Here is a 51132-nt window from a genome sequence, read left to right as displayed (position 1 = left end):
TTACAATATGGGCTCTAATTATATCCGTTATCGCTAACCTCGAAGATCGCCATGTGGAAGAAACGACGCACTGCCAAGACCACACAGACAAACTATACACTCTGCTTGAGGAGAAGGAGATGGTCACAGATAATGTGATGGACGCTTTCGTATGCATGCATTCTTGGTGTATCATATGAGAATTTTTATAAACTAATTGCAACAATCTTTTGCTCTTGATGTCAACCTTTCCCACTTGATGTTTGTTCTTCACTTTATATAAATTTCTTATTACTTTTCTTTCCTCTCAATTTCCATGGCTCCCATCGATCGCCTCACCTTCCCCCGCTTCCTCACCACACTTTGTATCTAAAGCAGCTACCTCATCTCCACTAACACTCTCTATTATTATTATTATTTTTTTAATACTCCATTGAAACCCTCACCCTTATGAGTTTGTGGAATGATTGTCTAGATGCCCGAAAAAAAGGTAAAATAAAATTCGCAATCCATAATTAAGGTTAATGGATAAATATTACACAAACTATCAATCATGAACTTCAACTTACTACTAACATATATATATATGTGTGTGTGTGTTCGATATTCCTCCTTTCTTATAATTAGTTTCTTTTCTATGTCATACCATTAGAATCAATTAAGCTCTTGATTTTATTGATTATTATCCATATTTATCTTACATGTCAAAAATAATTGTTAACATGTGTGTCACGAGAGGCCAAGTTACGTTTTACACTAGTAGCTTTAGCAACAGCAGTGCTAGCACCACTCATAAATCCTTTATCAAATTTAAATCTAAGATTTACTTGCTCAATGTAAGCTATCAACATGAACAATTTCATAATAAAGTTGCCTACCTAAAAGTAGGTGATGTCCTCCTTCAAACAAAGTTATGGTTTTCTTATCTATTCAGACCCCGTTTGTTATATTATGTGCTAGCATTAAAGTAATTATTTCACATTTTTGAAAAATTCAATAAATTGTAAAAGATATCAAACCCATCTTCAAATGCAAGCCAAAGTTAATTTTTGTGCAAATATATTGTGAAATTTGTTCTCTATGATCAACAACTAAATTTAGAAACATATCAAAATACTAACTCAAGTCATACAAAATAAAATTGAGAAGATGGAGGAAATTTGGAAAACAATTCACCACCGCCTTTCTCATTCTCCCTATATAGCATGTTCATAACAACCTAGACACGTCCATAACAAGCCTCGCTAATCTCTCATCAATCATGTGAAACCACATCATAACAACCCATCCTTATTAGATTTATAAATAATTCTGCTAATTGCAAATTAACCCAATAAAATAATTAAATACTACATCCGTTTGGTTTTATGCATCACATGCAAAGCTAGTTTTATGTATTACTCCATATGCCATTCATAGTTGCCTCTCATATTACTAATGATTCCATAGTTTCTTCAATAATTAGGATTGCATTCTCACCTCGCACACATTTGGTTAGCATTATTCAAGATTTACATTTTTCAAAAATCTGAATTGCATTCTCACCTCACACACATTTAGTTCACACTATTCAAGATTTGCTATGTATATGTTATTATTTTTTTTATAAAATATAATTATGTATAATATATGTGATGATAACATATACGTTCCATGCAAAAAGGAAATGGTTTGTAAGTTAGAATTTTAAAATGATTTTCAAAGCTCCAATAGCTTGTTCTACAGAAATACGCTAAGAAGAAAATTTATAATTGAAAAAAAAATTCTTTGCTAGATGGTGTACCGTACGTGTATGTACATGTACTAAACCCCTTGAAATGATATTGAACACCACAATGATAAAATATTATAATTTTCATTGAATAACATGGATACCTTTGGGCATTACAAAGTCATCTTTTTTTTTAAAAAAACATTCCAAAGAACATGTTCATCATATGTTGAACCCTCCCATTCAGCTAATATATACATAAATCTTAATTTAAAATCAACCACGACTAAAATAAGGCTTTCTTCCACGGAAATGTATTACAATATATGTGGATAATGTACCATCAAGTGCTCCAATGAAAAATTATATAATTATTTAAATAATTGTCAATATCATTTATGTTTTAATTAAAAGTTTAATTATAATTAATCCACGATCACTTATATTAAAATATGATATAATTCTTGAATCTTGTGTAATGATTGGACTAATAGTCATGTATAAGTGGTTAAATTAATTAACGCCCAAATTAAAGTTCTGATAACATATAAGACATGATTGAAATATAGTAACAATTGTTTTAGATCGTAAAAAACTAACTCCATTAACCTTATTTCCTATATAATGGCTAAGAATGTGTAAAAATATAGCCACTTGCTCTTCAACACTTATATGTAAAGTGTTGCATTAAAATCATTTTTATTTTTGTAGATCACATAATTCAAAAATGATACTTTTCATTCTCAATATCAATATACTAGCCTCATCAGAGCCATATATTATTCTTAAAATATAGCGTGTGCTTTGTTAATCTCTATTGAAATAAGGCTTCAATGGCATAAATTAAATCATCTTTTTTCTTTTACACCATGTTAAATAAAAATAGTGACAGTGAAAGCTAGGCAACTATAGCATATTTATTCTTAAATTTTGATTCTATTTATAAATTATGTACAATAATGCACAAATAATAAAGCAAACGTAAATATCATCATAACCAGAGATTTTAAACAAGAAAAGCTTTTAACAAATATGTTATTTATACAATAATGCACTTATAATAATGACCAAATAAATTACTTATGGAATATAAAATAAAGGAAGGTATTGACATATTACATCTTCCATTTCTAGGATTGAAGTGAAAGTGCACAATAAAATATACACATCTTGCAATAACTAGTTTTTCTTTATATTTATTATTTTATTTTTACTTTCATTATTCATACTAAATTGTATGCCCTATAGATTTAACTGACCCAATATTATAGCAACCAAGCAAACCTTTAGTTGATTAGAGAGAGACATTTATCAATTTGGATTAAAAAATTTTCAAAGTAGGGATCATTAGTTAATTTTTCATGTTTTGAAAAGATTATTTTTATTATGGACCATAAGGTGATTTTTATTTTTTAAAAAAGTCATGAGATTTGTTTCTCACTCAATAATTGAGCTTTGAAATTAGTGAAAGCTAAAGTTTTGAAGAGAGAAAAAAATATATAAGGAAGGAACAGGAAGAAGAAGAGTGCTATTAAGGAGTTAAAGGCAAAAACTTGCATGATAAATGTTAATCCAATGAAAAAGTTTAGTATCAGTAGAGTTGGATCAATTTGTTTTCTTTGTGATTCATGTTTAAATTGTTTTAAAAAGAATTTCTAGTATTATGTTGCATTTTTCCTAGCTTTTTGATTGAATCTTCTTGAATGGAAAATTATTGTATGGAAATACTAATATGGCGGCTTCTATAATTTGGTAAATTGTATGAGATGGTAATGATTGATATGTGATTACTTAGCATTTGTGAAGTGGTGTGAAATAATAGATTGATAAGAGGGAGTTTGGAATTTATTCATAAGATTATTAATGTTCACCTTGTAAAGTGGATGAACTATCATTAGATGACATATTAAAAACAAATACATAGAATTTGATGCTCTAGCTATTGAATTAAATATTGGTGAATTTAATATCTTGAAAGGAACACCAATTTAATAATTTGAGCTTACATGCAATATTGATGATGGATTTACTTGGTTATGCAAGTGTGTAATCAAGATAGCATGCTTCTTCACTTTGGGCAAATGAGAATATTGTTGCATTACTTAAAGCAGGAATCAATTGAGAATTGTTGACACTCAAGTGTGGTAATAGTGTTTTACTGCAATCTCGTAGGGAGTTGCGTGTTAGCAAATTTATAGTAAGAGAATGAGAGAATTGGCAAATTAGGATTAGTTTTGGCTTGACTTGACTTTATCAATTAATTCGGGCTAATTTTGATAGATCCAATATGATTCCAATTGTTTGAAGTTAGGTTAAGCTCAATTAGATAATTCTAGTGGATTTAGCACCAGTTGAGGCTAATGGATTGGTTCCGAGTTAACTCTAACCCAACCCTTTTTTTTTAATGCATTGCATGTAGATAGGGATTATCATTTCACGCATGTATTCATGCTTCTCTATTTAAATTCATATTGAGTTAAATTTTATAGGTGGTGAGCCCCTCAGCAAAGGTAAGGCACCAATGGTGGAATAGAAGATTTTTTCTATTTTTCTGACCAAAAAGCTTGTGAATGAATTGTGCTTTATGTTATCATACTTTCAAATCAGGGTTTTGTTACGGATTTGTTATATATATATATATATATATATATATATATATATATATGTGAATTCTTTTGCCGAGTTTGCTTAAAATGCTATTTTGGTTCAAGTGGGTGCTTTTTTGCAATTTGAATCTACCTTGTTGATCATTATCAATCCTAACAAATGCTTGCTAATTACGATCTTGCTTCGGATTTTATACGAAATTCTTATAATTATTGGATGGTATGTTTTCAATATGAAAATGGGAATGTGTATGGGTGTGTGTGGCACCAACATCATGTTTAAAATTATTATTATTATATATATACAATTTGTGATGGCATGATGATTTCATTAGTGAGGGGGAGCCTAGATCTCTTCCTGCGGCAATAGGTATCCTCATTATCCTACTTATGGAGAGCCAGTGTGGGTGATCGGTATATTTAAACCCATTTAGGAGGCATGGAGAAAACCTAATGGGGAATACTAGTTGATACCTCCAGTAAAACTAAGATGTCATGATTCACCACATGTGTGGTCTCAATGGGTAGCACCAAGGATAGCAACCCTGGTAACCCGGATTTAGAAGCTGCCATGGCTAGGTTTAGGCTAAAGTTTTGGCAAACCCTCAGAATTGATTTATGATTTTTTTCTATCTCTTTTCAGTATTTGGAATTTTAAAATATGCTTTCTAGATTCTTTGTTATCTGTAATTATTTATTTTTCTACTTACATATCCATTCATTGGGTAAGTTTATTACTTATAAATTAGGAGTAGCCATGTTCTGAGTGACCCATGGGCTAGACTGACCCCATGAGTCATTATATCTCCTTATATTTTTTTTTCAAGCTTGCCCTCTTAGCCTTAAATGTAATTGTGCTAAGTTTTTTAACATCTTAGTTCGCCTGCATTGTAGGTTGACTTTTGTTTGGTATTGTACTGAGGGACCTACAAGGGTGATTTTGAAATTTGTATTACCTTTGTCATGTGAAATTTATGTATTCTATGAACTTGAATTTATTTTATATAAACCTTTGTCATCTTGATGGTTGAAAAAATCTCTATATTTTGTAATTCCTATTGTTTTACCAAAAAACTATTCACAGGATATCAATAAATACAAAAGCCCTACAATTCCTTGCTGAACTTGGCGAACAACTCAAGAAGGGATGGTGTTGATGTTGTAGTGATCCAAGCAAATAGCACCCTTCAGAGGTCTTTTCAAGGGTTACGGTTACGAACACTTCTTCAGTGATGGCTCTTAATGAAGAGGATGAGATAGCCTCAAGGTTTGCTTACACCCTTTTGGTGGTGAGTTTCATGTATATTTTTAAGTTTTTCAACTTGCAATCAATTTGATTGTAAGTTTAAACACTGCAAAAGTAGGATAGATGTAATTTGTTTTACAAATACTGTCACACCCACCCCTTCTACTGAGGTAAATGTGGCACCCATTAGTTAAAAATTCATTTTAACTGGAAACTGACATCCCTGTCAAAGAACAAAATCAGACTTACAGATTTTAATTTACAACTTTACACCAACTACAAGTTCAAGTACATAAATACAACAAATATAATAACTCAAATTTGCGGGTACAACCGCTACAAGATCACGACACCAACAAAAAAAAAAGAAAGGGGGCCCACTGCAATCTTGGTCCCAACCCTGACTAGCTCTATACTCGAGCATGCAATTGAAAAAATTGGGGCTTGTATTAGTAGTGATTCGATTTCATAGCAATGGATATGGCAATGGAGTTTGAAAAGCTCAAGGGGGACAATTGACCAATATGGAAGATTATGATGGAGGATCACCTTGTCTATAAGGAGTTGGATCTACCACTATTAAAAAATGATGTTAAACCCTCATCTATGAGTGATGAATAATGAAAGGTTTTTGGTCAGAAATGCTTATCGGTGATAACACTATGTATTTCACCATCTATTTTGTTTGATGTTTATCAATGTAAGACCGCTCATGAACTTTGGAGCACTTTGGAGCAATCTTCTGAGCAACCATCGGGTATCAACAAACTTCATGCCATGAAGAGGTTATTTAATTTTGAAAATGAAGGATGGTGTTATGGTGTGAAAGAATGTGAATGAGTTTAACTCTATTGTGGCACAATTAAAAGCTCTAAAGGTAAATCTTGATGAATAGGTCTTATGCTTGCTACTTTTAAGCTCTTTGCCTTTAAGTTGTGATACTCTTGTTACTACCATGGCAAATACAATGGGGAACGAGTTCAAATTGAATGATGTTATTTCTTCATTGAGTAGTGAGGAGAGTAGAATGGCTTCTTCGCAAATGTCTAATGACTCAAGTTAAACACTAGCGGCAGTGAAAAAGGAAGGTCTCAACAAAGGGATGATGTTTCGTCTAGTAAGTGCAAATCACAAGGAAAGGGAAGATCAAAGTCACGGGACCGGGTTATTACTTGTTGGTATTGCAAGAAACAAGGTTATGTGAGGAATGATTGTAATCTCTTTAAGAGCAAGAGAAAAGGGAAGCAAGTTGATGGTGAAGCAAGCATAGAAACTCAAAGTGATGATGGATCACATTAAGCATTGCTTGTATGGTATCTTCTTCTATAGATACTTGGGTGTTGGACTCTGGTGCTTCATTTCACATATGTCCAAATCAATCATTTTTCTCCACTTATAAAGAAGGTGATTGTGGTAATATCTACCTCGGAAATGATCGTGCTTGTAAAATTCTAGATATTGGTGATGTGCTTATTAAGCAAGCAAATGGGAAGAAGCATATATTAACTAATGTGAGACATATTCCCGAGATAACAAAAACCCTTATTTCGGCGGGTCATCTTGATGAGGCCAGTTGTGTGGTCATTTTTGGCAATGGATCGTGGAAAATCTCCAAGGTTTGTATAACGATGTTGAAGAGCCAAAAGGATGGAAGCTTGTATACTTTCTTTGGTTCACTTCAAAGATGTATGTCGGCAATTAGACATGATGATGTGCATGTTTAGCATAGTCAACTTGGTTATCTTAGTGAACATGGAATGAAGGTATTGCAAGATAAAAAGTTTATTCTTTTATTTGAGAATTCATCTCTTGAATTTTGTGTTCATTGCATCATGGGCAAGCAACATAGAGTAAATTTTAAGAGGCATGAATCTCGTGGAAAGTTGAAGGCATTGGAGTTGGTTTATTCTGATGTTTGTGTCCCTATAAATGTCAAGTCTCTTAGTGATGCTTCTTACTTTGTTACTTTCATGGACGATTATTCTAGAACGTATTGGCTTTATCCATTAGCATCTAACGATCAAGTTTTTAAAACTTTCAAGAAGTTCAAAGCCCATGTTGAAAAGAAAGTGAAAGGTTTATAAAATGCTTGCAAATCAACAATGATGGAGAATTTTGTTCTAGTGTTTTTGATGGATTTTGTGGCAAGAATGGCATCAAGAGAGTGAAGACGATCTCATATAGTTCACAACAAAATGGTTTTATTGAAAGAATGAATAGAACCATTGTGGAAAGGATAAGAAGCATGTTGTCTCACTCCGATTTTATTAAGTTCTTTTGGGTGTAAAAGGCAAATACGGTTGTGTACCTCATCAATAGATCACCAAGTGCTCCATTGGATGGTGATGTTCCAGACATGCTATGGAGTGGTAAGAAAATCTTTTATAATCATTTAATAGTTTTTGGCTGTGAAGCTTATGTGCATGTGCCTTCCGAAAAGAGAAGTAAACTTGATTTGAAATCAAGGAGATGTACTTTCCTTGGTTATGGTGGTGATGATAGAAGCTATAGTTTGTGGGATCTAATTGATAGGAAGGCAGTTAGAAGTCATGATGTCATATTTCATGAGAATGTGATGTTTAAAGAAAGCAATCAAGAAGAGCAAGAGGATGGGAAACTTGTTCCTATGCAAGTTGACTCATGTGTTGCTCCTTGGCAAGTGCAAGAAATTCATTCTCAAGATCATGATGATAGAAATGGCCATGGAGATGTTGATGGCCATGATGATAACATGGAGGCGATTGAGCAAGAGGATGCTCATGTTGATGAGGAAGAACAAGAATTTCAGTCTCTACAAATTTTAAAGAGATCTACAAGGACTCCTACACCCATCCAAAGATGTTCTCCATACTTGTATTATGCTTTATTTACTGATGTGGGTGAGCCCAAGTCTTTTTAGGGTGCACAAAATTGTCTTGAGAAAGCTAGGTGGCAAAAGGCCATAGATGAAGAGATAGACTCTTTGCATCAGAACCAAACTTGGGACTTGGTGAAGCATCCAAGTGGAAAGAAATAATTAAGGAATAGATGGGTATATGTGATAAAGCATGAAGCCGATGGATCAAGAAGGTACAAGGCAAGACTAGTGGTGAAGGGCTATGGTTAATAGCATGGTATTGATTTCAATGAAATATTTGCTCCGGTGGTGAAGCATAGCTCCATAAGCGTTATTCTATTTTTGGTGGCTAATCTTGATTTGGAGCTTGAACAACTTGACATCAAGACAACTTTCTTGCATGGTGACCTTGAACAAGAAATTTATGTCTCCACCAGAAGGTTTTGCTATAACTCAAATCCTAACTTGGTGTGCAAGTTGAAGAAGAGGTTGTATGGTTTGAAACAAGCTTCTCGACAATAATACAAGAAGTTTGACACTTTATGCAAGATGAAGGTTATTCTATATGTGATTTTGATTATTGTGTTTACTTTAAAGGTTCTACATGTGGCATGCTTAATTGCTTTTTTCTTTATATAGATAATATGTTGATAGCTAGCAATGATTGGAAGGAGATTAAGTTGTTGAAGCTCCATATGTCAAGGAAGTTTGCTACTAAGATCTTGGTGTCACAAAGAAGATTTTAGGCATACGTATTCACCGAGGTAAAAAGCATGGGAAGTTTTGGTTGACTCAATCCGAATACATTGGCAAAGTTTTTGAAGGTTTGGAATGGTTGATTGTAAATCAATTTCTACACCTCCAGCTATACATTTTAATCTATCTAAGAAGGGTTCTTTTAAGGATGATAAATTTGAAAATGTTCCTTATACCTCTGCGATTGGTAGCTTGATATATGCTATGATATGCACAAGACTTGATATTGCTTATGTAGTGGAGGTTGTTTCAAAGTATATGTCTTGGGCCCGTAGTCATCAAATGGATTCTTCATTACTTGAAGGGTACACAAAATTTATGCTTGTGCTTTTGAGGTTCTTTATTGGTGGTTAATGGTTATGTTGATTCCGATTATGTTGGTTATAGAGAGGCAAGGAAGTCCACTGCAGGGTTATGTTTTCACATTTGGTGGTGGTGCTGTGAGTTGGATGTCTAAACTTCAAGACATTGTTGCCTTGTCTACTACGGAAGCTAAATATATTGCCTTGACCTTAGGAGGAAAAAAATGATTTAGTTAAAGCATGTGCTTAATCAATTTGAAGTGGTACAAGAAAAAATATATGTTGCATTGGGATAGTCAAAGTGCGATACATCTTGTCAAGAATGATTTTTTCATTCTAGAACAAAGCACATTGATGTGCAGTACTATTTTATTTGGCTTGCTCTGTGAGCGTGGATATTTACATGTTGATAAGATCTACACAAATGTCAATCTTGCGGATTTGTTGACAAAGGTTGTGGCTACAGAGAAGACCTCTCATTGTAGGAGGCTTTCCGAGTTAGTGGAGACGCAACCCGGATGTTTGAAGGACAATGCTTAATGCTTCATTGATGCTTGATTGAAGATTTGTCTTCAAGTGGGGGATTATTAAATATTGGCTTGATATCCTTGGGATGAAGACAAATCTTGATCTCTTTTAATCCAACGGTCTAGATTACTCTATTGTTTATATAGGGTTATGTTTGTTGGGTGTTGTGTAATGAGAGATAGAAGAGGAAGATTGGTAGGGTGAGTTCTCTTGTATTTGGAGAGTGGAAATAGTGAAAAAGGTATAGAGGAGAGCTCATGTTCTTGCTTGATCTCATTAAAGCAAAATAAGATTCTTGTGTGTCGGAAGCTTACTAAAATAAGAGAGCAATTGAGAGAGAAGGATGCATAGAACAAGGGATAAGAGAAGACAATAGAGTTTAGTAATCCTCTTATAGCTTTATGCTTATTTCTTGTACTATTGTACACTTGTTATTCTCAATGATATAGTGAAGCATTGTTCTCCCATGAATGTAGATTTTTTCTTAGCTGAACCACATTAAATTGGTGTCTTTTATTTTATTCTTGTGAGATTGGTTGCATGTTATCTTTGTATTTTTATTCATTGTGTCATTGCTATGCATTATAATATTGTACATCAAGTGTTCGACGAATTGCCGAACTAGTTCCGCGCTTCCTCACATGCAACAAATGGAACTTTCACATCAAATCAAATAACCATTTTCATTATAAACAATTACATTATAGCTACTTCTCTTACGTGTTGCAAACCAAAGAGAATGGAAATGTTTATAAGCTACTTAAGTTTTTGAATGCATTATGATTCAAATTGATAACTAGGCAATGACGAAGCAAAATTTGGAATGCGACTTTTTTAAAAGCATTTTCATTTTCATCGTTGGTAGAGCAAGTTTTCTTTGTTGGAAAATTATGAAATCTTGATAAGGGAAAAGAAAGACAGCATGCACAATGCCAATTAATATGTGCCTATATGTATAGAAAAAGAAGAAAAGAAGTGTGTAACGGTGAAGATAGCCCAAGAAACACAGCAGTTTGATGAAAAGGTTTTAAAAAATTGACGAAATTGAAGTTAGAGGGCACCTTTAAAAAATTTAAGAAATCACAAAAGTTAAATACTAGACGCAGAAACCACCAATTTTTATTATTTTCAAAACTAATAAATAACTATATTATTGTACCTTTACTATTTTTGTTATCATTTTCTCAATAACCTCAACAAAAAAATACCCATTTTGCTCAACCTCTTACTCCAAATAAATTAAGCACTCAGCAGGTCAGTATCATTGTCAAACAGAAATAAGCATGGTTGACAGAGGTCATGAGTTGCAAATCCTAAACAGAACAACAAGTATCACCACCACAAGGAAGTTCACACATAACTCAGAAATAAAGCCAACAATACTAAACTAAAGAAAACCAATACAAATTCAACCAGAAAGCGTATTCAATCAGAGAACCAATCTTCAAAACATCGAACGTGTGACAAGCTTTAGGAAACAATGCCATCATTCAAAGAAAGCCCGGCCAATGCATCGGTAGGTGAATTAGGCTGCTGCTGAACAACGGTTCTCAGAACTTCCATCGCTTCCGCAACCTTGGCTTTCAACGCCTCCGGTGACTCCAACAAGTGCAACACTTCCGTCTGGTCCATCTCTAGGAGCATTCCCGTTACTTTCGCAGCATGTTCATGCTCTAGCTGTTCAACAAGTGGGTACAGATTTTCTCCAAGCATCTAAAACAGATAAAAGAGACAAATAAGCTTCTGTGTTGGTGTATCACGTGTACGATGACGGTCACATTCATGTTTGAAGAATATGCAGATGATTATAAATGAACATCTATTGATAACATGCAAAAGCATACCGTCCTCTGCTGCTCGGGAGATGAGTTTGCAAGAGCTGAAGCTAATGCACCAATGGGGATCGGCTGTGACATTCCAGCATCTCTCAATGGCAAACCTCCCATGTCATAAGGAACAGAAAGCATTCCTCCACCGAAAGCAGGCAGAACATCAGGCATGTTGCGCCCAGGAGGGTATCGGGAGACACGTCCCCCTCTGGGTACCATCTGCAAAACACAAATATAATGATCAATTTAATCAAATGAATGCCAAGGACATGGACGAGATTGAAAACATTTTGAGAAAATTACTTATATATCATTGTAAAAGAGAGCACATGCCTAATATGCCCTTCTAAAAATCATATTTGCTTGTGTTCCTCAAAAAATTACAATTTTATTTACGTATTTACACCCAGGGTTAAAAGTGAACATGAACATTCTATAAAAAGACATTCAACCATAATCTTCATCTTCTCTTTTCCCCCGGTGTAATTAAAAGCACTAGGCGCCCTTGAGGCAATGAGAATGTAAATCGCCTGACGCACTAAGCGCCACCTTTGGCGCTCGCTTGGGTGACATGAAGCGCTATTTTAGAAAACAATAAAAATAATTATAGAAAACAACATTGAAATTGCATAAGATTGAACTTAAATTAATATAATAATCATCTACTAAAATATTGAAAATCCAAAATAAAAAAATAACATATAACCATAAAAGACAATCTAAATTTTTATATCTAGTATATAAGACCTAATTTAAAATATTAATTTTAGTCTAATCATCATCAAACTCTATTTGGTCATCTTCTTCACCATCTATATTATTGTAAAAGAGAGCACATGCTAATATGTGCTTCAAAAATCATATTTGCTTGTGTTCCCCAAAACATACAATTTTATTGGCATATTTACACCCATGATTAAATAGTGAACTTGAAAATTCTATAAAAAGACGTTCAACCTAATCTTCATCTTCTCTTTTTGCCTAGTGTAATTAAAGCGTTAAGACACCCTTGAGGCGATGAAAATATAAATCACTTGAGATGCCAAGCGCCACCCTAGGCACTCGCTTGAGCAACATGAAGCATTATTAAAAAATAAAAATAAAAAAAAATAGAAAACATCGAAATTGCTTAAGATTGACCTTAAATTAATATAATAATCTTTTACTAAAATATTGATGATTCTAAATAAAAACATTAACATATAACCATAAAAGACAAATCTAAATTTTTCATATCTAGTATGTAAGACCTAATTTAAAATATTAATTTTAGTCTAATCATCATCAAACTCTATTTGGCCATCTTCTTCACCATCTAGAGTATCGTTTCCCTTATCACTAGATTCATAATCCTCAATTTCTTCATCCGATTCATATGAATCAAATTGTTCCATAATTCTTACTCTAGAACTTGAGCTTGAACCATTATCAATTTAAGATTTCTTATTAAGTCTTACTCAATTAAACTTCTTATCTTTCACATAAACTCTCTCAAGTTTTCCTTAGTTTTCTTGTGAAGTTTCTGGTTTTTCTTTTTAATAATCTCTTTCTTTGTTTTATTCTCTCCTAAAAAGTCTATCCATATTCCAAAAAATTGTCTTAATTTATTTTAGAAAAATAGAAAACTACACTTTTCAAATATAATTATTTATTATTCCTAAAAAGCATTTATTACTCTATAATATAGTTTCCTAAAAAGCATTTGAAAAGTGCTTTTTTAGCCTAGCGCCAAGGCTGAAACGCTCACTTAGGCAACGCTTCCTCACCTCGCCCAGCTTAGGCGCTTAAACGAGCGCTTTTTACACTTTTAATAACACTGCTTTTTCCAAGAAGAACGCTTTTCTCTCCTTCCCCAAATTGAATGAGATAAGTATAAGATGTCGTCTCGTCTTTCTATGAAATATTTTAGTTGACTTCTGATCAGACAGGTGTATAAAGAAAACATGTTTTCATAGGAATACGTTAGCAATTACCCATTTTTGCATGGTTATGCAAGCAGCATACCCAAACCATTATTTGGGCACCCAAGCAATAGTTCTGTTTCTTTATTTGGGCACCCAAGCAATGTTTCTAATAAATATATATGTTGCTAGTCTTGGGAGTTATCTTTCAGAAAGCTGGGGAAACCAAGCAGAAATGGATCCTCAAACAAACAATACCTAAGCAAGAAAATCACAAAACACAAGGTCCCATATGCCCACCTCAAAACTGAATTCCTCATATAGATTAACATGTCAACCTAAGTGGCACCAATGAGTTTGAATAGAAACTGAAACACTAAGTACTTACCTATTCATCCTAATTCTCTTTATAGAATAGAATTAATGGCCATGAAAAACAATCAGTATCCAGTTGAAATAAAGTCTATTATTGTGAAGGATTCATCAATCAAGAGCTGAAACAACCATTATCTTTCTTGAATCACTAAAATACAAAATAAATGTACAGCATAGATTAAGCTTTATAAACCCACCTGCTGCTGAAGAAGTGGCATATGTTGCTGAGTTTGTTGCACAGGTCCAGCTCCACCACGTCGGCCCCCTGGTCTTGGGGCCTGCTGCCCTTGTTGCATTAAAGGCATGAAAAAATTGGGAACAGGACCTCCTGGCCTCATCCCAGGTACAAGAGGTTGCTGGTACCCAAATCCAGGCTGTAAAGGAGATAAACACATAGTGAACATATTAACTATATACTGTAAACTAAAACATCACAAAAAATGACACTAGTACAATATATAAAAGGATAAACTTCTTTCCCACATTGAATTATGCAAGCACTAACAAAACTTTTGATGCCATCGACTGGTATTATAGCTTAGATTAGAATGATTAAAAAGAATAACAGAAGGATGTCTTAGGAGACCTGATCAACAAAAAACCAAGTCACGATCAGCAAGCTAGGTACACCCTAACCAAAATATAGCTAAAAGTCACACCTATTAAGCCCCGAGATTTCAAATTCTGACATAAAATTCTGATCCTGTACTTGCCGTTCAATAAACTATTATTAGAATCATAGAGTTCTCTTTAACAACACAGATACCCGGGACAAATAACAAAATTTAACATAGCAATACACAACCTAAAAAGGTCGCCTTCTTCCATTTAATTGTGAGAATGAGTTACTATAGAATGTTAAATCTGTGAAAACTCTTTAAAAAGAGTTGCAATTTGATTGGAATGCATAAAAAAACTTTCCCATAAAAGTTTTGGTAAGAAGCAGAAGCAGAAGGACAAAACAGATGAAATTAATGACTATAAGTGCAGCAGAGGGAAACAGTCAGATACAAGTAAATAAGTCAGACAGAAATAAGGTTCACACAATGTGTTAAGGAGACTTATGGGGCTGACAGGGCAGTTTACCATCTAATATGACCATGAAACATAATTAAGAAATTGTTGGGCCTAGAGACAAAACTATAGTCCTAGTCTAGAATAGTGATAAAATGGTAAATTTGTTGAATATCCTGAACCTTAGGAACTTATGCTTTCACAATTGGAATGAATATGGAATTTCACCTTAGGCCTTTAAGTTGAGTTAGTAAATGTCCAGTTTGCACAATAGGATTTGAACCATCAACAGCATAAATTTAATGCATTTGGGCATCAGGTTCTTTGAATAATGAACGTAATGAAGCTAAAACAATCAATAATTTTAAAGATAAAATATTTTTAAGGCTTTAGGCTATATGTTGCAAGGACTTCTTTATAAATGTGCTTTGATGTTACAGCATATTGTTTCAGCCATTGCATATTTTCATCTTTAGCAAAAATCAATGCCATTGCTAAATATTTGCATGTGCCACAGATGTTCTTTTAATTGATTATGCTTGGACTATGTGGACCACTGTATAGATACCTATAGCCCAACCTCATAACTGTGAAGACCCAATCCAATACTTCTCAAACCTTGGGAGTTACACAACTTTCATGCTTCATTCTGAAAATTGTATTCAAACAGGGTATGTCCAATACAATCAACATGTCCAAATCATGGCAGATAAGAATAGGATATAAATTTAACGAGATTAGCAAACATTTCATCTTTCCATACATTCAAATGTCATTATACTTCAATGTCCAATTAAGGCACCAATTTTGTACTATAAAATATTCACTAATACAACTATGGAGAAAAGTCTAATTTGACTGACAAAATAACACGAGCCATAGTTTACTCTATATCATTATATAGTAATATTTGGCCCAGTTTTATCAAATAATTAAGGACTCTAAGAAAGTTTGGCAACAGAATTATCCGGATAACATGATATGTACCTTCTCCTAGGCTACATACCACATGAGTTCAAAAGGATTTGACACTCTGTTAGATAGATTATCCTAATGTATGAGTTTACAATCTTAATTTTTCCCTTGATTTCCGGTTTCAATCTTCCCTTCTTTTAATCTACCTTGTCTGCTTTAACTTAAATTTTAATATGATTTAATCCCCTTTGTCTACAGTCATATTATAAAAACATGTTTTATAAAAGAAAAGTTCTCTATTTCTCTAAAAGCAATGCAATTATCATGTCCTGTTAATATATATAAGAGAGAGAGAGATGCATGTTTGCCTATAGATAAGAGTCATGTCCACATATTCAGTTCTCACCAAATTAAAGTTTTGAGAACTCTTGGCTACTTGACACCTATACTCATGTAATACCGGTTTATAATAAAACTTACCCACCAAGATTCAGACCAAGTCACCAAGATTATAGGGCAAACCACCACCAATCATTTCTATAACACCCTGCTTGCTTAATCAGTATGTCTTGTCACAATCAAAAGCACCTCCAAATTAGGCTCCAAAAAGGTCCCAGCATTTTCTAAATCAAAACAAGCAACTAAACGCAATATATTTAGCATCCGCCATCTTGTTCCAAAATATTATATTGTAACATCACTGTATACAAAGCAATCCAGCTGAAGACCAAATCACCTTCTCAAACAAAGAAGACCCCAATAGATGCACACACATATGCACAGAACCAGAAGTCCTAATTTAGTTCAGAACACATCCAGCAAAATGCTCCCCTCCAATTGTCTGTTCCCATCCTACTAGCATTTAATTTGATAGTTATACAACCAAGTCTAATCCAATCTCAATTATCGAAAAACAAAAAAACAATCAGGCATTAAACTAAAGGTAAACATTTGGCCAAATGTTTATGGAAATTTGAGAACACACTAAGTTCATAACAACACCACTGGTACAGGACCAAAAAGATATTTTAAACTGATAAACAAAAAACCAATGGCAATTGGTAAAAAACCAACAAAAAAATTTGAAACCATAAATGATATGGTGAATATTTGTTTGAGATGAAGATTGGCATCACACATATAACATAAAAGAAATTATAAAGTAGTCAAAATATCAGCTCACTTCCGCTAAAATTATGCTGCCTTAAGAACATTTTTGGAACTATAACAAAAACCTTAAAGAAATACACCTCAGACAAATTTACCTGAGATGGAATAAGGGTGGGACCCTGACCATAAAATAGTTGTTGTCCCATACCAGGTGCACCAGGAGGATACATTGGAACACGAGGTGCGACAGATGGCGGCATTGCTAAAGGTCGCATTTGTGAAAACTGTGCCTGTAAATGAAGAGGTAGATATATGATAAACAGAAGTCCAGCCAACAAAGATTGGACAAATGGAAGTACTAGATCTTTCAAGTAATGACCATATATCAAAAATAAAACAAACAAAATCCTAACATGTACTTCAATTCAAAATGAAAACCAATAAAAGACCTCAAGAACAAAGAATGAGAAGAAAAGAAATATTTAACATCCGATACAACCATATAATTAAGTGCACGTCTTGAAATGATTAATAAGTTTGTATCAACAGACAAGTAAAATGAGGTAATGGAAAGTCCATAAATTTTAACAGCGCGGCTAATCAAACAACTATAACCTTTGAGAGATTATTTTTCAACTACATGCCAGCAGTATTACGGCACAGCCACTATGAATCTATTTTCAATTAGTCACTCATACCTGAAGCCTTGCTCTTCTCTCTTCTTTGCGTTGTGCAAGAGCAACATACAAAGGTTTTCCACCAACCATTTTGCCATTCATTTCAGCAAGCTAGAAGAAAAAGGCAACAAACATGTCATTTTTTGTAGATATTCAAGCATATCATTTGTGAACAAAAACTTACAGCTCGTGAAGCTTCATCAGGGGAAGAGAAAGCAACGAATCCAGATCCCCTGCTTACACCATTAGGATCACGCATAACCTGTGGGTTTGTTCAAATCAAACCAAATCCAAATATAAAAGAAAATTTCCGGAAATGCAAGATAAACAACTTGGTCAAGCAACAATACCTTGCATGAAGTAATTACACCAAACTCAGAGAACAATTCTTTGAGTTTATCATCTCCAATGCTATCGTCTAGGTTCTTCAAGTATAGATTAACACCCTGATACTTGTCTGCTGCCTCCTTTAAACTTTGATCAAACCTGCTCTTCAATTCAATCTCTCTTTCATATTTCTTTTGTGCTTTTCCAACATACCATTCTTTATCATCATGTTTCTTTCCATTTAGCTCCTGAACTGCCTGGAAAGCATCTTCAGGCTGCTCAAAGTTGACAAATCCAAAGCACTTTGATTTCCCATCAGCCTCCCTCATTACCACTGCACTAGTAATGTTACCAAACTTGCCAAAAATTTCTTTAAACTCATCATCTGTTGTTGACTCAGACAGATTCTTAACAAAGACATTGGTAAATTTAGCCCTGTCAGCAGCATTCTCCCTTTCTTGCTTACGAAGAAAAGGGCCAACAAACACTTGTTTATCATTTAGAAGCATGCCATTGAGTTTTTCTATTGCAGCTTGTGCTGCTTCCTCTTGATCAAATTGAACAAAGCCATACCCTTTTGACTGGCCATTTGTATCTGTAGCAATCTTGCATGAAAGAACCTTACCAAATACAGAAAATGTATCATGGAGAGCTTTGTTGTCAATAGCCTTGTCCAGGTTCTGTATGATCAATGCACACAGACAAATTAATGACAATTTTAGACTTCAATGAATGCCCAAAGTGATGTTGTAATCAACCTCATTTGGAACTAAGATAGAATATATATGGAAGAAATATATCAGTAAAAGCCAAATACCTTGATGAATATGTTAGCTGCGCTGCTTTTTCGGCTGCTAGGGTCACGGTTAGAGTACATGATCCGAATAGGCTTATTATTGAGAGGAGTGAAGTTCAAAACATCCAGAGCCCTCTCCGCTGACAAAAATAAACCAAGTATAAGAAATGGAAAAGAAACACCATATTCTAGCCAGTGTCATATTCCAAACTTAGAAAATTTAAGCTTGAATGGGAGTTTAGATTGGCAACTTCCATAAAATCAACAAAAAGAAAATAAAAACTAGAATTTTTTTCTTTTTTTCTTTTCTTTTTTAGTAAAAAGTTTTGCTAGCTCAATGGGTAAAATTCATGCAAGTGGCCTTTTTTTCTAAAGAATAACTTTTAAAAAATTTGAAAGAAACTATAGACTAAGGGAACCTTGTTCCTCAATGCACATAAAATTCATTCCTTAGACGAGAAATTCTAGAAGAATAATAATTTTTTTTATTTCCAATAATCAAGAAGTAGATGGTAAGTCATACCAAGTTCCAAGGAGAGGTAAACCTTCCACTTTTATTTAATCAAAAAATCCATTAACATCTCAAAATATGTACAGATTTGCTCTTCTCTTGTTCTAAAATTAAAACCACAACCAAAATTTGAGCGCTAAAATGCTAATTTTAAGGAATCTGTCACAGAATTATCATGAGACCAAGAATTAGCAATCATAATAAAAGTCAAATTTTCCTTCACAGTTCCAAAAGGAGGCCACCTAGAGGTTCTCAAAATCAAGATGTCACAAGAAAAAGAAAATTAAACCTCAAATTCACCATCAAACACCAGAAACTTAACAATGAAGAATATATAAAGCACACACAAACTAAAAAAATACCTAACCTAACAACATCATGTCAATTCACGTAAACTAATAAAGCACAAAATATCAACTTTCCCCCAAATCTTCAACTTTGCCTCAACTCCCACCACTAACATCATTTCCAAATCAACAAATTCAAAAAAAATAAAGTTCCAATCCATCAGCACACTCACCATCCATGGCGTTGCTGTAGTTAACATAAGCATAGCCAAGGGATCGGCGGGTGTTGACATCCCTGCAAACACGGACAGACACCACAGGACCGATCTGGCTGAACAGATCGAACAACTGCGAGTCCGTGACATTAAGCTCGAGGTCACCAACATAAAGCGACGTCGAAGGGAACTGATTCCCAACAGCACCGTTCACCGGAGAAGGAGGCTGCACCTGCGCCATTTTTTTCCAGCAAGAGACGAACAACAAAAACTCACCTTTTTTTTTTTGCTCTTTTTCTAGGAAATTTCCCTCAAAAAATAGAATTTTTCCAATTCTATGAAAACAGGGTAAGATTGGATACGGATGTAGAAATCTTTTCTAGGGTTTTTGAGAAATTTTTCGAATTTTTTTGGGGTTTTTTTTGGGATGAGATCTAAAGAGAGCGGCGATGGGAGGCCAGGGGCGAACTGGCGCTGCGCCGCGCGTCATCGGGCGTGAATCGTTTATGTATAAGTCTGGTCAAACGGGTGGAAACCCTAATCCGCACGCGAAGTCGGCAAAACGTTATCATTGGTGGGACCCACCTTTGTCACGAAAAGCGTGCGTGGCACGTGCGGCAGTAATATAAAAGAATATTTTTTTTAATAAAAAAGAAATAATTGAATAAATTGATGAATTCTTTTTGATTTGGTGGGCATTTAATGGTATATATATATAGTGTTAATGAATATCTCTGCTTGCTAGATTTCAACAAATTGGAGCATTTTGTCTCATCACGATTTATTTTTTATTTAAATATATATAGAGTGTTAATTTTATCCTCTTGAACATCTCTGCTTGCAAGATTTAAACGAGTTGGAGCATTTTGTCTGATCATAATTTATTTTTATCTAAATGTATCTGATGCGAGTATTTGTCCAATAATAATTGATTGTTATTTATTTTCGTAAGCCCACGTTTCTCCCCTATTTAAATGCGTATAATGTAAACTTCTTAAATTTTTTGTCTATTGAGTTAAAATTTGCTTTGTTTTTATGCACCAATCATTGTATTTTTTATTTTTGGGGCTGCCAATAATGACACTCTTCTCTTTACCTCCATTTCTGCTCTCTCTAACTTAAATGAATAATGGGAAGCCGATATTTGTAAGTATTTATTTGATGATAATATTTGAAAGACTGCTTCTATATATATATATATATATATATATATATATATGTATATATATGTATTCAGGTTAATTTTATCTTCTAAATATCTCCCCTTACAAGCTCCCATCTTTTGGGAGCATTTGTCCAATTGCAATTGATTTTTTTGTATGGCCCAGGTTTCTTCCCTTTGTAAATGCTATAATGTAAGCTCACTTTTTACTTTATTGATTTTATTGTAACACTTTTTTTCTCAAATTTTCATTCAACGATTGGGTTTTTTTTTAGTTTTGTGCGTTCAATTTAACTAATTGATTATTTCAAGAAGAATTAAACTATAATATTGCTTAGCTTCAAAGAGACTACCTATCAATGCTTGCAAAATTAAATCTTAAACAATTAGCTTTATATAATGAAATATAAACAGCTATGAATAGCAACGGAGGAATGTTCTTTGTATAAGGCCATGACAGGAAAAACCTTTTAAAGGAACACTTTCATTAATGGTATTCGTTCTCAAGGAAAGATTGTACTGGTTGTGTTTTCATTAGGAATTGCATCACTCTTATTGCCCTGTGTTTGAATTGTTCACACTAGATTCAAAATTTTAATAAATATTGGACAATGTTCTACATGCAGAATTACCAAATAAACTCAACTAGCATGACTGATTGAAGAAACAACTTTGTTTATTTGAAATGAAGCTCTTATGGTTTATAGAAATTGGCTTAAAACAATAAACAAAACTTTACAAGATCTTCTTTCATAAACAACACTAAACTTAATTCACAAAACCTTTTGAAGGGAAAGACTGTGAAGTATTTGGAGGAGATTTTCAATAAATTATACATGTTATCCAATATAGGAAGTAGAATAGATATTATAAATAAACCTATGATACAATCATACCTTTTGAAAGAATGCAAAGTATTAAAACTTGAGACCAACATGAGATTGCAAAAACATGATGAACAAAGTAGAAATTAGTTACTAGAATTTGTAGAATGGATATTACAGATTAATCATGGTACAATTGCATGTATCGAAAGAAATGATATTGATCATGATGAAGGAGATTGAATTGAAATTCCACTAAATCTATTGGTTGTGGACTTAAATTGTCACTCCCTGAACCTAGCAGGGCACATGGCAACGGCCACGACAACAAGAAGTGGGTCCCACAGTGGCCCCCACCTTCAGGTCGGCGTAAAGCTCAACATAAACCTATTATCACAATTATTAAAATAGGGGAACAACATCAACAATTAAAGCATAATAGGGTTCCCTCACACCCGGGACCCTAAATATAGGAGAACATCAACAATAATACATACCAGGGTTTCCAGTTACAATCCAGAAGGTACAATATAAGAACAATATATAAAGGACAAGTCTAGTGGATCCATAAAGTTTACATGCATACTGCAACTAACCTAAACAAGGAGATTAGACAAATCACTCTACTGCCTACACAGTACAACCCAGTCCAAGTCGTAGTTTAAGGAAGAAGAGAGGAGAGTGGCGAGTAACAGGTGTATACAATGAGTGGTGACAACATAGATATAACAGAGAAATAAAGTATTTCAAATTTTTAATTACCACCATAGTAATAACATATAAACGTACTTTCCAAGAATTCAACAGGTTAACAAATAACACAATGCTTATCAATAGTATAAGCAAGTAACATTTTCCAACACATTGAACAAAGTTTAAAATGCAGGCTGGCCTCAAACAATTCTCAAGCTAGTCGTGGCCGCGACTAGCTATGGGACCATCAAGGTGTTTTAAAACCTTAAAAAAATATAAATGTTGTCTTTCCTTGGTGTTTGCCACTGAGATTCCCGTGTGATGACCCTGGGTTTTTCACATAAAAGAACCCCTGTCAATGGTAAACACAAGGTTAACCATGCCGCCTCTCATTAGGCCGGACCGTGGAATCGCACACTGCAGTGTCGGACTAAAGTCCGTAGTTACCATCAAAATCAAATACAAGAATAAAATTCTTTCCAAATTTCCAACTCAAGGAATCCATCATACAATGTTTACATAAGGAAATGTGCATCAAACCTTTATTCCATTTGCATGTAACATACTTACACATGTAAACATGTTTATTTCAAAACAAATACATATAAGTATTCTAGATTTAGTCATTTTAAATAAATTCATACTCAAAATATATATATATACCAAATGAAATCCAAAGTGTCAAATTTATGTTATAAAACACATAAAGAATACTGTAATACTCTTGTTTGTTAAATCTATTCATTTATGAATTAGCGATTTCTTTCCCCTTGAAGGATGCTTCGCCGCCTAGATACAAGCAGGGAAACCAAATACTAATGAACACAAGAATGAAAGTTAAAAATGCATGCGAATGTACTTATACGTGCCGAACATAAAACCTTAGGGATTTTAGGGCAAAACGACGTCATTTTGGACCCAAACGACATCGGAATAAAGTAAACTTAGTTCCAATGAGTTCCGAGTAAGAAAGGCTTTGATTTGGACCAAAGAAATACCATAAAAGGATAAAAAAATTTTGGTGCTATAGTAATTTCGAGATTTCTGCGATACCCAGAAATGCTACAGAAAGCCGGGCTTATACAAAGATTTTTGGCCAATTTACATCATCAAAACAAAAATTTTCTTTACAATTAACCACAAGAATGGATAACAAGAACAATGGTTCCATTTTAAGACTAAAATCATCCCCATAACATCTAAAATCAAAGATTTAGACATAGGTTTTTAAAGACAAGAAAATGATAAAAAAAATACGGGATAAAACTTAGATCAAGGTTCATACCGTATTCAAGAGGATGTGAGGAGAAAAGTGGACACTTGATCCGCCGGAAGTGATCACCAGAAAATTTTTAAGAAAGAAGCAAGGTTCGGCCAAATGAGGAAGAAAGGAGAAAAATGAGGAAAGAAGAAGGAATGGGAAGGCAAGTAAGGTTTTAACTTTATTTTACTAATATTATTTTAAGGGAAAAGACCGTCTTGCCCCCTTAGTGAAAAAAAAGGAAATGGATCCAAATGACGGAATTGCCCCCGATTTTCACATAAAAAGCTGCTATGCAAACATGCAAGAATGCCACTACTACTAAATGATCATTTTACCCCTAATGCAAGCATAAAATTTAAAGAGGCCCGAGGTCTAAATCAGGGCAGGTTACAACATGGATAATCCAATATAATTAATTATTAAAGTTGTTTATCCACAATTCAAGCTGAACTATACAAAGGTAGAATATTTGAGACAAAAAGAGCTATAGTCACAATGGAACTGTTAATACATTGAATGAAATAATCAGCCAAAAAAATGAAACTCCTAAACATAAGTATTTAAGTTCAGATTACATCTCCAGAGCTTCTACATCTATTGAAATTAAGGCACCATTATACTTAATAAAATTTTTAAATGCATTAAAGTTCACAAGTATACCTAATAATGAACACACTTTAAAATTAGGTTGTGTGATGATGTTGATAAGCGGAATGGGTTAGGATGATAAACTGAAAAAAAAAAATCCATTCATTTATTCACTTGAGAACCATTCACAAGAATTAAAAAATTGAAGGAGTTAAGTGGAATGGGTTGGGATCATAGATTGAAGATAATAATCATGGGAGAATCAAAGTTCAAGAACTATGTGAAGGTACAAACCTATTTCTAATTTATTTCTATTTACATTGTCCATTTGTTTATTTTGAAATAATTTTAATTTAAACATTCAACTAATTTGTTACTATGTACCAGATTTATCAACAAGATGAGCCTTACTTAAACAAACCATTTCGAGGATCATGACTTGCTTGAGATTGGTTGCGGCAATGATGAAGTAATTGGATGGCGTGTTGTGCAATTTGGAGATGAAATTGACACTCATATGGATGATAGTGTTGAGCACCATGGTCCATCTCAGACTGATAGTCTTGATGACATGTTTGAGGAAACTAATTATCATGTCAATATACCACTACCCACACACAACCAATCAGAGAGTACAGAAAATAGGGGGAATCTATCACTCAATCCAAAAAAGGAAAAGGAAAATGGAAAATGCCCTTGGAAGTTGAAGCAATACAGGAGATGAATAACACCATTAAAGAGTCATTGGCAACAAAGAAGTCTAATCGAAATTTAGAATTTGCAAAGGAACTAATTGGTGAGTGCACAAAATTGAAAGCATATTGATAATCTGGTTGTGAGATCAATAAGGCCTATGATTTGTTAATGACCGATGATAGTAGAGTTATGGCTTTCTTAACAAATGATTAAGAGCTAAGGAAGTATTGGGTTGGGTGGAGGACTTCTTTGAATCACTTTACAATCAAGGGGAATATTTTCAAAGTCCCATTTAGGTTGGTTTGTGTGTGTGTGTTATGATGTTGCTATATACCTACTATATTACAAGTTTTTTTTAGTAGGATGTTGAGGCATGTGGGACATGAGTTTGGCCATGATACCAAGAAGAATACTACGGTAACTAATTTTATTTTTGTAATTTTATATATATATATATATATATAATGTTATCATGAATTATTTCATGAAGAATGCTATGGTAACTAATTTTATTTTTGTAATTACATATATAATGTTATCATTAATTATTTCATGTTACTAAAAATTGATTTTTCTCCATGCGTGCAAGTCATTTTGAGTATTGAAGGATGGCAAATATAACATGAGATTGTAAACTCTTATCTCTAGAGTTGCATAAGTTTGACTATGTAATGATTGCCTCCTTAATTTTGAATGTGTTTTTTTTTTTTTGTGTTTGTGCACTTAATCTAGAGTCATTTTTGTGCTTGTGTACTCAATCTAAAATCTTGTACTTGTTGAATGTTTTTCAGTCCTGAGTGATTATATATTTTTTTTATGAGGGCTTGAGGTTACAATGATGATATATTTATTGAATGTTTTCTAGTATGAAGTTACAAGTTTTCAGGACATTGAGATTGCAATGATGATTGAGACATTTATAGATTGTTTTTGCTTGTAATTAGGTTTATAAAGGAAGATGTCTTTGTTGAGATTTTATTTGCATGCGTTGTCATGCTTCGACCCATGGGCCCACGGGACGCAACAACTGCTACAACGATCCCGAGAAGGGATACCTTGCCACTCAATCCTCGGGACGCCGCAAGGCTGTCCAATACACCTGGAATTCAACAATATCTATCACAGCTATAGAGTAGAGAATAACAATGTTACACAATAAGAGTAACAACAACAACAACAACAACAACAACAACAACAACAACAACAACAACAACAATGACAACAACAATGACAACAACAACAACAATGACAGCAAGATACAAAAAATATAGAGGTTCACAAATGCACAGGGAAACAACACTAACAACAGTAGAAAATGGTGATTCACAAAAGTTTAAGAGTTATTTAGATACCAAACCATGCAACAAGGTTTTCTACACACTAGTGGGTCCATGGGTCAAACAACATATTCCATGACAAAAATAATATACATGAGCTAAAGGAAATATAACAGAAGATGAAATAGTAGTAAATGCCCAGTACGCTGCCACACAACCATACCTACTACCTGCAACAAGTTGGGAAGAAGAAAGAGGGGTGAGCAACTAAAGTTACTCAATGAGGAAGGTTAGCACAACTCTAGCAGAAATATACCAACAACAATAATAATAATAAATCATCAAAATAAATACTTTACCAAAAAAATACTAGTTTAGAAACATTATCACATATAATAGAAATCTTTAAAAGAAGTAAAATAACATGATATATTACCAAGAAACCCCTTTTTACCTCAACTAGGGTTTACAACACCAAAATCATAAAACATAGTTTCAAATACAAGTAAAAACAACTAAATGTCATGGTTTTAAAATAAATAAGCACAATATGTGTGGCAACTCAAATATGTGTGAGGCTGTCCTCCTAAAAGTGACAATTGGGCTTCACCCTCTCACCACACATTTAAGATGACACTGCAAAAGAAACACACTGGATAAATCTCAAATTAAGTATAAAGCAATACCCAACACTCACCCAGTTTGACGTAGTCTAAAAAACTCTCTAAACCTTCACTATGGCCATGGCTAGGTTCAGAGCCGTCAAGGTACTCATATCCTTGAAGTTGACCCATCGGTTCATCGGTTGGTGACTCCAGCTATCCAATGAATATTCAGTCATGGCTCTACACTCCCACCTGAACTATCCCTCATAGAAATCAGCTGGTCTGCCACGCCACCTCAACCGGGCTAGCCGTGGAGACCGCCTATTGCATTAGGGTACCACCATACAACTCACACAATAAGTACAACTTCATCTGGAGTACAATAGCCATCCGTAATCATAAAATCAACAACACCTCGGCCATTTACACGAGGACAAGATAAAAACGCAAGCAAAGCTCAAGCTTTTTAACACAAATTAATTTACAAATCCGAACACAAGAAACAATATGGAATCCTTCTCTTTCAACAATTCGAATTGAGTTTCAAGCCTTAGATTTCACAAAATCAATGATTTTTACAACAAATCCCAAGTTTCACACAAAACAAGGGTTTTGCAAACTCATTGATATATATATATATATATATATATATCAATCACAAATTCAATGATAATAAATCAAATACCAAATGAGACATCCAACATCTTTCTCAATAATAACTATCATTCACCAAAATGCCAAACAAGTATAAATTAATAAAACTTACTTAAAACATGATATATATATATATATATATATCTAGCTATCTGCATTCTTCTAATAAAGCTATGCTCAACAATTCCACTCACTGAATTGGTGATTTGTCTTCCTCGCAAGCTAATCCTAGGCAAAATCTTTGCCTTAAGCCAAGATTTCTTCTACTTGACAAAGCACAACAAAGCACAACAATAATTAACAAAATTAAATCAAACAAGGAAACCCTAAGTTTTTCTAACAACAACCCTATATCGATCCTAGGGTTGGCTCAAAGCTAGGTCTAAAGGTTACCAATGAATTCCTTGGGGTTTTAGCTTTACTCTAGTCCAAAGAAATCAAAGAAACAACTAAAGATTGTCGGTGCTACAGTATCTCATGATTTCTACAGTAAAACCGGCCCTTATACAAGGATTTTCTCCTAATTTACAACACATAAACAAGAAATTTCTTCACAAACATTCTCATACATGAATAACAAGTCATTGGCTCCAACTTGAGCCTATAAACAACCAAATCCATGAAGAAATATAATTTTTTAAAAATTCTAAAAACAAAGAAATACAAGGAATATACGAAATAAAAAGCTTGGATCGAAGTCTTACCATTCTCAAGAGGATGAGAGAAGGAGAATGAAGACTTTGGTTCGCCGGAAAAGCTCGCCGGAACAACCTAAGAGAAAATGCAAGGTTCTGCCAAAAACAAGGAAAGAAGAAGAAGAAGAAAGGAAGAAGGATTTTAAGGAGAAATTTTCATGCTGCTATAGTAACAGGCTGCTACATTGACTAGTGCTCTCTGAGTGTTGAGATGGAAGATTTCTGACAATGGAGCTAGTTAAATCTGATGAAAAAAATGATTATAACATGCATGACATCTATATAATTATAGTGATAGACATTCCATGTGTTGTTCATTTTGACAATGTTAGGCGGTTCATAATTGTTAACTCAAATAAGAATATTTGAAAACACATGGTATAATTTTAATTTTGTTCTTGTCCTTGTGATCTATATGGTTTAGCATGCTTGCACCATGCATGCTATTTTTTCTCTAGTTTTTTTTTTCTCTTGCTATCAAGTGTATGTAAATTAATAAATAAGCACATCTTAAGAATAAGTGAATAAATATAATAATTAGTTAATAATAAAAATTAATAAAGTTAATAATAAATGGTAATTTTTTTAAAAAAATTTGTTATTAGAGTAATTGAATAAATATAATAACATATAATTAAATTAAATTAATTAATAAATATATAGTAATTAGAATAGTATAACAAATTGACATATAAAAAGGTATGGGGGTAATCTTACCAAGAGTAACCACATCCATGAAATAAATAAAAAAAAACATGTATTTTCCAATTCCAGATTTATAAAGCCCTTCAAACAACAAAAAAATTTATATTATAGTATTTTCAATTACATTTAGGCCCGGGTGTGTTTGGTTAGCTGTAATTGAAAAGACCGTGGATTCATATTACAATGTAATTGTAAATTCTACAATTGAAAATGCAACGAAGTAACAAATCGAGTGTTTGGTTAAATGTATCTGGAATGTAGGATTATAGAATTTTGTGTTTTGTTGGAGGGATTTGTTAATCTAGATTTGTAAAAAATGTGTTTGGTTTGATATATTTGAAGTATATGATCACCATGGTGAGATTACCCCTCACATGTTTAACATCTCATTTTTTTAATATATATAAAATTAAAAATCATAATTGTAATACCCTGAACCTTTGGATACCATTTGGAAAAATATATTCGAGGGTATTACTACGATCTGATAGAATTTTTTTCTACGAGTAACCTGTGGAGAAACCCCAGAGTGGAAAGAAACGAGGACCTAGCGTGAAAAGTTTATAAAAGATTTTTTTGGTTAAAGAGTAATAGAAAAAGGATTGATATGAAATGTTTCGAAAAACCAAGGACTGAAAGGTAAGGCAGTGGGGACCGTTTTGAAATATTGTGTTATACTTCAAGGACCATTGGATAATTTGAAAGGATCTTTTGAGAATACTATTTTTATAATTCAGGGACCATTTGTGAGTTTTTTCAGGGACTGTTTTGTAAGAAATTATATTTTGAGGGACTAAATGTAAATTTCGGCTGAATCATAAGATTGGAGAAAAATCTAGAGCATGAGTAGTGTTCATCTTTTTCCCACCATTCACTCTGATAGCTCGAGAGTAAAAAGAAAGAAAAGAGTGAGAGATTTGGAGAAATTGGAAGAGATAAAGTTTAGTATTTGGAGGAGCATGGATGAAGTATTATTTGGTAAAGTATTTTGATGATTTATTTATTTATATACTTGAATGTATGTGTGTGTGTATTTGGTGGATTTAATGAAGAAAAAAAATGATGGATTTGAGTAGAAAAAAACTTGGTATGTTAGTTGTAGATGATGAGTGTATGAAATTGTTTTGAGAAAACCTCAGTATTTGGGATGGAAATTGCTTGAAAATCGCGGATGAGATTTTTCGGTTTCTTGTAGCATTCTTGTAATACCGAGATTAAAAATTTGGTTTAGTTAATTAAATTGATGATTATGATGATTAGGAGGTTAATGATAATGGTTAGATTGAAATGGGTTGAGTTAGCCAGAGTTGATTTGGTTGGATCAAACCAAGTTGGAATGAATTGGTTGAATTGAATTGATTTGGTTGAGTTGGAGCTGATCAAATCAAGTTGAGATAGTTTGGGTTTGGTTCAGTTGATTTGGGTTAAGGGTTTTGGGCTGAACCAAGTTGGTTCAATGGATTTTTTGAATAAGAATTGAGTTGGTTCAAGCTGGTTCAGTTTGATTGAGTTTGGTTCAGTGCAATTAAGCTTGGTTCAGTGCAATTGAGCTTGGTTCAATGGAATTGAGATTTGTTCAGATTGGTTTAAGCGTGTTTAGTCTAAATTGAGTTGGTTTAAGTGCGATTGAAAGCAGGGTTGGATTATGCAAAGGTCGGATTTTTAACCGAGTTGGAGTGAGTGGGCCCAATAGAGAGTTGATTATTATTTTTTGTATTTTTCTTTTTGAGTTTAAATATATTATTTATTTTTTTATTATATTATTACATTAGGTGTTGTTCGGTCTTGGGAGGGAGTTCAGTGTCTAGCAAGGAACCCAAAGACACGAGTGAGTTAGTAGTGGCTATTATTTTTAAATAATTGATTAATTATTATTATTTGAAATAATTATTTAATAGCTAGTATTTTTGAAAAACAATTGTTTAAGTATTTTTTATCATGTTTAATTGGCGTATAATGTTGAGGGTATACATGATATTTATTTGCTCGATTGATGTTCCCCGACAATCGTATTGATACATCAATTTCAGTATAATTATACGTATTTATGAATACTATAAATACATGTATATGTGATTTAATTATCTCGGTTCATGAATTTATTTTTTTGGATGGTTATATATGCTTTTGATTTGGAATGATTTGTGAAATCATATGCGTGTATTAAAATGTTTTTACCGACAATATTTGTGGGATGGTTTTCATTCTCGGCATAGGAATGGTATTTTGTGTTTGGACTTTCTCGGTATTATGCATGTATCGTCTGTAGATGTCCCGGATAAGGACCATGTGATATGATTTATCGATTTGTATTATTCTCGCATCTACATGTTGGTTTTGGATGGTGACGGGCGGGCTGAGGCCCGACTACGCAATAGTGGGTCCCCACGGGCCGGCCTTTAGAGGTGGCGTGGTGGACTCGAGTGTTGATTTGTCCGGATCGGTGGGAGCGTAGAGCCACGATTGGATTATACATCGGGATCCCGAGTCGCCCACATGGGACCCGATGGGCCAGCGTCGAGGGTACGAAGACCTTGGCGGCTCCTAACCCTAGTCGCGACGCGGCTAAGTGGGGAGAGTTTTCAGTGTGGAATTGAGAATGAATTTTTATATTACTTGTTATTTTGGGTTGTGATGAGGGGGCGAAGCCCAGCTATCGCTCTTAGGAGGGCAGTCTCTCACAACAATTTGGATTTTCTTAGAAAATTGATTTGATATTGATTTATGATGAGTTTATGTTTCAAAAGTTATTTAAAGATGTATTTTGCTAGAATTCTTGTATTTGGGAAAATTGGGAAAATTATTTGAGAAGTTGGTATTTATATACTTTATATACACTGTATTTAAGTATTTGAAATTATTAAGCCACTACTGAGCCAAATCTGAATGTCTTTGTAGTCTGCAGGGAGGCGGGACCCTAGATTGCACTGATCGAGTATAGAGCTAGTCGGGGTTGAGTCCAGGACTCGCAATGGGTCCCTCTTTCTTTCTTTCTTGTTATTGGTGTCATGATCTTGTAGCGGTTGTACCCATAAATTAGAGTGATTATATTTATTGTATTTATGTATTTGAACATGTACTTGGTGAAAAATTATAAATTGTGATTTGTAGGTCTGATTTTGTTTAAAACATGGTGTCAGTTTCCAGTTAAAAGGGAATTTTAACTGATGGGTGCCACATTTACCTCGGTAGAAGGGGTGAGTGTGACAATAATATTAAAAAATCATAATTCTATTATTAAATTACTTTTTAAACATACTATTACATGTTGTAATAATATGAAATTTTAATTATTATTATTGGAATTATTTGAATTAATTTTAACTATTAATATAAACTTAAGAACCAATTATTATAACTTTAAAAAATCTAACAATACAGAAATTTTCATATATGCTTTTAAACATTTGCATGGATATTTCATCTTTTTCCAATTGTTATTAGTATAAATTGATCAAAATAATGAGTGATGCACTTGCAACTTATTCTATTTTGAGTAAACTAGTACCAAATCAAGCATGATAATCTATAATTTTGAAACAACATCACTATGAAATACAAAAAAATTTATATGCAAACAAGCACCTTAAGACAACAACATTTGAAAGCAAATCAAAAACACATATTAATTTAAACAACAACTCATATAAGTCCAAAAAATACATATAATTCTCCATGCAAACTCCATATGAAAGCTCTTACAAACTTACATATAAAATGTCTTCAAACATACATATATAAGTTCTAAAAGTCCACCAAGTCAAACATACATATAATAGTCTTCAAACATACATATATAAGTTCTAAAAGTCCATAAAATAAAACATACATATAACCATTCATATGAGTAATTCCCACTAGAAAGAAGCTGTCCTAAGGAGGAATAAGATTCGACGACTTCATGTTGCCTTAATTCTGCAAGGAAAACAAATTACCACACCTTAGGTTTCATGTTCAAGTAAATTTGCAATGAAAATATAAAAACATAATTTATTACCATCTCCACAACTCAAGAATATCAGTCAAATGATTCAAAAAATTCCTTCAACCAATCCTTGCGCATTTCTTCAGTCATGCCAAAAAACATTCGAACTCGTGCATCATCCATCATCAAATGCTCATATACCCTCCGAATTTGTCGGGTATAGTAGCCATATTCTTTTAGCTTCATACATTCTTCTGAAAGTTCTTTTGTCAAAAGTAAGATATTGACTGGATCTAATGGATTCAAATGCTTTGTTTATGGTGGTCGCCAATTCTCGAAGTGGCTCATAGTCAGTGTTTGCTTTTGCGCTTGCTTTACCCTTTCTTTCTCTAGGGACTAGTCGCTGATGTATGTTTAGAAGCGCCATCTTGATTATTAACAAATGGGGAGGCATCATGTGCATCTGCATCTCTAAATGACAAATCAACAAAATTGTCATTCGGAGATCTTGGTCCTGGTGCCGTCTCAAAGTCCATATTTGTGCCAATTTAGGTTCCATCATTTTGAATGGCATAATGACCATGTGCTTGATCATTGCCACATATAATCTCCAATAGGTCGTAATCCTCTATTGGCTTATTCAGATATGGTTCATCTTGTACATGGACCTGCACAATAAAATTTGTAAACATTACAATTTATCACCAAAAAAAAAAAAAATTCAAAGAAAAGAAATACCTGAATATAGTCTCTGTACTCAGCCTCACCCATGAAATTAACTTTAAGGTTATTGTCCCAACCCACACCACTCATGTCTTTCAATTTTTTAATCCTTGCCCATTGTTTCCTTATTGTCCTCAGATGGTTTCCCACATTGGCCTTTGTGACTATCACCTTAAACATATCCTTCATTGCTCGAATTGTACCTTGGGTTGCTTGTGGTTTAAAGCCTTTGTCTATCTTTAGCCTTTGTTCAACTTGGCTGGCTATGAATCGTTTGAAATAGCGACTCTCAGCCGGTGCCCATCTCTTGGTCCCTGATGGCCTTGATGTGGATTTCTTAACTGATGAGGCGTTGCTGCATTCAGATGCATTGTGTCCATCCATACTACTTATTCATGTAAGTCAAACATTAGCATACAATAACATAATAGAATAAAAATAATGAATAAATATAAGTCAAACATTATCATAGAATAACATATCTAAATCAAAGTAACAAACACATTTAAGTCAAGCATTATCATACTTTAACATATCAAAATCAAAGTAACAAACACATTTAAGTTAAGCGTTATCATCTAATAACAAAACAAATTGCACTTTCAAAACAATACTACATTAGTTCATAGACTTAGACTTGGAAAGTATCTACTTGTTCGCCCACATTTAAGCTACAATTTGATCATGATGAGCAACCCACTCTTGTACTTCTTCTCTTTGCTCCCTAGCAGTTCCTTGTGAAGTCCGTTGTGGTATCCAATCTTCCTCAGTTGGAATGAATTCATCCTCACCACCACTAATAATATAATTGAGTAAAACACAACATGCCAACACTAGCTCTGCCTGTGTCTTAAATGGGAAAAAAGGCCTAGAAGATAAAATTTTGAAGCGCCCTTTTAAAGAACCAAAGGCATGCTCAATAGAAGTACGAGCAGATAAATGTCGCAAGTTAAAAAGCTCTTTGACATTTTGAGGAGTCCTCGAGCCAAAGTCCTTCAAGTGATACCTAACCCCTCTATAGGAGGGTATGAAACCTGGACGCGTAGCATATCCCGCATCAACAAGATAATACTTTCCTAATAATAAAAAATAAAATCATAAGAACAAGATTAATGTTTAAAATTTAATTTATTATGGTGGCATTTTTTATTAAGAAAAGATGACTCTATGTACCTTCGGAGACCCTTAGTCCGTTAGGTCGTTCAAGAGTATCACGAAGCACTAAAGCATCGTGTGTTGAACCTTCCCAACTAGCTAGCACATAAGTGAAACGTAAGTCAAAATCTACAGCTGTAAGGATATTTTGGGTTGGGTAAGGTTTTCTTCCTAGAAGTGCTGCAACTTCAGATGCTGGTATAGATGCATGAATATGTGTTCCATCCAAGGCCCCAATGCAATCCTAAGATCCAATGCATTATGTTAGAATTAACTTTAAATTATATATATATGTGTGTGTGTGTGTGATATCTAATATGAGGATACCTTAAAGTATGGGTATAATGTCCTCCTTGCTACTATGTATGGATGTATTTGCATACTTGGTGGTCGTATGTAGTCATGGTATAGTTCACCAATTACAAATAAGATGTGGTGGAAATATCTACTAATCGTCTTGCTTGATCTTAAAAAATTGTGGGCAATAACACGATTGTGTTGATTATATCCAATAGTGTGCAAAAACATTAGCAACTGCTCCTCCACAGTCATGTGTAATGTATCACGCACATGACCTTTTGCACATAGTATCGTGCAAAGGTTAAAAAATCTAAATTTGTCCATGCGAACCATATTTATACTAGTGGCATCATTCCCATTTACCAACCTAGACAAATATGTTTCCCTTATATGTAGTCTCTCACGGGATGGTTCTCTACAAATTTGACATCTTTTGTTACGCACATGTAACATTACAGCATAGGCCATGGCTAAAACCGATATTTGTAATAGGTACAATTCATCAACACCATTGCAATGATCCATCTAAAATAATAATTAAAAGTTAATTTCAAATTGACATTATTGCGATATTATTGCCATAATTATGGTCATATAATACTTGCTCATGTTAAAAAGCAATTACTTTTAACAAAAAATAAATATTTATTATTCTCATTAATATGTTCCGTATATATATTTGGAAGAAAACTAATACAAAGTGGTGTTAGAATTACTGGTAGACTTGTTAGAGATGAGCATTTGCAGGCTTTCCATAATGAGATTAATAAAGCTTGTAATAATTAATAAGTGTGTGTGTGTCTAGAATGTAACTAGAACAATGAAACATCACAATCTGCAGGTATTCTTCTCTCAATTAAAATTAAATATGTGTGTGTGTGTGTCCAGAAATAAGCCCAAATCTTTGAAAGAAATCTAAATCCGTTCCCCCACGAATTACTATTGTCAGTAAATATTAAAGATCCATGATAACTTAAAACCAATTTACCTTGAAGAAATCACAACCTTAACCATAACATGACATATATACATGAACAAAACCAACTTGACAATCATAAGCCATCTATGAAATCCCGACATCATTCCAACTCACACCATTCAAAATGCGGCAAAGAAAACTCCAATTATATGAAACACAAAGCATACAAGCTCAAATTTTAAAAAAAAAACAACATACACAGCCTCTCAAGTATCAAGGAGATCAAATTATTTGACCAATAATTATGAGAGTAACAAGGATGAACAGAAGAAAAAGATCTATTGGGATCAGAGAGCTAATAATTTGTTTAAACCCGAAGATCCATGACAATCTAACACCACTCCAAATCAAGAAAAAAACACAACTTCTATACTTTCATTCCTTGTTTTCTCTGTAACTATAAATTGTATTCTCCAAAATCAATTAAGTAACAACAGATTGAAAGGGTGCAAAGCTCACAATATATTAGCTAGTTCTGATGATAGGATTTTCAAGAATTAAAGAAGGCATATTGTTAGTTAACTTGTTTACTTTCATTCCTTGTTTGGCCTTGACATCACCCAAACTACACTCTCTCTAGCTAAAACTTCTATATTAGAAATCTTGGCACCACCACAATTATCAAGCATGATGTAGCTTCCTATTCAGACAACTATACCAACCAATCCAAGCAAGAAATGAACACTGTGAATAATGGTGGGAAGAGGCTACAATGTTTTCTTACAGAAGATATAAAGGCTGGCATTTTACCAATAACATTAAAAATCTGAATCTTGTGTGTTATGCAAAAGCAACTATAGAGATGGAGCAAGAAAAATGCTAAAGAAAACAGTTAATATTATTTGTAGTTCAATTATACCCTGACCGAAACATTCCGATACTCAAATTCTACTAAGGCCTTCCCATGATAACACTGAGAAGAAGTATGAAAGGATAAAAGTTAGCATTGCAAAGCTACAACAAATTTATCATTGTTCATCAAGTCTTAGCTAGTACTTTACGGTTTTACCATACAACAGACTAAAAGCCACAAAAGAGAAAGAAATAACCTTGCTTTTCTTGATGTTGCGGTTCCAGCGACGAGACAAGATGGTGATGAGATAGGAGAAGAACACGGCGAGGGGGCAGTGTTCATTGTCCAGACCTTAATGATAAAGGCCGGCGAGGGGGCGGTGTTCACTGTGTAGATCTATTGGATGAAGGCCGGTGAGGGGGCGGCGTTCACTGTCCAGATATGTTTGATGAAGACCGTCTCTCTGAAGAAGAAGAACTATGCTGGATCTAGAATTTGGGTTGTTTGTGCTTTTCAAATACTTGTATTCAGTATTACCATAGATTTCAAGGTAATCCAAAACACATCTGATTATGGTTTAATGGGTTATTTAGAATTACACTTGTATTTTGCAAATACCCTTAAACAAACATCAATTTTTTAAAAATGCAGTATTTATAATTACATGTATTTTCAAATACCCCCAAACAAACATACCCTTAACCAAATATTAAATTTGACTATCACTGTATTTAAAAACTAAGTATTTCCAATTATATTGTAACTGAAAAGTTCACTGTATTTAGTATTACATTGTAACTAGAATTACATTGTAACCTAAAGTTCATTTAGAATTACATTGTAATTGGAAGGTCACTGCATTTAGAATTGCATCCAAACAAATGCCACCTTAATACAACTGATAGAGGAGATGGCCAATACTTAGAAAAGACATTTACACTTGGTATGTTTACAATCACCATTTCAAGTTATTTAATCAACACAAAAAATGGTTTTACTTGCACGTTTTGAGTGTAATAAGCATTGAAAAGCATTGAAAACCCCAATAAAATGTTAGTTGTTGTGGTTTGATAGCAATGAAAATAGTAAACAAATTTATAATATGAAAACGGTGAACACAGTGAATTATTTACCATTTTGAAGGGGATCATGTATTATAGTGCATTTTTTTCATAAATAAAATCTAGTTTTTTTAATCTTATTAAAAATATATCCACATCCAAAACCAATAAATTTCATTTAAATTGGTAATTGATCACACTTCTAAAACAAACTAAACACAACAAATGCTGATTTTTTACCACTTTCATTCTCATAAGATGATCAAAAGTAAATGAAAATATATGCTTTCCATACGGGATTACCAAACTTCAAAGATTTTATGGTAATTTTTTTAATTATAATAATAATAATAATTAATATTATTATTATTGTTGTTGTTGATGTTGTTGTTGTTGTTGATGTTGTTATTATTATTATTATTATTAATTTTAGATAACCAAATTTGTATCCCTTCCACAGGGAAAGAGTGGGACTAGTTTAGTGCAAGTGCTCACATCTGGACTTCCAGAACCCAAGCTCCCAATTTTAAAAACCCTAGTTCTGTGCTTCTTTCTAATCCTTCAAGCAATTTAGATATCTATAAGGTCTGATGAGAAGGTGCTAACAAACTTCAGTTTCCAATGGTTCTGCGCTTTGTTTACAATCTATTGAACAATCAAGAGAACCCCTGAATCCAATAAGGAGGTGTTAATAATCTTTATTTTCCTCTATTTTTATTGCATTTTGTTTTTTATTAGCGATGCAAAGGATTTGATTTGAACTTTTTTTTTTGGAGAATTTTCTTGATTTTTTGGGCTTTGTTTTTGGCAAATCAGAGGAGGAGATATGTGGGCGCGGATGGGATGGACGAGGCAGCTGAGATTGATGAAGAACATGGTGACCTGTTTATCCATTATGGCTGTTGTAGCTTTGATCTACATCATTTCGCTCTTCTCAATGATTGGGGTCACTAGCCCTAGTCCCTTTCAGGTTAGATTTCTGCGATATTATTTTGTTCTTAAATTCGATTATCGAAAAAAAAAATGACATTGTATTCTTGGAGTTATTTTTCTTGTAATTTTGATATTGTTTCTTTGTTTTGAAGTTGTTAACTGATTCCTTGGTAGTGAGACTTTGGAAATTTTGGAAGGTACAAGAGTGGGGATGAGTCAAATCTTTGTTATCATTTCATGAAAGATTGTACCACCACACTAGAAATTTACTGATGAGAACAGTTTTATATATTTTGGAAGGTGTTGTTTTACCATCTTGCTTGTGGGATTTTGGTGACTTATGTTTTTTGATATATTGTGGTTGAAAAGTTTGTATGTGATAGATTAAAAATTTAGAATACTAGATAATGGCTAAAGGGGAGCTTGTGAAATTTCGTTTGTTGTTTGTTATTGATTCTCTGTTTTATTTTCCTCGAGGAATTTTTGAGCTGCAACAATGTAGCACAATGAAATGGAATCTTTTATGTTGATTTTTTGTTTTGTTGCATTGAATAGTGTGGTAGAAGGTTGCAACTAAGTTATGGTGTTACCCCTTGTTTGATTTGATGTGATGTTGTTTTTTGTTTGGACGCTTGTGGTGTAGGTTTACTTCTTTTTGGCTATTCGAAGGCTTTGGTTGATTAATTAAAGTTGCCTTCTACTTGAAAAAAATTTATTCTCCTTCTAGGCAAATGAATCATGGTGATCAAGTAAGTTGAAATATTATTATATAATCTAAAACTTCTTGTCTAACCTTTTTGTTGTCATTTTTCTCCTTTTTAATTATTTTCTTTTCGTTGATATGTTGGAAAATATTTGATGTAAATGAGCTCTGGGGAATGACTACTTCTGGTGGTTAGAGACCATCATCTTCTCCAAGATCACATTGGCCTCGTATACAATTATATTGACTTTTACTTGATATTTGTCGGATATCACTTTCTTTAGTTCAGTTTCTCAATGCTATGATACTTTTTTTTTATCATCATGTCATTGAAATCACTACATAAAATAGAAGTTCACTGCATTTAGAATTACATTATAAATGGGAGTTCACTACATTTACATCCAAACAAGCGCCACCTTAATACCACTTATAGAGGAGATAACTAATACTCAACAAAAACACTTACATTTGGTGCGTTTACAACCACAATTTCAAGTTATTTAACCAACACAAAAAAAATGGTTTTACTTGCACGTTTTGAGTGTAATAAGCATTGAAAAGCATTAAAAAAAACCAATAAAATGTTTGTTGTCGTGGTTTGATAGCAATGAAAACGGTAAAAAATTCACTGTTTGAAAAATGTGAACACAATGAATTGTTAAGCATTTTTCATGGGCTCACGTATTATATTGTGTTTTTTCATCAATAAAATCAAAATTTTTAATCTTTTTTTTTTTTTTGAAAAAAACTACTCACATCCAAAACCAAGTAAATTCATTTAAATTGGTAATTTATAACACTTCTAAAACAAACTAAACACAACTAATGCTGATTTCTAACCACTTTCATTCTCATAAGATGATAACAAGCAAATGAAAATATATGCTTTTTAAACTGGATTACCAAACTTCAAAGATTTTATAGGAATTTTAAATAATAATAATAATAATAATAATAATAATAATAATAATAATTATTATTATTATTATTATTATTATTATTATTTTATTTATTTTAGATGACCAAATTTGTATCCCTTCCATAGCGAAAGAGTGGGACTGTTCAGTGCAAGCGCTTAGATCTGGACCTCTAGAAGTCATGCTCTCAATTTTCCAAACCCTAGTTCTACACTTCACCCAAATCCTTCGAGCAATTTAAAGATCTCTAGGGTCCATTAGAAGGTGCTAACAAACTTCAATTTCCCCCGCTTCCATTCTTTGTTTCCAGTCTTTTGAATAATCAATAGAACCCCTGAATCCGATGAGGAGGGCTAATAATCTCCATTTCATCTATTTTTATAGAATTTTGTATTTTGTTTGAGATGAAGAGGATTTGATTTGAATTTTAATTTTTTCTGGAGAACTTTCTTAATTTTTTGGGATTTGTTCTTGGCAAATCAGAGGTGGAGATATTTGGGCACAGAGAGTAGGGACAAGACAGCTGAGATCAATGAAGAACATGATGGTCCATCTATCCATTGTGGTTGTTGTCGATTTGATCTGCATCATTTCACTCTTCTCGATTATTGGTGTCACTAGCGCTTGTCACTTTAAGATTAGATTTTTGCTCTATTATTTTGCTCTTAATTTGGATTATCAGGGAAAAAAATGGCATTGTATTATTGGAGTTTTTTCTTGTAATTTTGATATTGTTTCTTTGTTTTGGAGTAGCAAACTGATTCCTTGGTAGTGAGACTTTAGAAATTTTGGAAGGTACGAGAGTGGTGATGGGTCAAATCTTTGTTATCATCTTGCGAAAGATTGTACCACCACACTAGAACTTTACTAATGAGAACAGAATTTTATAGATTTTGGAAGGTGTTGTTTACCATCTTGCTCGTGGGATTTTGGTGACTTATGTTTTTGGAGATATTGTGGTTGAAAATTTTGTATGTGATAGATTAAAAATTTAGAATACAAGATAATGGCTGAAGGGAGCCTGTGGGATTTTATTTGTTGTTTGTTATTGATTCTCTATATTACTTTCCTTGAGGAATTTTTGAGTTGCAACAATGTAGCATAATGAAATAGAATCTTTTATGCTGATTTTTTGTTTTGTTGCATTGAGTAGTGTGGCAGAAGGTTGCAACTAAGTTTTGGTGTGATCCCTTGTTTGATTTGATGTGATGTTGTTTTTTGTTTCGACGATTGTGGTGTAGGTTGACTTCTTTTTTGGCTATTCAAAGGCTTTGTTTGATTAATTAAAGTTGCCTTCTGCTTGAAAACATTTTGTTTTCCTTCTAGGTATATGAATCATAGTCATTAAGTAAGTGGAAATATTATTGTATAATTTGAAACTTCTTGTCTAACCAATTGCTTTTATTCCTCTGCTTTTTAATTATTTTCTTTATGTTGATATGTTGAAAGAATTTTGATGTGAATGAGCTCTGGGGAACGCTTCTTCTAGTGGTAATTATACTAACTTTTACTTGAGATTTGTCGGCTATCACCTTTTTTAGTTCAGTTTCTGAATGCTATGATACTTCTTTATCATCATCTCATTGAATTCAAATTCTTTTTGGTTATGTAAAGCTCCTCCAAAAGAGAGTAATGAGTATCTATGTGTTCGGTGCTATCGTGGCTTGAATTAGCAACGAAGTGCGGTATGGATCTTAACATGTTTAATTACAGCATAATTAATTCTTGATTTTTGCTTTTAACCTCGATCACAAGCAAGATTGATCTTTATGGACATAATCTCATGCTCTACTATGTGCATGTTTTATGATAGTTAAGTCCAATGAAGCTTCGTGTCTTCCCTTATATTGTTCTTTTTGTTCTACTATTTTTCTAGTTCAAATTCATATCATGTTTAAATTCTACACTTAATTTCATTGTGCTACTAATGATTAAGTATGCCGTATTATGAATTCAATTGTGAATATAAATTATTGTAAGATAAGAATTGTTTTTATGCCTAAAAAATTTGGTTAGCTACCATGTAGGATTTATATAATTGAGGAATAGTGTAGTCCATATGCAACCTTTAGAAGGAAAAAGTTTAGGTTGTGTTTATGTTGTTGCATAGTTGATGGTATTTATTTATCCTATTAACTCCATTTTGCCCTTGAACCTATACATAATCTAAAATCTAACTTATAAAAGTGGCACTGTACAAAGAGATTACCGGTTACTATATTAATGAGTATAACTAGGTAGTATGTACAAGATGATGAAACATATAAGCAATGTTTGGCAGTGGTTGATTCTAGAATTGATGTGGTTACATCCATTTAGTTTAGAATTTAATGTCAAAAAGAATTAATTGGAAAATAGACCATACTAAAATATGTCCTAGTGTTTAGTTACACCAATATATCAAATGGGTATAATCATTTATAAATTTATTTTCAAACTATTCATTATATTTCTAATAGTTATTCGTAATAGATTTTCTATAAAACTTACTAATCCTACATTATCTAATGTATTTGACAATCTTTCTAATTCTTTAATGGCATCAGATTCCCATTTATTTAATAATTCTGGTCATTTCTATGGATGGACTATGCTGATTATTAATATGCTAACATGATAATTTTGTTGTGACATAGCTCTTATTACTTTTAAGGGGTGTAGTTTTCCTCTTTTGCTGAAAGATTTATAAGATTGTTATGGATACTGTGACAATTCATTGGTACTTTGCTGTTTAAGAATTTGTGTTGTTCTTGAGGTGCTTGCAGTAGTTATTATTCTTACCGAGCAAGATGAGCTTCCTTGGTTATTACTAGGGCTTGATTGGTTATAACTTCTTATACTTGGGGATGTTTGCCCATTCATATGTATTTCATCATAATTGTTTACTATTTCTGATTTTTCAATTAAATCATCTATAACTATTTCTAATTGCCTAGCAATATACTCTTGTTGTGTTAAAAGTTCTTCCTCTCTAAAATACTCGGCTATTTTTATTCTTTATGGATATTCATTATCTTCATATCTATACATTTGATTAAGAAATATACACCATCCATGTCTGTTGGGATTTCTAAGAAATCTTCTTCCCTTGCATAATTGGGATAATATTGTTCTATCAGTTATTCCATTATGCAAAATGAGTTCTTTCAATTTTTCATTTACTCTTCTTCTTCACTAATAATTTCTTCAATTTTAATATTCTTGTTATAAGTTTGTGTTTTAAAGCTAACTGATCCATCTTCATATTCACAATATTTTATATCTTCTACTACTGAACTTATAAGTGTTAAAATGCTTTGTTATCTTTCATTCTGTGTTTGCTAAACTATCTAAATTATACATTTTAGTTGGATATGCTTGGATTCATTGTGATCCTAAAATTTTCATTACTATATCATTGCTAAAGATAGTTTATTTTACCATTATTTTCTTTAGGTGTTTTATTATGTCTAGTTCTACTTTGTTAACTTTTTCTACCATTATTTTAAGTGGCTAAACTCTTTATTAATAACTTATAGTTTCTTAAATGTTACTTGTCTACTAATATGATTTTCTAATCCAGTTTTGATATAATCTAGTTTTTTTAATATTGTTAAAATACTTTGATGATTTTCTTTAGGATGCTAGTTGCTAGTGAATTTCTTTCTATTAAACGTAATCTAATTTCTTCTAAAATTTTAAATTGTTGTTCTATTTTGACATTAGTGGTTTCTATGGAATCTAATAATTTTAAAATATTTAGTTCTTTTGTACTCATAAATTTACTTTAAAATATATATTTGGTCAATTTATTTACTATTATTTTTATTACTACTCAAATTACTATTATTCTAATTTGATATATATCTTTTGTTTTACATAACTACACTATCAATTTGTTGGGGGTTTTTAAATTTGATAATAAGGACTTCTCTTTCTCTATTCTAGCACAGTTTTCACTATCAAGTTTCAAGCATTTCAAATTACACATAATAAGAGCATATGCTTGTAATTTGTTTTTGTTTAAGATTCTATTTCATGATATCTTTATTTCCAATTTTGATATAAGATCAATAGTGTCTCAGGTATCATAGAGACCAAGCATCAGAGAAATATTTTGTTGCCTCCACTATCTTGATATAAGATCTACAGTATTTCAGCCGTCTAGATTTACAAGGATCAAAGAAATTTTTGTTTTTGTCTCCTCACAAAGATTTCACTCTTAAGAAAAATAATATTAGCAATTAATTTTTCTCCTTTCCTACCTTCGGTCACCATGCCTTAACATGGGTCCTTGCCCTTCAAACGACCACTCACTACCTATTTTTAGAGAAATAATAAACACCAACTCTTATTTAACAAAAAAAAGTGTTTCCATTTTAAATCAAAATATTTTTATGTAATTATTTGTTTCTCAAAAAAAATTTAGGTTTTCATGAGAACAAGACACTTGAGTAATAAGCCCTGTTGGTTGAGGACAAGCCACAAGGAGAGCTCATAGCTCATGTTGCTCTTAAGCTTTTTTTGAGTATCAATATTCTCATACACCAAATGATTTTAGCATATAATCTTAAAATATATAACAAGAAATAAAAGATTTATATAAAAACTGTATGTCCTGGAGAAGAAAAGCACTAAGGGGATTTTATCTCTCCATTTACTAACTTTACTGGCTCTGATATCAACGAAAGGGAGGATAAAGTTAGAGTGGAGCAATGGAAGTTAGGAAAGAAGGTAGAATGGAGAGATGAGGAGATAACACCAAGAGATTACTCAAAAGCTAATGCTTTTCTTTCATTCATATCCAAGACTTCTTTTTATATAGAAAGAGAGATTACTATTCTAAAACCATGAACGCCCATAGTTTTATAAAACAACTTGATATGACAAGACATGCCACATCAACCTACCTAGAATAGGTTTGACTATTTTTACAAGGATACTAATAATAACCATATTTGTTACATAAAAACACCATATCATCCTACCTAAAGTAGGTTATAACTATGTTTATATAAAGACACACAAATCTACTTAGAGTAGATTTTGACTATTTTTACTTTTGTATATTATTTATTGCATGTGATCCTTTTGGATTTTGATAACAAAATGATGATTTGATTAAATTATGGTTAGTTTTTTCCCCTAACATGTCTATTTCATATCTTTAGATTGCAAATTTGATTATTGTTTTCGGAGTACATTTATGTTTATTATTTCAAAACTCATGACAAGAAATAGTGAGTTTATTCAAGTGTTTACGATCTTCCTTTGAGGTAAGAATATTCTTTTGTTTGTTGATTTTGATATTATGTTTATATTATGTTTATATTATGTTGATTTTGATATTCCTTTGAGGTAAGAATATTCAAGTGAGTTTATTCATACATGCATAACTTATGATTTTTTTTTTGCCATTAATGGTAGGACTATTGAGTTGTGATGGATTTTCTCATTTGATTTATATTGTCCAATGAGTTTGGAAGAGTAACTCAATTTGTCTGACATGTCATTCGCATTTACTCAATTTCATATTTACCTCAAAGATTCTTATCATAATATTACTAACAACACCACTTGCATTAAACATAGGCAAAAGTTGTTCAATTTTTGATCTTCCACTTCCAATAATGGGTAAAAAAAGAGGAAAAAAGTGAAATAACTCCACTCCATTCATGGTTGTCATTATGGATGTGCATCAGAGACAGTGGAGTGTTCAACATTGTCATCCATGGCAACAGGAAGGTTGAGGTCGATCAGAGTTGCTACAGATGAGATTTTGAGAGGTGAACTGGATATGAGAGGTTGCCCGGCATTGTTCTCGGATGAGTTAACTTCATGGATTCGATAATGGTTGGGGGTTGATCCTTTGTTTTCCTTGTTCTGGTTAGCTGTTTTTTTTACCTGCAAAAGAACGATGTATTAGTGAAATTTTTTCTTAGTTGTTGTGTAACATAATACTGTTTAGTACATATATATTATTTTTTATCATTTCAACATTACTTCCAGTTTTTCAAACAACTCTTTTGCATTTGCAGTGGAGACAATTTTATGGTGTGCACTTGGGTTGATGAAACTTTCTTCTACAGCATGGTCAATGAAAGAAAGCAATGAGTTGTAGTAGCCATCAATATTCAATAACCTGACCTAAACCGAAGAATATGTTAGTGATGATTTGTTCAGCATTTCCATTGTGTATGTGTACAATTGCCATTGAATTACCGGCTTATTATGTATGCCTAGTTGTGCCCAAGTAATCACTTTAAAAAATTATTCAAGAGTGCCTTAACCTCCTGCATAACAATTCCACTTGAGGTTACTTAGCCTTTTGGCATAATGTTTGTGGTTTGTGTGTTTTTGGCATAATGTTTGATAAAAGAATGATAACAAAATCAAACAATGTTAGTGGCCATATAATAAATCATACATGTAGGTCATGTACTAACCAGGCATAGCAATAAAGGCATCAGAATTGCGAGCCATCTCTGCTTTTCTTTGGTGTATATTGGTAACTGGATTTACTTCTCCTACAGTGATGCCAGTTAACTGACAAATTCATAAAACAATATATTAGTACATAGGCATTGGTATTTGTATTCTGAGTTTTTGTTTTTAAATAGTTTGTCATTATATTCAATAATTTATTTTCATACCTCTTTCGCCATTAGAGCTTTGGGAATGATCCTGCGTAATTGGGGGAAAAAACTTTTAATATCTTCAATTTTTTTTCACAAGTCTGGGGTTTCAATAAAAACAAACATAAATCATACCCAAGAACTTGTCTTCCACCATCAAAGACAATTTGCGATATCAAGCCCATTAATCCTATATTGCCTCCTCCATATACTAAATTAATGTTTTTCATCACCTATAGGGTTTTGCTAGGTTATTGCACATATTTGTAGTTGAGCATACATAAATGAGTAGGCTATATGATTATAAGAACAATAATAGAGAAAAAAACGCTGGAAAGGAAGATAGAGTGATTAAAAAGAACAATTAAAATTTAGTAAAGGAAGCCAAACTAGTTCTTTGCCAAGGTCAATGGCAGCATCTTGGTAACTCTTTTTCTTTCCTAAGTTACTACTCCAAAAAACACAAATTGTCTTGAATTTGGATGCACTCATTCTCTTTCTTTTCTTTTGCTTTGATAACACTGAAAATTGTAGTAAATCATCATAAGGATAGATACATTAAAGCTGTAAGTATGATATGTTTTTTTATTGCTATCCAAAAAATAAATTGGTTAACATTTGAATAATAATAATAAGCAAGAATGAGCAAAAGAAAATCTTGAAACCGCAGGGGAATTATGCTGATGATATGTATTTTTTGTTGGAGTGTTATCACGTTTGATCTAGGAGATTGATGATTGTGTGGGAAGATTACTCTATTTCTATCAGGTGTTATATATATATATATATATATAGATAGAGATGGTTGCCTTGTGTTGTTTTTCTTTGGTTAATTTTTTATCTCCAATTTTTGCGTGTTTAGTCAAAGATATTCATCATGTTTTGTCAGATTTCCCTAAAAGGAGAGTCGCTTTGTTTTACATTTGTACATTTTTTTTTCGAAACATGACAAATACAATGTTTATATTACGATAAAATCTACAAGAAGAGTAGATTTTCTTAAAAGTAGAGCAGTTATTCTATATTATATATATTTTTATTTGTTTTTTTATTTGGTAGAGGTATATATTTTTTGTCCTTGACAAACTTTTATAGATTTGTTCCACAATATAAATTGTTGTGCTTCTTATTGTATTGATTGCTTTGCAATTGTTTGCTATAGTTGAGGTGCACCGGGTCTTGTCGCCTAACTGTTCGAATAGTCCTCTCCATATATATCATCAATTGTAGTTTTTTATGGCCTGATTGCATTATGATGGTGGTCATACATTTCGTATTTTGTAAGTTTTTTTTTTAATGTGCATTGAGATCAAGTGATGTCTGGGAGTTTTGACAACTATTAGATTTTTTGATGTATGCAAATTAGTCAGAGGAATATTAGATATGATTTGATTTGATGTGCATAGTTTATGTTAGGAAGGTAAAATGTAATAAAATAGTTAATTCTATAACTTAGTATTGTTAGGTTTGATGAATGTTTTCTATGTATATATATATAAATTTTGTCAAAATATGTTATGAAAATTGTTTGTATATGTATGGCCAATAATCAAAACTTGTTAAAAGAAAAAGGAAAAATAGGTAAGTAACAATGAAATAGAGATGGTTGTCTTGTGTTGTTTTTATTTGGTTAATTCTTAATATTCATTTTTTGGTGTCTTCAGTCTAAGATATTCATCATGTTTTGTCGGATTTTCTTAAAAGAAGAGTAGATTTGTTTTAGTTTCGTAATTTTTTTTTTCAAAAACACAAATGTAATGTACATTGTTTAACTTTCGATATAATTTAAAAGAAGAGTAGTGTTTTTATATTATATATGTATTTTATTATATCTGCTTTCCTATTTGGTAGAGTTATTTTTTTGTTTTTTTTCTTTGAAAATATTTTATAAAATTGTTACACAATATAAATTCTTTTGTTTCTTATTGTATTGATTGGTTTGCAATTGTTTGCTATAGTTAAGGTGCAAGGGGTCTTATCGTCTAATGGTTCAAATAGCTCTATATATCTGTATATATCTCTTCAATTTTAGTTTTTTCCACGATTTATTTATGCTAGTAGTTAGCAATTAAGTATTTTATAATTTTTTTTAATGTATATTGAGATCAAGTGAAGACTGGGAGTTGTGACAAATATTAGGCATGTTTGGATTATTTTTGTATATGTATGGGCAACAATTCTTTTTTTATTATTTTGTTTTATATGTACGACCAACAATAAAAAGTATTAAAACAAAAAAGAGAAAGGGGTAAGTAACAAACAATAAAAAAACCATGAATTAAAATACACGCACATGGCAGTCATTACTTGTATAATCTAATACTTGAATTGAGTTAGCTATTATTAACAGAATTGCATTATTGTTCATATGGGGCTTCTTTAGCAGAATCTTGACTTCCTTAGGTCTAACAATAATTTCAAAATTCATTGTTGATTATTAATGCCATAAGGAAATTGGTGTTTTTTGGTTTTATGAGATTTTGTCTTCCTATTTTCATTTAATAAATAAATTATGTAATAAACATAAGTTATATAGTATAATTCCATCTGTCACACGTGATCTCTCTATGACATATTTGATCTCATTGTTTAACATATTATATATCCTCTTTTTTGCAAATGCTTCATTTTTATATTTTTTTACTCCAGCTTATTTAGTTTATTGAATTTTTTGGTGACATTTACTATTGCTGAATCGAGTTAGGCCCACATCACTTTAATCATGATATCAAGGATTTTGTTGTTTCTTGTTAAAGAAGATAAGATTTGATAAGATTTTATTTTGATTTTTGATTCTCTAAATAAGTATATATCTAAATGTTTATGTATCTATTATTTTGCCAAACCATTAGCTAGCAAATATTATTGTTTTGTGTTGGAGTTATTCATTTCATAGTCATGTCATTTTCCATCAACATATACATATATAAAATTATTATTTGTTATTTTCTTTGTTTATATATATATATATATATATATATACATCCATTTATAAGAACTTAGGTTGGGAGTTTGGATTTGTGGCAATTTTTATTCTCTAGTTTGTTAGAACGTTTTTCTTTCATTATTTAGGTCTACATTTTTGTTTTCTCTATGTATTTTTTGTCCAATGTTTGTTTTTCTTTTTCCTTGTCTTCTATTTGCTTTCTCAAATTTCTAACGATCATTATTTTTATTGTGTTAGTATGGGAGAGAAGTCTTGTAACTATTTTCTTGAAATTATCCCTCAAGATATTATCAAAGAAGTCGTTGCATCCATCTCTTCAACATCTTCTAGATCTCTTCATGATAATGTTATGTGTTTGGTGATGTTATTGATTATTCATAGCATTAAGGCCATTGTTGTTTCTTTCAATTATGAATACTATAGTTATATATATATATATATATATATATATATATATATATATATATATATATATATATATATATATATATATTTTATTTGCAGCTTGCAAGAGTTTTTATGCAAGATCAAAAGTCGCAAAGTTGGTCACTTTTATGTGAGTTGATGATTTATGTGTTGTCTGACAATGAAGGATACATCATTTATTTCGAAAATTACTGAGAGACAATTTGAAGCTCTTTTTGGTGCTTGATGATGAAAACTTATCATTCATCATGTTAGATAAGTTATAGTTGTAATATTGAAATTTTTTCTGGTTTTGTTTTAGATAGAATGTATCGCTGAAAAGCTGGATTCGAATCCAAAGATCTCACAAATAAGGTTTAAAGGTCATTTTACTGCCGAGTGATGTGGGGGATTCTTTTGTACAAAAATCAAGAAACACATCATTCTGGCTTGAAAATGCTTAACATGGTCGCTGATGGAAGAGTTGATACCTAAGCTTTCAAGAGCATTACACAAGTAAAAATCTAGTAATAATAATACAATAAATAAATGTAGACATGCCGTAGTTAAAGGCATTATTTAGATATATA

At 32.5% G+C, this 51132-nt stretch overlaps 1 protein-coding gene and 1 pseudogene across 1 annotated transcript; both read right to left on the bottom strand.

Moving 5' to 3' along the window:
- Positions 1 to 11175: 11175 nt before the first annotated feature.
- LOC120284141 (polyadenylate-binding protein 8-like) lies at positions 11176 to 20417 on the bottom strand. Its single transcript, XM_039290939.1, has 9 exons — positions 19940 to 20417; positions 18930 to 19048; positions 18136 to 18792; positions 17970 to 18047; positions 17807 to 17896; positions 17264 to 17398; positions 14267 to 14443; positions 11809 to 12012; positions 11176 to 11677 (listed from the first exon to the last, which is right to left on the bottom strand). The coding sequence occupies exons 1-9, from the start codon at positions 20160 to 20162 to the stop codon at positions 11435 to 11437; spliced, it is 1926 nt and encodes a 641-aa protein (XP_039146873.1). The 5' UTR covers positions 20163 to 20417; the 3' UTR covers positions 11176 to 11434.
- A 25823-nt stretch (positions 20418 to 46240) lies between these two features.
- On the bottom strand, positions 46241 to 47667 carry LOC120250648 (annotated as a pseudogene).
- Positions 47668 to 51132: the final 3465 nt, after the last annotated feature.

This window comes from Dioscorea cayenensis, chromosome 3, assembly GCF_009730915.1.
Source record: "Dioscorea cayenensis subsp. rotundata cultivar TDr96_F1 chromosome 3, TDr96_F1_v2_PseudoChromosome.rev07_lg8_w22 25.fasta, whole genome shotgun sequence".
Lineage (NCBI taxonomy): Eukaryota > Viridiplantae > Streptophyta > Magnoliopsida > Dioscoreales > Dioscoreaceae > Dioscorea > Dioscorea cayenensis.
The sequence above is the reverse complement of the archived record's forward strand: the minus strand, read 5'-3'. Positions and strand labels throughout refer to the sequence as shown.

Coding starts and splice junctions, on each gene's coding strand:
- LOC120284141 (XM_039290939.1), bottom strand. CDS start 20,162: ATGGCGCAGGTGCAGCCTCCTTCTCCGGTGAACGGTGCTGTTGGGAAT. Junction 18,048..18,135: donor GTGTAATTACTTCATGCAAG/GTATTGTTGCTT, acceptor ACAAACCCACAG/GTTATGCGTGATCCTAATGG. Junction 17,399..17,806: donor AGAGAAGAGCAAGGCTTCAG/GTATGAGTGACT, acceptor CTTCATTTACAG/GCACAGTTTTCACAAATGCG.